This window comes from Ambystoma mexicanum, chromosome 1q (assembly GCF_040938575.1).
Source record: "Ambystoma mexicanum isolate Mex_15411 chromosome 1q, UKY_AmexF1_1, whole genome shotgun sequence".
Lineage (NCBI taxonomy): Eukaryota > Metazoa > Chordata > Amphibia > Caudata > Ambystomatidae > Ambystoma > Ambystoma mexicanum.
This window is the reverse complement of record NC_090922.1, coordinates 262,591,168-262,663,256: the sequence shown is the minus strand read 5'-3', so window position 1 is coordinate 262,663,256 and position 72,089 is coordinate 262,591,168. Positions and strand designations below refer to the sequence as shown.

Sequence of the window (72,089 nt, the reverse complement as noted above, 5' to 3'; positions counted from 1 at the left end):
TAAAGCTTCAACATAGGTGAATTTTGATAGGACTTCGATGACGGTTTGGATGTAGGAGCATAAGATCTGCCTGCCATTGTTGATCCATATCAGATACAACTGGCATTCTTAATTCAAAATATTTTTGGACCGGCTTGAATAGCGCCTAAGACTCCTGATTCGAAAACCACGTCTTAACAGAGCTCCATGACACATTCTCACCATCAGTTCGGAGTTAAAGATACAAGCCTTCGACACCTCCATAACTACCAACACCCCTTCATCTTAATATGTTTTGGACAGCTTTATGTGGCACATGTTCACCCCATAACAGTTGTACATAAAGACACAACATTTTATAAACAACAGATTGTCATGAACATTTACACCATCAGATTTGTATTCAAATTCAATAGCAGGGGGCTATCAGCTGTTTCACAGTTACCAAATCGGCTACAAGTTCTGCAGTATGTGCAATTACTTAACACACAAACTTCCTTTCACTGCATTGATAAGCAAACATGCACAACATAGTGATGACTGATAGAAATTCATATAGCTCCCTATCAAACAGCCGGTATCCTTTAGCGCCTAGGAAGTGATGTTGCATGTCATACACCTTCAGTCTCAATGTAAGTCCCACAGGGGGCCATAAATTGTCAACCCCCCCTTTTTAGTAATTTAACCCACTAGGGTTCCATAGCAAGGTGGCATCTGGTGGAACATATGTTTGCGATACCTTTAACATTGTTAGATTCATGTCTATATACCTGCAGTGGTGTTTCCAAATAACACAACATCCTTGTGGATATATTGCCTAGATGCTCTTTAAAGGCATGATCCGGTAAAAAATGTTATTGTCCCTACAGGTCGGCCATGTTTTTTTAAGCCTAAGTGGCTCGATTTTAGAAAAATTTCCTATGGACCTTACCCGAGTTTTCATCCATTAAACGCATGTGAAAACAGGCACCTGGGTGCTGCCATTTTGTGATAATCCTATCATTTCCCCCATCGCCCTGGCTGACCTGCTTTTGCGGCACTAAATCAAATCCCCCGCCCCTGAGCCTGACATTATCAAAACATTCATATTCCCCGCCTCTCTCCGTGACGTTACTGTGCTGCGTAGGCAAACGCGCCCGGTTGTCTTCTGCGCGACTCCACACAGAACCCGGAAACCAACACAGATCAACTCACAACACAGCGCGTCACAATCCGGAATATGAAACTGTACTTTAAAATGAAACAGCAACACGGTACATTTGGTAAAGTACATTTATTTGACATTAAATGTTTAGAGAATATTCAGCAATTGCCATATGAACTCCGAAAGCCATTTATTGTCTTTTATCTGTATCTGCAATAACTGTTCAGTTTCATCTTGAGTCACGCGCTGTTCCTTTATGGTACACAGGCTGTTAATTTTCATAAAAAGAATCACTTTGGAAGCACGGTTAACCGCAAGGCTGTTGCATCAACTAGGCACTAGTCCAGCGTAAAGGTTGATATGTTGCTTTTAGCCACTAGTACACCGTAAGGGCATGTGGACCCTTGGCGATCGTCCCATAATATGGTGATCGTGCTCCAGTTGTTGACACAAAGCTGCAGGTGTCTGCTGAAGAATCCATCCGCCGGTGTCTCAAACAGATGGCAGTGGTAGAATGGGATCAAATACCTGTTATTAAAACAAAAACATTATAATTAGTCTCGCTAGCCGAACTTCATTAATATTACTCATTTTATTTATTACGGCCGATCAGAAACTATTTGCTTGCAAGGATAGTTCAATGGAGTATGTTCGTCTCTAAAATCAAAGCGAAAAGTAACGAGATAAATCGAGGCCAACACACAATGAGAAACGACTGTTTGTCTACATGCCTGTGTAATGATATGATATATGATATGGCATGTGTAACGCGCATATACACAAGTGTTTCAAGGCGCGACGAGGCAGGGGCGTACAAGGGGAGACATACAACTACTAGGCCAGGTGTCATTCAGATCGCGCAATGGGAAGGGGAGAAGGGGGAAAAAGTGCTGTACATGGTTAGTAGAATACAAGATAAATAATAGGGCCAGCTGGTGGCAAGTGCAAGGTAAGTGCCGGGAGAAGGGGCTGAAGGATACAGAGACAGTCCCGTAGTGCAGGTAGGCAGTGCAGGGAAGAGTGGCTGGGCCAAGGAACGAGATAGTTGAGACCTGTGGACCTGCATGCCCATGTGCCCACTACGAACACGTTTCCCTTTCTTTCCTAGCTCTTCATTCATTCATTTATTCATGCATCCATTAATTAATTCTTCATTCCTTTATAAAAGCGTCTAAAGATTTACTCACATTATATTTGAAATTTCCATTGTGTCTCTGCGTAATGCAGTCTGTAAATTCGACTGTGCTCTTGACAACGATTTTTCGTATACTGAACTGACATGAAACTCGGTCTAGTTTCAGAATTTTGTGCCTTATCGTCTCTTACGTTATTGCACACCCCCTTCAAATGAAGTTCTTTCGGCATGGTCCCTGTCTCAAGGTCAAAAAACAATACAACCTTATACTTCCAGTGCGACTTGTGGGCCTCTTCTGGCCGCGAGCTGAAAATCAAAGCCGCTGTCCTTCGCATTCTTTATTTGCAACATCCCGTAGTAAAGGCATCTGTGAGAACTTGAAGTTTCGAATCCATCTATGTAGTGCGCCTCAATGTGAAAATGCGAACTGGCTTCTCTCCCAAATGCCACGGCCCGCTTGGCGCGTTCTAAGGCCCCCAATTATGTCCCCGTTGTCTGCGAGCTTTGCAGCCCCAAAGAATCATTACTATGGAGACATTTAATTTTTGGATGAAGGTCAGGGAAAGTATGAAGTACCAGAGGAGTTCAGTTAAAAAGTGAGATTTATTGTTTGTTTGTTTTATTGTTTGCAATACGCAAGCCTCCCCTCCAATAACAGTGCGCAACAGTGCGCAGCATTTACAATTACATGAGATGAGACATGAGAAAAATATATACATACACATATATGAGTTGAATAGAGAGAGAATTCAAAGATGACACCCAGCAATTTCGCCACCCATGATGGTGAAGGTAGGGGTTAGGGTTCCAGTTACACTGTACAATAACATTTATTTACAAAAAGACAATCGTACTGCAATTATAGACATATAGACATGGTCAGCAATATTCAGACAATAGTCAGCTTGTTCGCCACCCATGATGGTGAAGGTAGGGGTTAGGGTTCCAGGTACACTGTACAATAACATTTATTTACAAAAAGACAATCGTATTGCAATTATAGACATATAGTCATGGGCCCTCATTACAACTCAGGCGTTAAGGGTTTAACGGCGCTGTCGGCGCCGTTAACCCTTAACGCCTGATTACAAGTGTCCCTTTGCGGTTTGGTGTTTAACGCCTGCTTTTAGCAGGCGTTAAAAATCCAAACCGCAAAGGGACTTTGGAGCTAATTACGGCACCGTAATTTACGGTGCCCTAATTAGCGCCTTCCCCATTCCCATTATGCCCTATGGGGGAAAAAATGGGAATGGGGAAGGGCAAATGGTGAATGGGGAATTACCGCCCCACTCACCTTAGAATGGGGCGGTAATTCCGCCATCCACCATGGCGGAATCGTAACCTTAGCGGCATGGACCATGGTGCTAATAGCACCATGGTCCTCCGCCAAGGTTGTAATGAGGGCCATGGTCAGCAATATTCAGACAATGGTCAGCTTGTTCGCCACCCATGATGGTGAAGGTAGGGGTTAGGGTTCCAGGTACACTGTACAGTAACATTTATTTACAAAAAGACAATCGTGTTGCAATTATTTAAACCGGGATTTGTACCTCACAACCAGCTCCCCTTTGGGTGGACATGGTACAGTTGCAATGTTCGGTGGCAACGCATCACTGCTCTGCACAGAAACGTCCAAAATTCCATATCTGTGCTTCTCTAACACAGCAACAATAAGGCCTTTCACAAAGTCGAACTGCATTTCATCATAGACTGGTTGGATCACCCATTGCTTCGTTCGTTTTGAAAAGCGCTTATTGTAGCGAGGCATCCTTACTTTACCCCTAGTCCTAGATTGTTCACGTCTGACATTGCTGTTATGGGCCAAGACCGCTAGTAGAGTGCGATGTTTCATGCCCCGATAGCTAAAATGCAAGCGCTTTGGTCTGTACTTGAGGCACATATTGTGGAACACCTCCAAATCTCCTGTGTGACAGAATTCTGTCAGTCCTCTCAAATCTTTTGATAGAGTTTTGTCGAAAACAATCTTCTCAATGGCTTTGTTTGTCGGTGAAGATGGCATCAACCACTTCTTCTTCCTTGCCTCCTCTGGGGACAATGGCCCATGTTCACATTGGTTGAAATGTTGGTTTTCTGACCACCGGTGAACGTTGGTACAGTGGTGCATCAGTGACCGCCATTTTTCAAGTAGTATTTCCACTGACCCTTCACAAGTTTTTGAGCTCCACCAAAGATGGTTTGTGATAGACTGGGACCACTGCAAAATACTTTTAAAACCTTTCTTTTTTCCTGCAGACGAGATTTTCTTACTGATTGATTTAGCAAGATGCCATACGTCAAATTGATGATTAATATTTGGGAACTGCTCTCTCATTGTCTTGGCAATTGAAACGTGTCTGTCCGTGGCTATGAGTTCGATGTCCATTCCCCTTGATTATAGATCTTGCACTGTTTTTATAAATCCTAGTTTCTCCATGGCCACTGAGGATGTACATTGTGACACCTGCACGACCAACGAACTCACAATTTTCTTACTATCCATGTCCTGAAAGTGGTAGGTGCAGTACTTGGCAGAAAATCCAGGGCTGTCGCACTGTCCATCACCGGCTAGCCTGAATCATTTCCCTTCGAATGTACTTGCTAGAGACAATTGTTCAATTTTCCAAGCATCACTAATGGCCGGAAACAGATAATCATGTTGGTATTTGTAGTACTGCGTTTTAGAAATGAAATGGAGTCCCACAAACTGAAAGAAAGCCTCTAACTTTCTAAAACTGGAGCCACTAAAAAGTGATGCAGCTGCACGCAGTAGATTGCCTGCTGGCATTTTCCCCAGCATCGGTTGTGCAGACCATGAGAACATATGATTTAATCTACAGGTGGCCTTTATTTTGACGTTACTGCCTTTTATTTGACGAGTCACATTATTCAATGGCTTCCCACATACTTTCCCTCTAACGGAATGCCCACATTTCAGCATACTTATAATATCCATCAAACAACTGTCGAATACAATGTATTTGCTCTCTTTCATTAGATTGTCATCCGGCGTCAACGTTGTTTCGGCCTGTGACGTTGTGAAGATTTCAACACATTGGAAAGTAATATCGCTGATATCAAGTTCTGATGTGTCGATGGATGCTGCTGGTTCATTCTCAGTCATTTCAACATCTGTTACTTCAGCATTAATGGGAGAACACAACAATGTCGACAGGTTTTTGGGTGGCAATTTTTTGGTGGGTGTAGATTGTGTGAATTGATCTTCAATATGCAGTGGTGCGGTCTCACTGTAGCAATGGTCCAATGCAACTTTGCTGTATTCTCCAAACTCAGCAAATTCAGTTTCTGGCCATTGGACAGGAGCATCTCGAGCCTGAACACGCTGCGCCTCAATGAATAGTTCCTCCATAGTGTACATGGTCTGGCAAGCAACATCTCTCATTCGCTTCACTGTCTGTGTATGTATAGTTCTGACACCCACGGGTAACTAGAGGAGAGATTGGAAAAGGGATGTTCAGTTTAAACACAAGACAATGTGTAGTCCAATTGACTGGAAAAAAACATATAATAGTCCCCAGCACAAACATTTTTGAAAAGTTATGAACTGTTTGTGACTAACCTTTTTTTGTTTTCTTTTCTTTGCAACTTTTTTGACTCGATCTTCAACACCTGCACGCTGTAGCTCCGATTCGTTTCCGCATGTCCTCCCTTCCTCTTGCGCTGCAACGACTACATTTTCTGTATCCGCATAGACAGCACGGAATGAGGCTCCATCGACTCCCTGAAACATAGTACTTTCATTGAGGACGAACACACAGGTACATCTCAATAGCCAAACACGATTTAAACATTGTTTGGAACAATCAAACGACAAGTATTCGACCAGTGATGATGTAGTTTGATGGAACTGTCAGTATCCATACCTCTGGCTCCGCATGGACTGCCATGAATGGTTGTATTGGAGCGGAGGCATCAGCATCTCCCTCAAACACAGTACTTGCATTAGTATGGTTTTCAATATTTGCAACATAACACACACTTGGCGTCGACGGCACAGGTACATATAAAGAGATAACCACAAATGATGCATTGTCTAAAACAATAAAGGAAACTAAAAAAAAACAGATTTCAACGACTGATTTCCCCGATACCTTTACATCTACATCTAAATGGGATGTTGTGATTGTAGTGGAAGCTCTGTCGTCTCCCTGAAACACAGCACTTGCGTTAATAGGGAAGAAAGTCTAGCAAATGTATTCACGTTATATGATCACGCATGATGGAGCTGTCAGTATCCATACCTCGTGCTGCTGAAGAATATCTATGGATGTTGCAAATGTAGTGCACACTTCCGAAAGCTGTTGCGCCGATTCGTATAAGCAAGGTCCCGCTTCCACTTCCCCTGGAATCACTTGAATGTCAGGCTCTGCATCAAGTGCAGGGGTTGACGCTCCATCAACTGCCTGAAACATAGTACTCGCATTAGTAAGGATTACAATATTGAAAACATAACACACACTTGGGGTCGACAGCACTGGTACATATCAATGGCTAACCACGAATTAAACATTGAGTAGAACAATCAAACAACAAGTATTACAGCTCTGATGATGACGCTCGATGGAGCTGTCAGTATCCATACCTCCTGCTGGTGAGGAATATCTAGAAATGCTGTAGATGTGGCGGACGCTTCAGCATCTCCCTGAAAGACAGTACTTGCATTAGCATGGATAACACTAATTATAACTGAAAACAAACACCAGTGGACGGTAACTAAGGTGTATATCAATTGGAAAGCACTAACCAAACATTCGAAAAAATAGTTACACGATAGAATAAAACTATTACTTGACACGCATAAAACAAGTCTGTAGCGGAGTAGCGTAGCAAGATTACCTGATACGCGCTAGAAGTGGTTGATAACTGCGAGCACGTCAAGGATGTAGAATGTTCTTGCTTCAGATTGAAGGGAGAGTCAAGAAGTTGTAAAGGTAAATTATTGATTGATAATGAAATGGCAATATTAAAAATAGCCATGTAAGGCGACAGAATACTTGAAAAATGCGCAATATAGCGCAGTTCCCTGTTCCCATATATATACATTTCGTTTGTGGGTTATGAAATCGAAAAAGAATTTATTGAAAAATGTCATTATTCAAAAAGCTATACACTCATATCAATATCGAAAGTAATACAAGGGATACAACACCTAAAATATCAATTAATCCATTAGGCGACCTACACACTGCCGCAAGGCCTAAAGCTAAATCCAAACAATTGACTCACCAGAGGCGGAATGTGGACGAATAGAGTGGGAATAGCGTTTTCGATCAATTTCCGTGTCGTTCGCCGTTTATTCTTCTTTGTTACCCAAGATGTTGTGTACATGTCCAAGGCAAAGTGCCGGCTGCAGATGCGGTATCGATCACCCCTATTGTCCTGTAAAACTTGTTGGACTCTACTTTCCAGCTCATCCAGTGGATATCCGCAATGTCTGACCCATTCTCTTATTCGATCAACAGTTTTTGGGAATACATGCATTGTAATGCCTTCAGATTTCGCATGGGTCTTCGAAGGGCAACCGCTAATCGAACAGACAGGCATTGTTGATAAATCTGAAAAGTAAATATCGACATTTTTATACAATCTTCAAGAATAAAGATTTGATACAAAAGTAAATGAATCATACAATGATCAATGCAAGGTTTGTTTTGGTCGCAGGAACTATACCAGTTCATTATGTGCGGCTTAGTATTTGCATAAGTTGCAGAAATGTATAAATGATGTGACTAAAATCTGAACATGTGGCTCGTCCCTTGGATGTTCTGTATTGCACGAGAAGGAAACATGCTTACATTATAGACTGGACCCCCGAAGGATGCAATTCGGTGACAATAGACAAAGATGAAAATAAATAGATCTATTGATAGCATAGCAATGGAAACTCAAGTCAATAGCAATGAGACCAATGAACATAGCACTATTGTGTACTCTACTCGCAAATAGATAGAAATTTAAAAATCTGCGAAATATGACTAGGATACATGGCCTTACCTTGACCAACAAACAGTTGGATTCAGCAAGCAGAGCAGTATGTTGCAGGAGAATAGGTGGGTGGTCACAGGTAGCACACTGATGGGTTTGCTCTAAGCGGTCACAGAAGTTCACGGCTAGCACGACGACGAACAGATCAGTGTAGATCTCAGTGGTTGCCAGGTAGCACGTTCAGGAGTTGACTAGCAAAGCACAAAGATGTTCTCATGAGACATATCGAGTGGTTTATAAAGTATTAGAAACGGGGGTGTGTTTGTGAATGAATGACGTATGTATCTCGTGGTATTAGGGGGGGCGGCCTGCTTGAAGGGGAGGCCTGCATAGAGACACGGTGTCTGAGGAGGCCATGTGACCGATGGCCCCTTGGCGTGGGATACCTTTTCAAGACTACATGTAGTTTAGCACCTTTGCCTTTCGCGCCCCTGGCAGCGTGCATCCACTGGCGTGCACCTCCTTTGATAGAGGGTGGGTGGGATGGAGGGGCCTGGGGCGTGAAGATAAGGCACAAGAAGACTGCCGAATGGTGACACACTTATGTGGATTGCAGGGGGGCGGCCTGCATCAAGGGGAGGCCTGCATGGAGACACGGTGTCTGAGGAGGCCATGTGACCGATGGCCCCTTGGCGTGGGATACCTTTTCAAGTGTACATGTAGTTTAGCACCTTTGCCTTTCACGCCCCTGACAGCGCGCACCTCCTTTGATAGAGGGTGGGTGGGATCGAGGGGCCTAAGGCGTGTAGATAAGGCACAGGAAGACTGCCGAATGGTGACACACTTATGTGGATTGCAGGGGGGCGGCCTGCATCAAGGGGAGGCCTGCATGGAGACACAGTGTCTGAGGAGGCCATGTGACCGATGGCCCCTTGGCGTGGGATACCTTTTCAAGTGTACATGTAGTTTAGCACCTTTGCCTTTCGCGCCCCTGACAGCGCGCATCCACTGGCGCGCACCTCCTTTGATAGAGGGTGGGTGGGATCGAGGGGCCTGGGGCGTGCAGATAAGGCACAGGAAGACTGCCGAATGGTGACACACTTATGTGGATTGCAGGGGGCGGCCTGCATCAAGGGGAGGCCTGCATGGAGACACGGTGTCTGAGGAGGCCATATGACCGATGGCTCCTTGGCTTGGGATACCTTTTCAAGTGTACATGTAGTTTAGCACCTTTGCCTTTTGCGCCCCTGACAGCGCGCATCCACTGGCGCGCACCTCCTTTGATAGAGGGTGGGTGAGATGGAGGGGCCTGGGGCGTGTAGATAAGGCACAGGAAGACTGGTGAATGGAGACCCTTTGCCCTCTACTGCAGTATATCGTTGCCTATCAATAACAAATGCCACATACCGGAGATTCTTGTGAGCACAGACCCACACTTCAACCTGTGTATTATAGTGGTCAAGACCCTTGACCTAAGGCCTGTATAATCCAATGTTAATTGATATTATAGATATATGTGTGGCTTTTATAGAGACATAACCTACTGACAGACTTTGAAGAAGTGTTATTTAGTGCATGTATTATCGAGAATATTTTATTTTAGCTTAGATAGATAGTGACCACCATGCTTCACAGCGACCATAACCTTCACCAATTCGGCGCACAGATGTCTGACGTCCATCCTTGAATGGAGACACACGTGATTCATTTAAAAAATCGAAACAACCATTGTTAAAATATATGTGGTGTTTTATTTTGTAACTTATTTTCATGACACAAAAATACAAGACTTTAAAGATTATACAGGTCAGGTTGCAGCACAGCGAGAGAAAATCCCCTGTACTGACCGCTGTCACTCGGGAACGTTTCTCTTATGGCACGAACGGCACAGGCAGGTATCACTCTTCGAACGCGGTGTCCAAGCCTCCCGTGGAGCCACCATGTAAAGGAACGATAGGCCACCAGCCTGTACCACCTGTGAAAAGGAATGAAACAAACTGTTTTTAAATGACCAAGATAAGTTCCCCCCCCAGTGCCAAGCCCTTTTTGGTGATTTCGGTATTGCAACACTCAATACTTTCTACAAGCGGCGAAGGTAGCTGACCAAAGCAAAGAAACAGGTCGCAGAATACTCAAAGTAACACAGAGAGAGGAATGGAATCGAAAATCTGCTGCTGTGTGTTGTGAAATGGTCTGTTTATACTTATTGAGGAAAGAGGCGTCCTGCCATTTCCATGGCGACACGTCATTAGCTGAGGCGCAGCGATTGTTGACACAAGACGTGCTTTGGCATTGGGAAATGGGCGGTACGCGTCTGCTGATGACAGGCTCAGGGGCGGGGGATTTGATGTAGTGCCGCAAAAGTAGGTCAGCCAGGGCGATGGGGGAAATGATAGGATTATCACAAAATGGCAGCGCCCAGGTGCCTGTTTTCGCGTGCGTTTAATGGACGAAAACTCGGGTAAGGTCCATAGGAAATTCTTCTAAAATCGAGCCACTTAGGCTTAAAAAAACATGGCCGACCCGTAGGGACAATACATTTTTTTACCGGATCATGCCTTTAAGTAAAGCCAACAGTAATTGCTGTGAAGCATCCAGTGGTGGGTTTCACATTAAATTGACAGTTTTCCAACAGGTGTTCATATTTTATTTCCTGCAAATAAGCACAAATAAATGTTGATTATTTAAATTCTCAATCTTCATAGGCCAGTTGAAGGGGAAGCATGCACATTGCTCTACTGTACTGGTTTAGATATTCTTTATCCCCCCATTTGCGAACCATTTTATAAATTATATGTCTAACGCACATCGGACACCCCCGTCTAAATTGCTTCATTTTCAAGAAGGGCTTAGCCGCCACATGTATATCCCACAACGTTTTAGACACAAATTGTTCTGCCCCTTTCCCAATCCTTAGCTATGTTAACGGCTGTATTAGATGCATCATTTTTACTAGACGTTTAGGGCTCGACATGTAACATATTTTACGTAATGATTTATCTGTACAGGATATTTCCAAGCATTCATGAGCCTCCTGCTGCATATCATCAATTTTATGCCTGGCTGTGAAGCCCTGAATGGCAAGGATATCAACCCAGGTCCCAACTGCTGTGTCCGCATTGTCTTTAACATTATTGGTGTTCATTAGCGAAATACATTCCTAATGCAGGCTATTATCGCAACTCCCTGGGTTTTCAATTTGATTTGAAGAGCAAACACAATAAATATAGACAGTCTCTTCTACAGCCTGACTCTCCTCATTGCCGTCTTTTTTTAACATTTAGAGGGTGTAGAGAAAAACAGAAATGCATGGTTTTAACTCCAGCTATTTCCCACATCCTTACAAAATACAAACGTTCACTTGAAAAATATACCCACAAGTTGACACACCATCCGATATTCAGGCACAATGACCGCTCATTTTTCCCAAAGGACCAGGGGGCATGGGGCACTCTTCGTCACCATAACTGCATCATTCTGCATGACCATGGATTTGTATGCATTGTCTTCAGGTTCCATTTTGCATGAACATGATCACATGGTCGGTACCCCCTTGGGCTTCTCAAGAACCACGTTGTCACCCCAGGTAGCCATTTCCAAATTAGCCTTGGCTATGGGTGTTTCCAATGTCGTTTTTTGAATAAAATCTCAAACAGACTGACCCAAAGTGTAGCCATGTTCTAACTGAGCTCCCCAGCTTCACTGTCCACTATAACATCCTGAGAGTGCTTGATAGCATCAAGACTGTTGCATCCATATAACTATCATTGGAATCCCTGGTGCTGCCGGGGGCTATTTTCCCCACGTCATAACTGTAGCTGTTCATAATGGCAGTTTCCTTGACACCACTCCCAATTGGCCCGATAAGTCTGAAGAGCGCATGTGTTTTCAAGGCCTATATATCCATGTTGCAGCACCCTCCGCTAAAAGCATCATAGCGTTAGAACTGCCCATAGACCTATACCGATGTATATCCATTCTATTAAAGTTCTTATCAAATTTATATAAAATTAAAATAACATTGAAATAAAATTGATCTAAAATGTATATACATTATTTTGGTGTGTAATCGCATTCATAGGGCTTCAATGCATCATCTATTTATACGCCATTTCTGGGTTCACATTAATTTTAAATAAAATGTACATAAAACATTTTGGAGGTCAATTACATTTTTGGGATGCAATCAAATTTATAGAGGTTGAGGGGTGTGGAAAGGGCCGGGCCCACCTGTCAACTGAAACACTTGATGAAAGGTATCCCACCTTACTAATCAGTTCCAACTATTTAACCTCCTAGCACCATATTCGGTGGCAGCCGTTGAATTTTACAGCACCTTCTGTGAAAAAGTGGCCACAAATCCACACAGTTTGTAACTGATTTTGTATGGTAGCAAATTAAAAAAACAATTTTCCAATGCATTTTCATTATTTGCCTACAACATATACTAGTATATAAAATATTTTCATGCTCGCTGTGCCCATACATGTCCAAGCATGCTGAACCAATATATGCTAGTATTACCATATAAGGACTGCCAGCCAGTAAAAAAATGTCATGCCACGGAAAGAAATTATATTCATATGGCTAGACTGGCCTACATCAGGCCTGCATTTTCACTTTAATAGGGTGCCACTGCCATGCCAGCTCGGCTCAGGCTTTCAAAGGCTGCCCAATGCTGGTGTGGCAGTGAACCCCTATTAAAATGAAAAGCTTCCCTCTACAGCACTGGAACAGGAGCTTTTCACTTTAATGAGGCGCTGCCGTCAAGTCCGCTCGGGCAAGCCTTTCAAAGACTGCCCCATTCTGGCGTGGCAGCGGCACCCTATGAATAACTTCCCGCTCCTGTGCTGGAGCGCCTGGTGCCAGCACAAGAGCCAGAAGCTTCTCACTTAAATAGGGCGCCTCCACCACGCCAGCTCGGTGGAGGCCTTGAAAGGCTCCCTCGAGCTGTTGTGGCAGTGGCATCCTTTGTAACAGAAAACCTGCACCCAAATTAAGTGAAAAACCCCTCCCACATGGGGTTTGGGGAGCTTTTCACCTATGTAGGGTGCAACTGTAGCACCAGCATGGCAGATCCTTTTATTTTTATATTACATAGGGTGCCATGTCCTCTGTTGCGCCAGCAAAAGGAGCTTTCTAAAGGCGCCCCCAATTCTGGTGTTGAGAGCACAGTTATTTCATTACAGCAACTGTGAGACACTGAGACTTTCCTGTGGGGGGGGGGGGGTTTCTTTGTGCAACTGTGTGTTGTGCAAAATGAATATTGAATGGGTTCCGGAGGGTTAGAGGTAACCTTTTCCTTCGATACCCAATGTTCCTCAATCACCCGGGGGTGGGGAGGCTCAGTTGCTATACTGAAATACAGACATGTTTTCATTTATTTACACATCACTAATAATACAAACAAGCTAGACAGATATATATTATTCTGTATATCAACCCTCTCTAACCCACCACACAACCAACGCTCAAAGCATAAAACCACAATCTAACCACACCGCACCAAACACTCTATCCGCATACATATAAAAATAGAGTACTTGCAGACTATAAGAAAATAGAGGAGTGATACAGCTAACTGGTTATCACTTGGCACTGACATACCTAATGTCAAGTACAACTACTCTATACTTCCTACACTTATACATCAGTCAGAGGGATGGCATTTTGTGCACCAATTTATTCTACAAACTAACGGGCCGCAACACGCTCCTCACATACGACAGTCAACACCCTAGGGCTCTTAGGGACAATTTGCCTTATAGCCAGTTCCTAAGGGTCCGCAGGAACTGCACCTTTCTACAGGACTTCAAATTGAAAGCACAGGAATTGACAGAGACACACAAACAACGGGGAAATCCACGGAAAGTCATTAAACATGCAGCCAACAGGGCTCGCTACACACAAAGAGAATTTTTGTTGACACCCAAAGACCAGCTGGATACTAAGGCCCGAGTGTTATGTATGACAACATTTTAACCCATGACTAATGCTATACATAGGATTATCAAAAAGCACTGGCAGATTATCTTACAGGGTGATACAGGGTGCACTACAAAAATGCCTCTGTTTGCCTTGAAAACAGGTTATAATATCCCAGACAAGCTGATCCATTCCATTTTAATGCCCAGACCAACTGGATGGCAATACACTATTAACATGGCAATACAAACAGTACCGGTTCCCGTTACGGGACACCATCACTGTGGCAAATGTGAAGTATGTAAGTTCACCACAAAAACATCGTTGTTCACACACAGACATTTCTCGTGGGAATTGAGGAGCTTTACCACTTGTAACTCAATGAATGGAGTCGACATTATAACATGTCCCGGTGACCTGATGTATGTTGCGTTGACAACCTGGAAGATCTCGACAAGAATCGGGGAACATCAGAGTCGGATATGAACTAATATCATCTCAGGACCAATAGTACAACACTTTGGAGAATTCAACCATAGACCAGATAACATTAAGTGGGTAGTGGTGGACATCGTAAAAAGTGACCAATTTGGGGTCCTGACAGGCAGTAAGCTATATTTCCTGGAACAAATCTGGATCCAGAGACTGGGAACCCACCGGGTTGGACTAAAGGAAGAACTACATTTGGCATGCCCGATAGACTAGACTATGCCCCTTTGATCTGCCTGTCTGATGGGTATTTTATTGGAATACAAACCCTCCCCTGAGATGGGGGATGATGTATTTGGACAGGTAGGTGACCCACAACGGGACACTATATTGGGTGCACCTGCTTTAGTGTTGTATTTTGGCAGTGTAGATATAGGGAGGTTCACCTTTGTTGTCCCGCCCCGATACTGCCAGGTCACCCAAGGTTGTGCTGACAGATGTCCCTTTCCTGAATTACTGGAACATACACGCGGATATCTTGATTAAAGACCTTCAGGGCTCGATGGGCTTTCCATGGTAGTGTGGCACCATGTGTCTGGTCATTTACTGTAACAAGTGAAACTGTCGCCGATAATGGAACTATGATCCATGTGCATATGACTTTGATTCCCTGTGAAGGCTGATTCAATACACTAGGTTAAGATAGCCGCCCTGGGCTAGATGAGTGTTTGGGTAGGATGTCCTACCTCTATCTCTGGGAATTGGCTCACTCCTTTACAGACATGCTAGATATACCGCAGTGCCTGTAAGCAGGAAATTCAACTCTGTGCTTGCAATTTTCAGTTTTGGGAAGACGGGTTGGTCACTCCACACGGTAAGAGTCTCCGATTTAGGCAACACACTGGGTATGCCCTCATGGATGTGCGGCTCTGGCATGAATGTTTGGTATATTGTATTGGGACTAACAGGAGTCTCCATTTTGGCACAGGTTGCCTTGGAAGACTATGGAGTATCTGATGAACTGTAAGGGCCTCCAGCGGTAGGCCGATCGAATGAGTAATTGAAAAGACAAATGTACATCACAGCGGTGATCACAGCTCCAGTGACTGGGCGATTCAATTGCTGTTGCTCTCTGTGCCCCAGGCCTGGCCACCGGTGTCCTTGGTCTGGTCACAGGTGCTTTATAAAGAGTAAGCGAGGTTCTAGGATGGCTCTTCCTGTTGCAATAATGCAGCTACCCTTCACAGTCTTTTACAGAGATCGATAGTTTGAGATTCACGTGGTCCAAGAGTTGGCAAGCTTCCTATGTGATTGAGTGATTTGGGCAGACAGGTAAGAATAGCCTTCAAATTGTTCTGTCAGGATCTATGTTGGTACAACCTCTTCTGTGGCGACCTAGGTTTAATTGTTTTAGGCTTTTCAGCCGTGTCGCATCTTGTGTGGCACTTGTTGGAGGAACCAATCCCCTACCTCCTTGGTTAGACACAAAAAAGAGATGGTCTGCCACTCAAAAATTGCACCACACTTAAGTTGTTTCAAAAACACAGTAAAGCCCTTTATTCCTTGTTTGCACGTGTTTCGGCTACTAAAAAGCCTTTTTCAAAACAAAAGGGCATTAACAAAATACCAATCATATTCTGTCTTTTTTCCATAAGTCCCGGGTAAATCCCTCGAGCTTGTTTCAATCCAGTCTCCTCGCGTCGGCCTCGCGCAGTAGCTAGAAGTGTACCGAAAAAAGTAGTGGACCGGTGGTCTCAGTAAGGGAGAGGGTAGACAGAACCATAGTGCAACATGTGACAAGGAGTTGCGGCCGCAGCATTGCAATAGTCTAAGTGACGAGTAACTAAGGCTTCCATTACAACTTTACACTTGTACAGGGATATGAATGGACAAATCCTCTATATAGAATGGTGAATATGGTTGTGAAAAGTAGAGGAATGGTAAACAGAAAAAAATAAAAGTAGTGGAACACTGCTCCCGACCGTTCTCGCTCACTTCGATCACTGAGCTTGGCCCACCCATAGCTGCTAGTTTTCAAAATCTTTCTGTTTGAACTAGTTGTACCCACCATAGCATAAACTGATGTAACTCTCTCTGTCTCTCCTGCTTTCTCTCTCCCCGTACTTTCATTCTCTCTCTCTGACCCACTCTGTCATTGCCTCTGTCTCTCTCTATCACTCTGTCGCTCTCTCTTTCGCTGTGGGCAGGAGTCATGTTGTCAGGGAAGCTTCTGCTAGAGCCCCCTCTTACATTTCGGGCACCAGCGTGAATAAAGAAAAAACACAGATATGTTGAAAATAGAAGCTATTTAAAAAAAATACATGATTTAATGGTACTTTCTACTAACATTTTAAAGGGGCTCTTCACTTCACCTCAGGTATATATTTTAGTCATAATAAGGAGGTTATATGCATCTTATTGAGATAAGCAAATTATGACAAGCTAGCATAACCATATAAATTCTTTTCCGATAGAAGGTTATCATTCTAAAATGGACAGTCTGGCACACTCTTGTTGCCCTCTTTCAAAATACCCCTATTAGAAATGAGAATGGTAACAAATAGCCCCATGGAGAGGTCCTGAATGCTTTGCATCTAACCAAAGTGTATTTTGGGAACATGACAAATACCACATGTCTTTATATTTGGCAAACGTGTCTTTGATAAAAGGGTTATATGTGTGTATCACTAAGTGTACAATTAACACTGGGCTTGGTGCTCATTTTATTCTTCACAACACTCACACTAAGATTACAATGTTTCTAACCATTAAACATATATATTCATTTGGAAAGCTTACAGGTGAGAATAACATAATTATGGTCTTTGTCCCTATATTGAGGTCCTAGGTCTTTCTTGCTATTTGTTTCAGTAGCATTTTAGAAGTGGAGGGACATGGCAAAATATGAACATTCCCAGTTCCCAATGCACAGATATCGAATTATATGTATAGGGAGTACATGCGGAGTAACATTCTTCACATAGTCTGCACTCATCTTCAAATATTTTTGGGAACGCACAATTCAAAAGTTACCGTAGTTTGTACTGCTGGAACTGCAGCAACATTATCAAAAGTGAACATATATACCATGATTATACAGGTGGATCAATGCAGTGGCAGTCTTACTCTATTTGGCATTCCTCAAATATAAGTGTACTTCATTGGTTGCCATTGCAGACTCTAACCTGTAGGACATACATCCCGAAAGGTGGAAATTAGATGCACTTACCATCAGTCTAATGTATGCTCAAAAATCTAAGTTTATCTCTATGTTTTTTGGAAAAAGGACTGTTTCTCAACTGGAATTTCAGATTCTAGATATTGAAATTCTGTATCCTAAAGGTTGTAACAATAAATAAATGCTTCTTCGAAAGCAGACATTTTGGATTGAACACCTACAGACCCTTGGGCTTCATGATTTTAACAATGAACTCAATATACTATTCTTTGATACATTTTTGTTTCCTTACATTGTAGCCGGTCAGATAGCACAGCGAGTAGAGCGCTCGCTTTGACTTCTGTGCAAAGCCTCTATTCCTTACACGTTTCGTTTCATTTATTCTAATCATTCCTTTATTCCTTGACTTTTATTCGTTTTTTCCCTTTCTCCTTTTTTAGTCTTTTTACTATTTTATTACTATCCCACAATACTATCCCACAATATTTCCCCTGTTTTTATTATCAAGGTTTCATGTGCTATTTATTGTTCCTTGTGGTCCCCTTTTCTTTTATCTTTTGCATGAAACTGCTAGTTTTCTTCATTGTAGTTGCAACTGAGTGAGACACAACACATGTTTAGTCTTTTGATTCCTTATATGGTCCTGCCTCATGTTATGTTCCTAGTGGTCCTAAAAGAGTATCATTCTTGTGCATAGCATCTTCCTTACCTGTTATTGTGGGGGGCATGCTGGGGGTGATGGTTCCTTCTTGCTCCTATGTATTGGTTGACATGTGACTATACCATTATTATATTATGAATATGTAGACTTTCAATTCTTCAATTCTTCTTCTTGGCTAGTTGATATTTACACTAATACCATTTATTTCTCTTTGTACATTAATTTGCTCTTGTTGATGGTCTATGATCTGCATGCGTTGAGCGTTATTGACCAACACTAGCTGTACTCGTTCTTAAATGTTATGAATTAAGATCTACAACTTGTTTAATTTGGACCTTGAAAGGTCCTTTTGATATGGTGAATGCTTGTATTATTTTTCCAACCATTACATCTGTTTTTTCTTTGAACATTACATCATGGAAAATTGACATCTTGATTCAGTGAATTTCTGGATACAATCCTCTTTGAGGTCTTGTATTTTGTGCTTATGTAAAAAACCTTTTTTTGATGCTGCTTTGAGGATTATTTTGTTTTGGCTCTAGAATTTGATAATACTTTGTAGAGCAGCTTTTAAGCGTGTTTAGGAGTGCTCCTCCCATTGGTATCAAGTCATACTGCCTGATTATACCTATCCTTCCACAAATAACATTCCTTTAACTTTGTTTCTGATAGTTGAGCCATAACCACTCCCATTCACCAAGTTTGGAATGGCTTTCAGATCATTGGATGTTACTATGTATCACCACCATCTGGTCATGCAGGACATTACACCACATTTGAGTTAATTGTTTTTAATGGGGGTGGGGGGGTTCTCTACCACCCAAACCTACCAAAGTAAAATTAATTGAAGTGTCCCAAACCAAAATGAGGAGAGGTGGCTACAGCCAGATTGGGGGATACTGTTAAGGCGGTGTTCTTTCTGACTTCCTGAACAATTTACAGTGTTATTCTTGGAGAAACCTTAGTTTCGTGCGGGTCCTGATCAGAGTGCTGGTGGTGCGGAACGTTCCCTATTTTTTGCTATTTGCCTGACAAAGGATAAGTCCAGCCCTAACTCACTAGCGATGAATATGTTGCCCTTTCTAGGCAGATAAGCCTCACAATCTGCTTTTCTGAGGTCCTCAGCAATTTCTTTTGATTGTTGCATGTTGTTCTTCAACACACTGCAAAGTCTAAACAAAGATTCTGATATTTATATAGGGTGCAGATTCACAACCATTCCTCTCTGAAGATCTGTACTGCACTGTACTGAGGATTATGTTTAGGTGTGATTTAGGTGTGGTGGTACAATTGTATCTTACATCTAGCACCACACTGAAGTCTCAAGCAATAATAACCATAGGTGTCAGACAGCTTGTCAATTGGTGCATTGGGTAACTTCACAAGTATATATCATCTGTATTTACTCCGTAAACTGGTACTATACTGAGAGCCTATAATCTGGCCCCTAAGGTTGCTGTTGCTGCTGCCGACTGCACCTGCTTATCTATAGATTGTTTTTGGACTGCATATTTTGAGTTTAGAATTAAAATTAGCCTTTTTATCTACCAGACTTTTTTGAGCAAGGGCAGCTTGAATGATTAATCCATAGATTGATACATTGCAGGTTGTCTATTGATAAATGGAAGAAATACAACCATACTGCCAGAGAGGCCACAGTCAACTGAAAAACCTCTGCAGGCTCAACTATCAATCCTTGTCCACAACTTCTGACTGAATCTGTCTATACAAGTCCACCTTGTTAACACAAGAATGCTTTTTGCATTTAACTTTACAACCACACTGTTTTCTCCAAAAGTATTGGGTTGCAGATTTCTGAGAGGTATGATTTGGTCATGTATGACATCATCAATTCCTTCACTGCTAAATCCATCCTCACCCCTCAAAAGGTTCTGCCTGGTCCGAGAAGCACAACAGTTAGGACCACTCATAACATGCAGTGCTGCCCTTCAAATCAGTGTCCACGTTACTTGCTTAACACAAGAGGTGAGGCAGATGGCACAGACACAGTCTAGGCAACCAAGAAAGCTAGAGAAAGCAAGTGAGAGAGAGACAGAGAGAAAGAGAAAGAGAGGGAGAGAAATCATTACAATATTGAATGGGGTTACTTTGATTGAGTCTGTTTGTTGCATTTTTTACTGTTTTTTGTTACGGGGCCTCCTCTGCCATATCCCCCCCCTTTCCTTCTATATATTATCTCAACAATCAAATATACCCAACCAAACGTACTGCTTTTAATAGTATAACGGTAAAACCATTGCTGACCTTGAAAAAGGTACTGCTTGTTTCTCAGAAACTGCTTCCTTTTGAGAGTTTGAGGCCCTGTGCTCTATTGTCTAAAGTAGGGGTCTCTAAAGTCTGATCCTTGCTAACACCGGCCGAATCAGGTGTTCATGATAACCATTGATTTTGTAAAAATCTGCCACCCATTTAGATTTATTATATTCAATTTTATTCTGTGTGCATATCATGGAGTGGTATTGGACCAGACTCGCATAAAAGGGAGCACTGGTACTCAAGAGTTTGATATTGACTATCCATGCAAGATGGATATGCATGATAACTGACAGACATAATGAGAAATTGATTGAAATAATTAAGAAAAGTTAAATTACCTTACAACAAACTAATGAATCACATTCCACATGCTTGGAGTTACCCTGCACTAACACATTTTATTTTACCAATTTCTTTTTTCTTCTGAGGAAAGAGGTGCCCGCCTTGTGCATCACAACACAGGGTTTTACACTTGTACACTGTTTTCTTCAGGCTGTCCCTAACTTCCTTGTTTCTCAGGCTGTAAATCATTGGATTGAGCACTGGGGTCACCACGCAGTAGAATATTGATACCACCTTATCCAAAGGGAACCTTATGCTGGAATTTGGTCTTATGTACATGTAGATAACGGTACCATAAAAAATGCTAACAACTGTGAGGTGGGAAGCACAGGTGTTGAATGCCTTCACCTGCCCTTCGGTGGAAGGGATGCGTAATATAGCATTAATGATAAAAGCGTAGGATACCATAGTCAGCAGGCAGCAGCCCAATATCACACTCCATGCCATGACCAGAAATGTAAATTCACCCACCGATGTGTCTTTGCAAGAGAGCTTCAACAGAGGTGCGTAGTCACAAAAGAAATGGTTTATTTCATTGGGAGTACAAAAGGTCAAAGTTGAAATCCATAGGGCGGGGGGAAAGGCTGCAAACATTCCACTCAACCAGGCTCCGATGGCCAACTGGGTGCTGGACTCATGCGTAATAATGGTGGCATAACGCAATGGGTTACAGATTGCAACATACCTATCGTACGCCATCACAGCAAGGAGGCAGTTCTCCGATGCCCCAAAACCAAAGAGGAAATAAAATTGGGCAATACAGTCCGGGACAGAAATCCCCTTTTTTTCAGTCAGCAACGCCACCAGCATTTTTGGGACTGTGACAGTGGTATAAAGTACCTCCAAGAAGGAGAAGTTGGCCAAGAAGTAATACATTGGCTTGTGAAGAGTCCTGTCCAACTTCACTACAGTGATAATCAGCATGTTGGTTCCAATGGTCAAGATGTACAAGGCCATAAATAAAGTGAAGAGGAAGAGCTGAAGCTCCCGGACAACTTCAAATCCAAGAATGATGAATTCACTGGTGATGGTTCGGTTTCCATTTTCAGTATTGTTCATGATCCTAGAATCGGAAGCAAGAGTCAATTAAGACTTGAAAGAACATGTTCTCAAAATTGTACTCCAGATACAGTCTGACCATGTGTTGGACATCATGCTTAATATTTATTATTATTTAAACTTTCTTTGAAGGCACTCCCTCGCCCATAGGCATCAGTGTGCTGCACAAAATAATAAAATACATATTTATTCAAAAAGGTCAGTATGTTTGAAAAGCGCTAACAATATAATTGAAAAGCAAGTTTAAATAAATATGTCATCAACTTTTTTCGGAACTCTGTCAGGGATGAGCAAAAAAAATATGACAACAAGAAAAGAGGATCACAACCTAGGTATTGCAGCAGAAAATGTTTGTACAAAAAGCATTAAATGGTTACATTTTCTATGATCCAATCTTGTTATCACCTTACTATATGTGGCTCTACAGACGATGGCTGTGGTCAATTTATCTACCAGGTAGTACCAGCGTATTGCGAAAAAGTGACTTGAAAGACTAACAGCTGAACTTAAATGTAATGCTAAATCCAAAGGAAGCCACTGCAGGAGAAACAGAATAGGAGTTACATGCTGAAATTAATGTGTTTATTTTAATTTTATTTTATTGTTCATTTCTAATGCGCTTAATACTAGCGAGTGGTTTCTAAGCGCGGGATCAGGATTCAAACCTGTGTTGATCTGTGTTTCTTGCTTCCAAGACAAACACGTTGACCCTGAGGTATCCTTCCTCCCCAAGCATGACTGCTCACCACCAAACATGGCGACATATGTAAATCTGATCTGTGTGGACCCAAAGAGGAGGCATGGAGACCACAGAGAAGAGCACTGCCACCATCCTTTCTCACAATAACCAGTGCTTGAACTACTGTATGGCTTTCAGGCGCTGGTATATATTATTTTAACTGTATGCATGACAATAGGGTCACCATGGCCATATTCAGGAAATACAGGGACAAATTCAAGGATACTGGGTTGGTAGACGTGAGAGACAGTAGTTCAAGAGGAGTTACCTTCATTGTAAGGCAGAGAAGACCTAGCATGTGGCCATCTGGTTTTTAAATATTATTTATGAACCACAAATCTAACTAGAAAACAGCAGAGCACCATGAATAAAGGATGCACCCAGCAGGCTGCAGATCTTGTGCAGACGTAGCAGAGCTTGGTTGAGTCGGGAGGGTGATTAGGGAATGGAGAACAGCTCTAAAAATGGGTAGAAGTGGGGTTTTGTGGAGTAATACTCAATTGGTGAGATGTTCTTTGAAGAACATTAGGTCCTTCCTGATGTGTTGGATGAAGGTGCACAGGTGTATGTGCATTGGTACTTTGTTTCAGAGAAGGGCGTGTAGCAGGAAAAGGTGTGCTTCTCTTCTTCTCCTCTTGCTTTCATTAGTTTAAACTATGGTACGGTTGTGGATTCTGGTGGTGTGTTTGCCTTCAGAGATGGTGAGCTTCTCAGCCAAGTACAGGGGAGTTTGGTTGTGACTGCTATTTAGGTGAAGGGCTAGACTTGAGGATGGGGGTGATGTGTTTGAATTTGCTTATTCCTATGATACTTCAGCCTTCTGGATGGCTTTCCGTGGGGTACATGGGGCATCTGTTCTCCTATAAGTAGGCATTGCAACCTTCCAGGTGGAAGATGAACTGGGCTTTGACAGATGTTCTGGAACTTGGGGAGGGGATGAAAGGGTTGACTTTGTGGAGGAACGTAAAATGGTGGCAGGCTGTTTGGGTCTTCTTGGCATTGTGTGTTTTGAATGAGTCACAGCCGATGGTAAAGGAGAGAGATTTTGCAAGGGTAAGAGTTGAGGCATGAGTCCAACTTGCTTCATATCAGTCAGTAAATTCTTTACTTGGGCAAGCATGGTGGGGTTTCTTTGGAGAAAACATGTAATCATTGTCGGTTTGAGCTTCAGGCAGGCAACTGACAGCCAGGCTTGCATGAGAGACATACAGTGCTTGAGTCTATGGATGTTTCTAATGCAAATGATCTTCACGTAAAGCTTCATGTCATCTGTGTATTGATGTCAGTGTTGATGAGCCGGATAGCCAAACACGAAAACACGTTGTACCCTTTGCGAATCACCCTTCAAATCAAGGGCATGCTCGTACAGTGAAAGTCACAGGAGGGAGGGCTGATGATGTTATCTGCCTCAGATGAGTCAGAGCCACTCTTTGGGGATTATGGTTGAGGTGGTCCATGGGTTTCCAGGGGATTTGGAACTAGTGCAAGCCAAAGGAATTAGCAAGTGGGTGCTGTGAGGGGTCACAAATGTAAGACAGACACAAAGTTATAGTTTTCTCAATGTTTGCCATTTTTATTAAAATAAAGAGAGGATTAGATAAATGCCTATCTGTGCCTATCTTAACAGGAAGGTTCCTACCTAGCAAAGTAAAACTAAAGAAATATGGCCTAATGTCCCATATATATCTGGCCATCACACTAATACATATAACCAAAATGTACAAGCTAAATAGATTTGATTTCAGTTCAACAAAACAGTGCAAACGTTCACACTTATGATTTCCCCAAAAGTACTCCTTGTGACAAGGGTTTGGTTCCTTCCCCTGGATCAATTCAGGAAGTCCTTTGCAAAGAGTCTGATTCAATAAAGTTCTATTTAGTCCAACACATTTTTTTTTCTATTCAATATGTTCTTCCACTTGACAAAGTAAATGTCTCTCTCACAAAACACTTGTTCCAAAATCAAAGTCCAAAATCCAAGCAACTGTTTCTTCCACAAAGTGCTCTTCCTAGGATCTAAAGCAGATATGAGGATACCACAATATTATTTGAATGGAATACCTTTGTCAGGACAGCATAGTAAATGTCTTTTGTTATGCAACAATTTGTCAGGATGATAAAGTTAACAGTTTCTTTCCACAAGACCTATCTGCCACAACCACACTTCTTCAAAACAATTAGTTCTTTCCTGGTATACTCGCCTGGCAGGAAGAAAAACTCTGACAACTACAGTTGGTCTTTTCTATTAGTGGCAACGCTTGTTCCAGGATTTTCCACACCAGTGTCCCTTGCGAGGAGATTTGCACAATGGCTGCCTTTCTTAAAAGTCTCTTGACTGTCGGCAATGAGGGTTACAGTTTTCCTCAAGTAATATCTCAGAAAAGTAGAATTGTGTCCTTGTTGCCTCTTTACTGCTTCTGAACAGCCTCTTGGCTGTTGGCAATGGTGGGTTACAGGTTTCCCCAAGTTGATATCTCAGAATAGGAGACTTGCACCTTTGTTGCCTCTTTACTGCTTTTGAATAGCCTCTTGGCTGTAGGCAATGTGCGTTACAGGCTTCCTCAAGTTGATATCTCAGAAAAGGAGGATTGCGCTGAAGTTGCCTCTTTATTATACTGGTTTGGTGTTCCAAGTTATCAGCTACTTCAAAAAGTTCTCGGAGTGCCCTGGGATTACCTTTTACTTCAGGTCAACTCAGCAGTCTCCTTCTGCGTCTCCGCTTTGTTTCAGGCTGCTGTGGCGGGCCTCCCGCGGACTGTCTATATGATTGACAGCTCCCACCTAGGCTTTTGCTGGCATTCTTCCTTCGGTTCGGCGGCCTCTCTCCTGACAGATCCTGCCTCTGCTATTCCTTCTGCTTGTCCAAGCTGGAGCTCATTTTTAAGTTTAACTATCCTGCTCAGATGCCTTGCTTTACAACAACTAGAATGTACATTGGTTTCAATAGCACTTCTGATCTTTACTAACTCTTGGCTCCTCTTCCTTGTCCCAGTACCAAAAGAATTATGGATCCTGAAGTCTATAATGGCTTTGGGTCTTTTACATTTATTTAGTGGCTCTCCTTTACAATTAAGGCTTCCGGTTGTATGGTATTTATTTTTCTGCCATTTCCGTCTGTATTTATCCATATTTATTATTTGGGCCTTTTTTCTGTATTTATCCACATTTATTTTTTGTTATATGAAAAGACAATTCGCAACCAATATTTTTCTGCATTTATTCTAATAGAAAATGCATTTATTAAAGCACTCATGCAGCCATATAAGAAAGAAATGCTAGCTCCATATTTTCAATAGCATCAAACGGTTGCTCCTGTTACAACTTTTACTCTCTTCATGCTGCCAATCTGCAATGCGATTGGCCTGCAATGTATGAGTGACATCATAGAGAACCAGACAGAAAGACCTGTTTTCCGTTTTTCCCATTTTTATAAATAAATACAGACAGAAAGCAGATTTATTTCCATCTGTATTTAAGTGTAAAACAGTAAACTGGAAACCTTATTTACAATATTTCATCAATGCTCGAGTAAGAATAGAGGAATCATGAGTTAAAGGGGCAGAATGCCATTTTTAAAATTGTTTTACTGAAAAACTAAAAATATTTTTGTTTCTGAAATAACAGTGTTTAAATGTCTGCGGACATATTTGGACATATCAATTGAATTAAGGATTTTCTAAATGAGTGCCAACGTTTCCATGTTCTCTGGTTTGTACAAAACGTTTGAACAGCAATAATAAAAATATTAAAAAAGCCAGGATACCGGCAACTGCGTAATGAGGCCCAGTCTTTCCCCTTTGCACAAAAGATATTGTTTGAATGCTGCATATTTAAAATATTTCCCAAAATTACATGTTGCATTACATTGTTCACACCTCATGGTTCATGAATTTGGAGGTGTATTCTGGAATATCATTCATATATAAAGGTCTTAAAGAAGTCTGTGTAAGTGCTGCCACATATGCACAGCGTGGCTCCATTGCCACCTTGCGCACAACAATCCTCCCTCACATTTCAGGTGCACACATATCGCATCCACCTTGTGCCGTAAGTACAGCAGAAGCCCAAGCCCAGCCCCATCAGGGCCGGCCCTAGGATTTGTGGGGCCAAGTGCGGCAAATTAAGTGCAGGGCCCTTAATTTGCATTTGATGACATCACAGGAAGTGACATCAAAAGATGATCACAACGTATATAGGTAGGAGTGAAAACATGGTAAAAAAAAAACAAATGTATATATAAAAATCATCCATGTGGAAAATTTCCAATAACTACACTAGCAAAGTATAAAAGGTGCCCACATTTTAAGCTCAACAATTTATAATGAAATATTCCAAAGAAAACAAAAAGTATGAGACGTGCGCTTATATGGTACTTTTATGTGTTCTTGTGTGTAAGCGTCTACATTGGAAACATGACCACCTGGTGTGAAATTCTAGTAGCTAAACACTTGAGCATGCAAACTTTTTTTTTTAATGCTGGCCTCAAAAACACTGAACCAGGGTTGCATCCACGCATTGAAAAAAGTGTGCGAATGCACCGCACGTATCGACTTGTGCTCTGAAAATCAGTACAGGGCCAGAACCAGAGAAAATATTCCCTCCAGTCTACAGGATGACAACCTATCTTGCCACTTCCTTGGCTTACTTGCAGGCTTCATATACAATGTAATGAAAACGTTACATTCTACTTAAACGCTTTTTGGCATGGTAAATATAAACATGTGGAAATAAGACAAATAGCTAAAGCGGTTTTGTGCGATATGTTTAATTTTGCTGGAGGAAGGCACAGATTTTAGGCAGCTAACTGCTGCTTTGCGTGTGCTTTCAAAATAAAAATCCCCCTTTGCAGTTCTTAACACGATAAGAACGCCTTGTCCACAACAATGGTCTCTTAAATAGGCCATCACTTGTAAATCGCACCCACTTTTTAAAGTGATCAGCATTGCTTACGAGGGCCTCTGCACCTATTGGGCCGCTGGGAGGGGGTATTTGTACCGCTCGCGTTGCAGCAGGAGGTTAACCCGCAACAAAAGATACGCTTCCCCTTTATCATGCAGGCTGCAGCCTGTGCTGCCCGTGCCCTAAGAGTGGACTGCAGCAAGCATAGGGACCCTAAGCACACGGCCCAAGCTGCGGCCTGCAAGAAGTGGGAGTCAACAGCACTCTCAGCGCGGGGCCCCATCAAGCTTGGGGCCAAGTGCAGCTGCACATGCTGCACGAGCCTAGCGCCGGCCCTGGGCCTTGTATGTACTGTTCCACACCCACCGTGGAGACCATTTCCTCAGGATAACCAACATAACCCTCACTACTTCAGGATATCCGGTGCAGGCCCTGCATGAACAGGACAATGGGAACTTCCCAGCATCCCACAGGGACATTAACATCTGGCCCCGCTTACCCCAGGACATCCGATTTTACAGATTTGATTATACTGCCCTTACACCTATCTCAATGTTCTCAACTTTCCTTCTAAGAAGGTTTATTTCACCTGTTGATAACTATTCCAGACGTTTCTCTCTCGGGCCCTCTGCTTGAACATTTTACACCTAATGCCTATCCTTCTCATGTTAGTCAGGTTCAGAGTATTAGAATCTCACCCAAAATGGCTGAATTTGATGTTAATTCAAGCTAATATATAGGAAATAAAGAACATTAATAAAAAACACTGGCTCTGGTAATGAACACATGATCTAAACTCCTAAAAAGAGGATCTTACACCCTTTCAAAATGAACATCTCTTACATACTTAGAATACTTTTCTAACCACCAGTATCTACGACTAATACATCCGGCTCTATTTCCCAGATCTACCCAAGCCAGTCACCTTTTTAATACACAAAACAAATCATAGACGATGTTGGGAAAGGCTGCCCTTCTTGTTGTGCACCCATCAAACTTGCAGTGGTAACATAATCATGATAACTGAAGCAGTAGACACATTGCTCATCATCTGCCTCACCAGGACCATTCCCCTCTTCACCGACTACTTTGTTTAAGTGGTTAGTAGTGATATTTTTTATGGAACCGTTAGAATTAAGTATTTTAACTGCCATGCTTTAACTGCTTCCTCTATTGCCTCAAGCTAAACATGGCTATTTCTATATTGTTTTCCTCCCAACGCTTCCTAAAATGGACACAGTTCCTATGTTGCTCTACATGCAACTCGCCAATCTTGAGTACATTCCTTGAATTAATTAAAATTGAGAATCTGATTTTAAAGATTGCCTAGAAAATAATTCAGCTCATGCCCATTACAATTAAATAAGCCTACACATCAGACGTTGTATCATTTGTCATCGATAGAGGGGGTAGGTATTACCAATGCATGACAGGGTAGAGGGCTAGTTATTGTGAACAAGGACACGTACCAGTACAATGCATTATTCCACCATCAGGATAGCAACTTCATTGAAAACTTAATTACATCTTTTTCTAGACAGACAGGAATTGCTTGCACCACACCTTATGTAGGGTAGTAGATAGAGTAAAGCGGTCTTCCTCGAAAGATAAGCTCTGTTTCACAGTTAGACTAATCCACATGTTCTACATTTTATATTTCTCCCAACACCTAGTCAGGGATCTACAATCATTGGCTCTTCAGATGTTTTAGACAACAACTCCCATCAGGCCCAGTCAGCATGGTCAATGGTGGGGGATCACGGGAGGTTGTAGTTCATGACATCAGGAGAGCTGCAAGTTGCAGATCACCCAGTCTCATGTAAATAGTTTGATAGTACATGTTACTCCTAATTTTATCCAGAATGTTGTCTATCTTGGGACACTTCTATAATATGTAGACTTTCTCCTAAAGGAATCAGTCACATGAAGCAGCAAGGATTAAGTCAATGCTACAGCTTAATTTACAATTCAAAGAATTGCTGCCGCTTTACAGAAATGCATTTCCCTTTTAACATACACTTTCATTGGCAGCCACGGAGCCCAGTTTTTGTGGCCATTTCTGCCTGGAGTATCATCACTGTATCGCTTTGACTCTTTGCAAGTACCTTTTCCTTGGATGCATTCACCTCATCACATTTATACCCTCGTTGCAGTAATTTCGGGCTCTTCAATTCTAGTTGTTGTCTACAATCATCATCATCATCATTTATTATTCTCCTCACCCTCAATAGTTGACCATATTAAAAAGCAAGCTGAAATGTATTTGGTGATCAGCCCATCTTAACGATCGCTGAGGTTAACCTTCCAGTGAGTGGGATTTTCTAATGCCAATCATTGGACATGGTGTTGCTGGAGTATTGTTTCTCTTTGGGGAAGAGTGTGGGTTTAGCATGCTCCTGGCTAATTGTGCCAATGTCCTGCTCTGCTCTCTAGTTGCTGGCACCTTGTGAATACCAATATTGGTCCCGGTGTGAAGCGTTAAATTAGATAAAGATACATGCTTTTAAAGCATAATAATCTTGGGTGAATGCGGATTTCCCTATTTGGTCTTGTGTTGTCCAATGCACTGCTTTACTTTTATTAGCTTGTTTGTCAATTTGGAGACTAAGCGTTTCTGGATCCGAGTAACAAAAATCGCACCATTGAAGGCAATTTGCTCTGACAGTGGGAGATTTGCACTGCTCCCTGTCAATTTGTAGGAATGTTTGCACATGCAGACCAGTGCAAAAAGGAATTATTTATTTGCTATTTAGTGCAAATGTTCCTTTTTGCAATGGTCATTGCAAAATTGCCTGGCGCAAATTCTTTACCACCAAGAAAATGCTTACCATTTGATCACTAGCCCAGTATTAAGTCTTGGTCAGTGTTCTTTTAATGCAAGGGAGTAGCTGAAGAGAAAAGAAAGTTCAGAGGAAAGTGCAAAAAGTACAATAATTGGTTGCAAATTGTACAAAGTGACACTGATTTTCTTTCAAACAGCTTCATGATGTGTCAATTTCTGAGCAAGAAGGGCTTAGAAGAATACTGTGTGATGATCTGCTCAGATCACGAGTAAACACATCGAAGACTGAGGCCCTTGTTGACTTTTGGAAGTGAACATCTTGGCCTTGCTGAGTGTGACAGCATCATCCAATTATATACCAATTTATGCGTCCAGATATTCCCAAACAAAGTTGAAAATCACTATATCCAAATTCAAAGAACATTCGAGATGGAAAAGATACAAAGCAGTAATTCATAGCTCTCCACTCACACGCTTTTGGCGGGTGTCAGCCGCCTTGTAAAGGGCTGACTCACCCGCCAAACCTCCTGCACGCCCATTCATTCCAATGGGCGTCTCACCCGCCAAAAATAAAATCGGGTGATTTCACCCGCCTTTGCAACACAAACGGTTGAGAGCTATGAGTAATTTTAATCTCTAAAATGTCCCTACCCCTAATCTCTAATCCCTAATTCCCTACCCCAATCTCTAAAATGCACCCTACCCCGTTCAAAAATTAATCACAACAATCAATGGTTGGGTATAGTCGTTTGCAGAATAGATGCTCAGGTTACCATGTTTAACAAAAACAGCCCTCAAGCACTTAATTTGCAGCAAATGATAAATGGGTTGGAACAAACAAAATGCATCATCAACACGTTTGGAGCATGCCCATGGCGCAGTCTTACATGTCTCTTTACAAGTGAGTTGGTGATGCTCTCTTCTACTCTTTTCCTCCGTCTACTTTGTGGCAACTAGGTATGGTTGTGATGTCACTAAATGTCCCACAATGGAATGCTAACTTTTACACAATGCTGTGATGGGCTGTTTTCTGTTTGATCTGAAATAAATCAATTCAAGGTATGACCTTGTAGGGGCACATTTTACATCCCAATGCATTGTTCACTTGATGACCTTTTGAATAAACTAATGGCTATGTGTTCAAGCCTGCAAAACTTTCAAGACAATGTGCATCGCCTAAAACAAGGTAGTGACAACCAAAGAACCTGCCAACCTGGCTGATGAACTATCACTGGAGGCCATTAAACCACAAGAAGCCAAGACATTGCTAGGCTTGAAAAGAAGAAATGCGAAAGGGAGAAAACCATAAAAAATCCTTTTCATGCTACCCACTTGTACTCTAGGACAACATACCACAAATTAGGATGGCTCCCTAACCTATGCTCGTTAAGAAGGAATTGAAGACTCTACTCTTTAAAGAACACCTTATCAGGTGTGGATCATAGGGTCCACTTCACACTAAACCCCCCACCAGCCCTTCCCTGTTCCATTTTTGTATCCACCCACCCTCTGTGGTACAGCATTCTGTTGCTTCCTGGCTAGGCTTGTGCTATTGAAACCATTCAAATACATATTGTTAAGATAGATTTCTAAACTCTGACCTGGTGGGCAGAAGTTTATGAGGCCACCCTTGGTTTAGTGAAACTGGGGCACCTTCTGGACAAGCCAGACCAATCTATGTAGCTTGGCAGGCGGTCAAGACTAAGGGCCTGATCACGACTTCGGCAGTAACCCTTAAATCCGGCGGTAGCGCTAATACCGCCGGATTTAAGGGTCTGCCGAATCAGGGCTTCGGCAGATTTCACCCCAGCTCTGAGCTGGGGGGAAATCCGCTGAAAATTTGCATTATTACCGCCGGCGGGAAATCTGCCGGCGGTAAGAGTGCAAAAATTCCCCATTGAGCCCAATGGGGAATGGGGCATTCCCGAATGGGCTCAATGAATGGGGAATTACTTTACCACCGAACTCGTGATCTGGTGCTATTAGCACCGGGGAGTTCTGCGGTAGGGTTATTACCGCCGGCGGTAACGGCTAAGTCGTGATCAGGCCCTAAGTCTCAGGAGGGGTGAGAGTGATCGGAAGCCCGCAAAGAGCACACACAGCAACGAACCACAGATGACTCTTAGATAAGTGTATATGAAAAATATCTATACATTTATTGTTGGCCGGACCAAATAGACATAAGTAACTTTGGCAATGAGAAAAACAGTTATCACACAAATCCTTAAACTATACAATATATATAGACCACATTTCCTAATGCAATTCAAGTAAAGGATAGAACCACAACCTAGGAAGAGAGGGTTAAGTTAGTACACAAATGACATTAGGTAATTCTTGAGAGTTTGTTCCCTTACTTTCGAGTTAATCCCTAAGAAGTGGGGAGCCTTGTGCTCAAAAGTACAGTTGGGTGTAAAAGCACATGATCGTGCAGATGAACAAAAAGTGGGTCTACTTGTAGGGGCTGTAGCAAGTCAGGAAGGAGCTTGAGGCGATGAAGAATTGGTTCCCACTATTTGAGTAGGCACTGCCCATGGCGGCAAAGCAGTGTTCAAAAGGGCAGAATAGCTGGGGAGCGCAGGCTAACCCAGCCAAGTTTGAGTACCTTTAAGGGATACTTGTGCGTAAAAACAATTGGCTGTGCCAGGGGGCCATCAGTAAGTTATGCAAGTACTCACGAACTCTCGGCACAGTCCATACCAAATTGCCAGTTTAGTCAAGGTCGCTAGTAGGTTCGAGTCCTGCAGTTACGCAGTGCTGCGGCACTCAGCGGCTGCGCTGGAGAGCTGTAGAAAGGCAGTTATTGACTAGAGAGCATGTTCAAGCTCTGTCCCCCTGCTTTCCTCAGAAGAAACGAAGTTACAAGGTAAGAAAGGACACATTTGAAACTGCACTTTGAACTCTCCTGGAAATGCAGCTGTCATAAAGAGTAGTTATTTTGCGCTACACAAGTAGAGATCAAATAAGGCATTAGTTTGTACAATTAGTCTATTTTAAAATAGAATAGATTAGGTAACAGGAATTTGTATACACAAGATAGGGACTCACTACACAAGTTGGGCAGAAAATTGTAGGTAGATAAGGTTGCTGCGTACACATAGGGAGGGAAATAATGTGACAGGCATGCATGTGGAATTGGTAGATAGTAAAGCAAATGTGTCCTGCAGAGGATACAACGTGACAGCACTTGCCATTTTAAAACTGCACAAGCACAGCAGAGAATAAAGTTATGTAGCTGTAAGAGGGCCTCAAAGAAATGCACGCTATTGAAACAAATGCAGTTAATTCAGAAACATCTGCAGTGGCTGGACATACCTGCCTCAAAGGAATGTCCAAAGCCGAGGACACCAGAGCTAAAGTTTACATAACGGAACAAGATATCAATGTCTAGGCGGTGAGCATTAAACCATTAAGGTAAATCAGTTATGACAACACAGTGGACTATTTGAACTCCATGGGACACGCGGAGCATCTCAGGAAATCTCCTAGTAGCTGACAGATTAATGTGATCGCAATCGGCTAGGCATGACAGAAAAGTGCAAATGTGGCTAAACACACATAATTGCAGTGACGGAAATGTTAAACACGGTCAAGGTGAAATTACTCATTACAGTTACTTATAATGTGTCAAGAAAAGGATGGCGCATTTACTGTTGCAAGACTCGGAGGGCCAGAAACTGGCGTTTCAGCAAGGACAAAACTTTTAGAAACTCTGAGATGACATGGCTGGGATAACATGGGCTCTTTTAGTTAATTACGAATAAAAAGCCATACGTTTTATCCTCTTCTCCCATCAACATACATATCTCATCACATTCGCCAGTTCACAGAGAATGTGACCACATGTTAACCGATAAAAAAAGATGTACCTTTTCACTGCAAAAGTAATTTAGAGTTTACCAATAATTTTCAAGCATGATGAGGTCATACAATGTAAGGGAGGTTTTATGGGTGGGAGCTTAGATAAAGAGTTACCCAATCAGTAGGGTGGGACATATAGATACTATATGTAGATTAGCAATTAGGACCAATGAGCAGTAGACATAGGTTTTCATAACTCGGTTATCATGCTGACAGCAGAATGACTCATTTGTATTATATAAACTGCTGTTGTCTGATCAAACTTTGGAGAATTTGAGAGAGGGAGCCTGGCTGTTAATTTTGTCTCCCCCCCAGCTTTGCATATTTGCAATAAAGATGGGTTACCTTGCATTTGCATACTACACCCCCTCTGTGTTGTCTCTTTATTGGCAAATACCATGTAGAGGGCTGTGCTGTTTTCAGGGCCCTGTTTCATTTGGTAGCAGAGGACGGTTACTTTTTAGGATTTTTGTAGACTTTGAGTGGCCCCATCTGCCCCTACTTCTGGACAGCAGATCTGTCAGGAGAGCAGTATTTTTGTGCATAACCGGAGGTCAGCAGGAGCCGGCTTTGAGTGAATTTATGCTCGATCTTCCTTCGCCCTCTGGAAGCAGAGGAGGAGCTGGCAGAATGAGGGAACCCCAAATGCCATGATCATTGAGGATTCAGGGATTTGAGTATGCTATATGCGAGGTAACATTGGGGGTTGGGAAATATATGTATGGTATTTATGAAACAGAGAAGTTGAGAAAGGATATCTCTTGACAAGGTCTTGGAAGGCTGCCCAGTAGGGCCCTGTGGGCACAACCTTCTTTTGAGGATAGAGTAAAAGAGAGAGAAGGATACCCCAGCAAAAACTGGAAGACAGCTATATTTTATTGCATTGCATTGTGTTTACATTGTTTAACCTTGTGTGTTGTGAGTGTAGCAGATAGTATTGTTTGATAGTGGTTGATGGGGTAAGTATGAACATTTAGATTGTGAGCAGATTTTGTTGTTGTGACCCAGAGGTAGGATTTGGATAATGGGGCATGGCCGCAGATAATGACAATTGCTTTAATGGTGGTGTGTATTTAAATTGGTGAGCAGGTGTGAGTAAGGGAAAAGTGGGAGAGAATTGTGAAGAATATTTTTGTTCTGATTATTGGTAAGCTCAACAGTATTTGTATTGTTTATTCTGTGTAAGTGCCAAGCTGCACAGTGCTTAAAAGGTGTCATCATGTCAGATACCCCAATAATCAACCTATGCAAAACATTCCCTAGATATAGTACTAAAATCATTGAGCATCATGCTGAGTGGATGAAAGGGACTGCTGGAAAGATGTACACCTCATGGCCGCAAGGAGGCACTCACTCGAAAGATGAATTACAACATATGTACACATACTTACACGTCATACACAATGGCAAGAAGCTTAAGAACAGGCTAGGTATATTAGAGCTCTGGAAGGCCTTTGAGGAAGAGACAGAAGGGCCTAAGAAGGAATGGATGCTTAATGTGTGTGAGGGGGAGCACAAGCAGCCCACAGCGCTGCCGCCTCCTCCCTCTGAGGAGAGCGCTTGCACACAGCCAACAGCCCCGCCATCACCAGCTGAGCCAGGCATCTACTCACAGTCCACAGTACCACCTCTGTATGAGGACAGCTCACCAGCCCTGACCATCTCAGGAATATACCGCTACAAGCTACGGCTGTGGGGTGTAGTAATCCCAGATATTCATCCACTGATGAGGAAAGTGATGATAGTAGGAGGAGGGCAAAATTGGTAAAAGGAAAGGCGCCATCAGTGCCAATGGAGAATGAAGCACATCGCAGCTCAGAGACACAGTTAAGGGATGAGGAAGAGTATAGAGGGCTACAAAGCTTAGACACGCAGCTAAGAGCAGCTAAGGAAGAGTGCCGGAGAGTGAGAGGCATGCAGATAGATGGTCAAAGGGTGAGAAGTGCACCCATAGATAATGGAGATAGTTGAGAGACAATGACAGGACCAGAGAAATGGGTAGGAGGAAAAATATTGTTGAAACTCAATAGGAAAGGCACAGAAAATAATTATGTGAAGGTAGTGGAGTGTGAAGAAATGAAGGAAGCAGCCAAGGTGGAATTCAGGAGGGAGACACAGGAAGAGTTAGAGCAAAATGCAGCAGAGAAGATGCAGAGATAAGAACAGGAAAGGCAAATAAGGAAGGGGAGGCAGGAGAAAGGGATGAGTATATAAAGAGGCTACATGAGAAGAACAGGAGAATGGCAAGAGAAAAGGAAGAGATTGAAAAAATGAGAAAGGAGATGAGCCAAAAGGTGAGCCAAAATATCATACCAGAGATGTGGGGAGAAGGGAGTTGAGCAATAAACCCAGAGGCAAAGGGCAGAGATGTGTTGCCAGAGATAATGAGTGGAACATATGTAAGGGAGCCTGTTAACAGAGTGAGTTTTAATCTCATACTTGAGGATGACGAGAGTGGAGAAAGTGACAGAGAGACAGCTTAGGTAGACATTGATGATGAAGAGGGGGGAGCGGAGGTGGCACAAACCCCACAAATGGATACCATAGGACCAGCCATAGGAGAGATAGCAGATTTGCTGGGGCCAAAAATTAAGCCTATATCCACCTTCATATCAGTACTCCCCATAAATGAAAAACATAGATCACCATATTTCTTAAGAAACTTGCCAGAATGCCAGCGACACTGTCTAGCTGAGACGTGAAAAGCAAAGATTGCTCTGCGTCACCTTCATGCAAGAAAGGAATAACACAATTCCCACTGCTCCCCAAGGGATTAGGGTAACCCCACTATACTCCATGGAATCAGACAGACAAAAATAATTTAATGGATAAGCTGCCATCACTAATAGTTGGGACGGGCAGGTGGATGTACAAGTGAGAGTGAGAGGCTGCTGGGATAGCATTAGCTATGGGTGACATGAAAAGCTTATTTGCGTCCATATTGGGTGACCAGGCAGAGGACATGTGGAAGTGAGCGGCTATTTTGTAGTGACAGAACATAACACCCGTAAATATGATGGGTCACCATTTAATAATTGTAGAGCTAATATATGGAACACACTGTGGGTGCTATTTCCAGACCAATCTGACATGAGTGCAATAATGATTAGAAAGACGGGCCTACTGAGGACCTTGCTGCCTATATTCAAGACATTAAAGAACTTCGGTGTTTGGAAACTAAAGACCATTGGCATAAAAATATACTAGTGTTTTATCATATTTGTTTTGTTAGGGCCTACCTGAAGAAGTACAGAGACACTTAAAATAGATTGTGGGGATTGAAAGGAAACCATGGCCAGAGATACAATTGACTATTGTCCATCACTGTAGGTTAAATCCGGAGAAGGATCAAAAGAAAATAGAGGAAAGGCAAAAGGAAGAGGCAAAATTGCTAAAGAAGAAATTATCCAACATGGCGGTAGAAGGAGCGGTATTGACAAATACAGGAGATGAGAATAATGGACAGAGAGCTGTTATGCCACAGCAGGGCATGAGTGGCTATTTTGCAGGAAGAGGGGAAAGTAGTTTTTACCCCAGAGGAGGAAGAGGATTTGTTCACAGTGGGAGAGGATTTGGGTTTGGACTGTCACACGGAGGGCACCTTGGCAGTATATTGGACATGTGGGAATGTAGGACACATTTGACAAGTGTGTAGAAGTAGAGGAGCAATGCCGTAAGGTGCAATGCAGTATGGGCCAAGAGGGGGGATGGCATATCCAGCACCATATGGTGCACCACAGCACGACTATGGTTATTATGACTACACCCAATATTCACCACATCAGACATAAGCACAGCAGGTGCAGCAAACACAAGGGTTACAGATACAGTCACAGATATCACCACAACAACAACAGCAGACTTTGACACAACAACCACAGAATGCAACGCAATCACAACAATCAGCGACACATTGGGATACATTGTGCCACAGACACCCCAGATAGGAGGAGTGACAGCAGTTGGGGGAACCATTTTACAGGGACAGAACTGAACATGTATCCCCAATAGGACAGCCCACAGAAAAGCTTGATGTGCCCTATACTATCAGTAACCATAGACCCTGAGCAGGAACCAAGGGATTGAGGTATCTATAGATGACTGGACTCTTTCCTTCTTAGTTGACACTGGGGCAACACATTCCTGTGTCAGTGAGGGCAGATTTCCGATGTCAGGAATATTCATGGACCCTCAAGGGTACCCGGCACACTATGGACACTCAAGGCTTTTCTGGGGCTACAAATACGATTCCTTTCACTGACAGCTTGTCTGTGACAGTAGAAGAGCAGACAGTAGCTATCCCATTCCTGTATTCCAGGAAGACACCTGTTAAAATATTGGATAGAGATCTTATGGCCAAACTCAATATGTCAATATCATTCACAGAGGATGGCATAATATACTCTACACCAGGCATACATTTCCAGACAGCAAAGGAATACATGCAAGCCTTTCATGGGCAGAAAGTAGAGGGGCGTACCAGTAGACCTAAACTATTTTTCTATGGAGTACAAGTGATGTTAGCATGGCTTCCCCACATTATGGTACAGCTATTGAGACTACCCACAGACGTTTAATTCAGAACATAGATACCTATAGATGTAACTGGAGGGGAACTGGTTACAAATGAGCCAGAGATGGCTGTAGTGAGGGAGGATAGAGTGATTTTACACAGCACTGATGAGGAAGGGTTGAGTTGGCGCACAGTAATGGCACTTGACGCATCACACAAACTGACCCAGCTGACAGGTGATGAGTTGTTTGACTACAGTGACTCTGATAATGCGGTATTGTTTGAGATAAGTATGCCATGTCAACTGAGAATAGAGTATTCAGAGGTGCCCCAACAAATAATGCTAGCTAAAAAAGTACAATCATTTAAGGAAGAAGATTTGGCAAGGGTACCCGGCACACTATGGACCACCAGTCCATGTGATGTGGGCTTGTTAGAAGGGATTGGAGCAGTAAAAATAAAATTAAAGAAACTGGCAATTTTACCTCGAGTGAAACACTATTGAATGTCCAAAGGAGTAGATGAGGGTATTTATGAAACAATAAATGCGCTCATGAAGCAGGAAGTCATAGTGCCATCTGTATAGCCAGTGAAAAAATCTCAGGGGGGTGTCCTGGAGACTCATTCAAGATTTAAGCCCCTTGAATAACCTTGTTGAGCTTGAATTTCCAGTGGTACCTAATCCCGCCATGGTATTGTGTTATATACCTCGCATGGCCACACGTTTCACAATGATTGATCTGAAAAATGCATTTTTCAGTATACCCCTTCATGAGCATTTGCGGAATTTAACTGCATTCACTTATAGAGGAGTAAGACTGGAACATTGTCATCTCCCACAGGGGTACTGTGAATCCCCCAGTGTGTTTAACAGGGTGCTGCAGATGGATTTGGGAAACAAACAAACTCCCAGTGCCATCATACAATATGTAGATGACTTGCTTGTATGCAGTGATTCTTGCACAGTGCAGAAATGTTTCAGTGCAGCTACTGACATTGCTAGCTGAGATAGGATACAAAGTTGATAAACAGCAAATCCAATATTTCAGGAAGAAGTGCTTTATCTGGGCCAAATAATCTCCAAAGAAGAGAGGAGAGTGACACCTGAAAGAGCCGACACACTCAGTTACACACCTTGTCCAAACACAGTGAACGAGTTGCAACAGTTCTTGGGATTATGCGATTATTGCAGAGTAAGGGTATTGACTACAGCTCATATATCTTACCACAGTTAGAAGGGCTAGAGCAATCACAGAAAAACAAAGATACCATACAATGGAAAAGAGAAATGAGCAGCGCATTTGATGAACTAAAAAAGGCAATAAGTACAGCACCTGTGTTACGAATCCCAGATCAAAAAGCAGAATTCTTTATTTTCTCCCATTGCAATGGAGTAGTCATGACGGCTGTCCTCACACAAAAGACTTCAATGTGACATAAATCTTTGGCATATTACAGCAAGTTGTTAGATCTAGTAATGAAAGGGCATTACTCATTTGAACAAGCTTTGGCTGCAGCAGCATTCGCAGTTGAGAAATCGTTCATGGTGATGATGGACTTCTCAGTGACATTATACATGGAACATGAACTTTTTGCAAATTTTGAATAGCCTAAACACAAATTGACAGCACAGAGGGCTACAGGGTATGAAGCCATTGCAACAAATCTATCTATTAAGATTGTTAGATGCCATGTGGTAAATCCAGAAAAATACATAGCAGATACAGGGCAGGTAGATGATTTTGTCCATGGCTGCACAACATAGACAGATTATTATGATGAGATGCCTCGCATCAAGCAGGGGTCCTCAGAAACAGGAAAAAAAATATTTGTTGATGGCAGTTCAACAATAGAAACAAATTCAGGAAGAAGAAATATATGAGCTGCAATAGTAAGAGCAAAAGAAAATGGAGAGTGTTTAAAGCATAAGACTACCTGCACATTTTTCAACAGAAGCAGCAGAATTAGTGGCAATGATTATGGCACTAGAGAGACATGAAGATGAGGAAGTTACGGTGTACTCTGATTCTGCATATCTGACGTCCACAGTGCAAAGTTACAGTGCACTCTGATTCTGCCTATCTGACATCCAGAGTGCATTCTGGACTGTCACAGTGGACAAGGAGGGGCTTCCTGCATGCTGACGGTACATCCATGAAGCATACTACACTGTTAGAAAAATGGATATTGCCATTATCGCAGTGGTAAAAGGCTTAGCACATACCAGAGGATCAGAATTAATTTTCCGCAGAAATGCAGCGGCAGATACCAAGGCCAAAGTAGCGGCACACTTGCCAGACATAATGGAGGTTCAAAAGTCCATGCAATCACATGCAAAAATGATGGCAGTGACTGAAAGTTACAATGTACTGCCAATAGTACAGTTAATAGAGATACAAGGGTGAGCATTACCAGAAGAGCAGAAATTGTGGGAAAAAAGAGGGTGTTCATTGTGCCCCATGGATCTTCTGTGGTGACAGGGAATCACAGGAAAACCTGTAATGCCACTAGAGTTACTGACAGTAGCATTGGAACAGTTACACCACCCAGCACATATTTTCAAGGAGTGCATTGCAGTGCAGATTTCCATTGAGTGGTTCATGCCCAACCCGCACAAACATGTGACAAACTTCATCATCAATTGTGCAACTTGTCAGAAATATACAACAGGCCATACACTTAGGAACCTAAGAGGAACAACACCCCACCCAACTTGCCCATTCAGACACCTACATGTGGATAACATTGATATGGCCCAAATGTGCAGGGGATACAAATATGTAATTGTGGTGGTGTGTCACTTCTCCAGATGGATAGAAGCAGGACCATGCACCCACCCAGATGCCATGTCAGCAGCGAAATTCCTTCCGTGCTTCCCCGATGGGGAGTGTTTGAGGTGCTGAGATCTGATAAAGACCTCATTTCACAAATGAGCTCTTTGCAAAAATAACATCCCTATTAGGCATCAGGCATAAACTCTGTTCAGCCTACCAGCCACAAGCGAATGGTGTTGTGTAGCACCTCAATGGCCTCCTGAAAGACTGCATAGCAATATTGTGTGACACACTGCATAAGGACTGGATGTATTGCCTTCCGCTGGCTCTTTTTACCCTGCACAATCAGCCAGGCTCAGACCATGACCTGACTCCTCATGAGTTGGTGACAGGTTACAGGATGCATGTGCCCATTATCCTGCCCACAAGTGCGTAAACAATCTTCCAAAGCACTGCAACTGTGTTAGGGAATGAATTACATGACTGCTTGATGTCCATAACTAAATCTCTCTCTTTCATTTCTCAACCGGGAAAGGCAAAGGCAGGGAGGTATCGCTAAACGCACAGAAAAGGATGAAATCGAATTGAATACTCCTGCAGTTGTCAACTTTTTACTGTGGTTCAACATAGCCAACATAAGATGATACAACAGTGCCGCCTCCCTGCCCAACTACCAGGATCCTGAGGGACGAGAGAACGAAAAAAGATCCAGCACAAGAGCACAAGTGCGTGCTGAGAAAGAAAATAAAAAGAACAAGGACAGACATTATGCTTTAGAAATAATGGTTCAGTAAAGCTTGGTAACAATGAAGGATGCAAACGCATTATGGATTTACCAGGTATTACATTTGGTAACGCTGTACTCATGGACCATTACTGGGCCTGCGATATAAGAGCTTATATGCAGCTTCCACCCAACTGGGGTGGCATATGTACGATAGTACTACTGAATGCACCAGCATTCGTAATACCAAAAAGTGAAGATGTCATTGGGACTTTTCCTTTAATGACACACAACAGGAAGAAAAGATCCCTAGGCCTAAAACGCACAAAAAGATTTAACTATTTTTCCAAGGAGGCCAATGCTGCATTTGATGAAATACCAGAGAAGCATACAATATTTGGTAAAACAACAATGTTCTTTAAATCCTTTTTAATGCCTGGCCTGCAAGTAGCAGCAAACGCACACTGGATACAGATAACTAGGTGGGAACTGTTACAAACTATTAATGTCACAGAAAAAGGCTTCAATGCCATTAAGGAGGAGTTAAGATTTGTCAGATTGATGACCCTACAGAACAGAAATGTTCTGGACCTCCTCACAGCCATAGAGGTAGGAGTGTGAGCAGAGATAGGGCTAAGTTGCTGTACATATTCACTCGCACATGATGAGTAGAATGGGACCTTGACAGAGGCCATATACTCCTTGAAAGAGCTGCACGATAAAATGGAGTAGGAAGTGGATGGCATTGAGGACAATAGATGGTTCAGTTATCTATTCTCCTGGATGCCTAACATGATCAATAAACAACTGATCAAGTACAAAAGGTAGTAGGCCTTTTTTCTATATGACACGACATTACTAAACAGCTGTCAGAAACTTATATATGGCTCAATAATTAGAACAATCATTCCATGTGAATTGAATCAACAGGAAGTGATTCCATTCCAAATAAGTGGTGCTACTAACAAAAATCTATCCCTGTTCCATCTACTGAACAAGGTCAGTGTTCTAAACCTACCAGCATCTAAAGGCTCTATAAAATAAGATGAGCATGACCAACCAAAAACATTTCTGTGTTTTTTAATTTTATAAATTGTCAAAACAGTGATGGGTTAGTAGATTAAAGATCACTGTCAGAATCATCTGTCGGGGGTAAATTCTCCCAGGGCCGGCTGGGCCGTCCACGGACCTCTGGGCAGGGAGGCCCCAACTCCTCCCGTATATCCCAAAGAGATAGAGTATGAGACACACGCAAGAAGCAAGGTGATTCTGCTGTTTATTAAACAAAACGGCAGGGATGGCCAAGGATCGTACGCGTCCGTCCTGACACTCTCTCAGCAGCGTGGGGCTCGCAGGCCCTTTTTACCTTAGCATGACGCGCTACTTGCGTCACCTTAGCAAAATTAGCAAAAAACCTATCGCCACTCTGGATTGGTTCCCCGAGTGGTAGGGTTAGTATAGCATACATATTGAGGACTTGGTTATTGGTTAAGGGTCAGTCAGGTGGTATACTTGGGTTGTCCCCTCATTTTGATACATAAAAATTGTTACATGAAGACCCCTGAGAATTGGTCAATGTTAATGGCGTCAGTGATAAAGGTCCCATGTTCTGATTGGTTCACCGGCGAGCCCCCCAGTCTGGGACCATCGCTGTTCCCAGCTCGCGGTGCACCTGTCATTTGCAACAATGTTTTACTATGGGTGTGTGCAGACAATGTGAGGACTTATTCATAAGCAGGAAGGCCGACTACTCCCACCGTCGCAGATGTCTGTTGAGTCGCTTAATTGTATCTGCCTGTGTCTTGAGACGGGGGGATCCAGACGCCTTCTTCCTCCTGGGCTTGGCACCCTATCAAGTTCGGCTTGGTCACGTGAGGTGGGGACCGTGGTTGAGGCAGAATTCTGCACAATTAATATTACATTTCTCACTGTGTGCCTGGCTTATCTTGCAGGTGCGACCTTGGCGTCGGCTTGCGGAATGAGGGTTTGCAACTTTGTGCCCTTGACTGTCTGCTTTCACTGGGCTCATTCTGCAGGGTCAGCAACCGAATCCTTGCTCATTTAATGTACATGGAAGCTTCTGCTTGCGGCCTACTTGGGCCTGGTGCATATGTGGAACCATTTGATGCAGAGCGCTTTAGGTTATGGTATCATATTGTTCTATCCCCAGTATCGTGTCTTCGTTATATTTCTCATTATGGTACATGGTTTTAGAAGAAGCGTGAGCAAGCCATTTTAGATAAGTTCATTATGCGTCTTGTGTTTCTGCATTTGAAAAGCCTATGTTGAAAATAATAAAGAGGCACGGCCGTGGGTGGTTCCGTTGCCTACGTCATAGCACTGAGTATGTTCTTCGTGTGGATTGGTGTGGGAGTGTCCGGTGTGTATGTTGAACGAGTGTGCTGACCGTTAGCTAGGTTGTCATGGCATCTCTAACGATGTGTTCATTTGGTGCTGGATGGTTTAGTCGAGCTCATCCATCCCGAAGGTGTCGGCATGTGCAGGGCAGGCTGGTGGGCATGCAAGTGGGCACATCCGTATGTTCTTGTACCAGGGTATTTGGTCGTCTGGGAGATGGGCAAACTCCTCTCGTGGCGGGTGTCTGGGCCGTGATCCTCTAGGCCAGGGTTGAGAGGGGATTGGTGGGAGCCTTTTGTTCGCTTTTCCCACTTCAGTCCCCCCTCTGGTCGACTTGTCGACCACAAACATATCCTTTTCCTTGTCTCCTCTCACTCTCCATATTTTAGTTACTCCTCCCAAATGTCCATAGTGGTTGACATGGTCTTCAAATGACCAGTACATATATACTCAGGTTCCTCCAGGTGTGCAGTATACCCATTTCCCTATGTAGCTCCTTGGGTTTCTTGGGTTTTCGAGCTTCACAGATGGTGGGTCCAGGTGGTTAGTGATGATCTGGTTGCGCAACCTCTCTCTCTCTTTTATTATGGTGCCTGCGTGTTGGCCGTCATCTGCTGGCATCAAGGGGTGCATACCGACCATTTCGATCATCTCATCTGTTGTGCGTGCCTTCCGGGCCTTCCAAAATCTTATTATGATAAGTGCAGCTCCAGCCAAAATAATGCATCCAACTATGATCTTCAGTCCATCTGACAGCCAAGATGGCATCCATGACCATAGCGTCGAAAACCAACTCTCATCCTTTTTTACACCTTTACTTTCATCCATCATTTTGGAGTGCATCTGGGCCAATTGTGATACTGCTTCTGCCAGTGTACCGTTGTCAGCATCGTTAGCAGGAATGAATGTGCAGCATGATTGGCCTATCTTTGCGCAAATTCCTCCTTCCATTGCTGTGAGGAGGTCCAGTACATATCTGTTCTGTAGTGCTACCATCCTCACTGCTCGTAATTCCTCTTTTATTGCATTGAATCCATTTACTGTAGAGTTAATTGTCATCATTAGTTCCCACCTAGTTATCTGGAGCCATTTTGCGTTTGCATAGGCCTGTAGTCCAGGATGTATTATTGAGGAGAAGAACATTGCTGCTCTGCTGAATAGTCTGTGTTCTGGCGGGATTGAAGTGAGTACTGTTTCCGACCTTCCCCACAGGTAATTTCCTGTCAGAGGTTCTCCTTGTCTTTTCCTTCTGTTCAGGACGGTGTTGTTGCCGTTGTGTCTGTTCTCTGGCCCTTTCCGAAGCTGTGCAGATCTCTTCTTCCTTTTGTTTCCTTCATCCATTTTGGGGAAGTTCGCCACATTCACATGTTTCTGGGGCACCACTAGTGATGGTACATTAACGTGTACTATTGTGCATACACCATTCCACAGAGGGGGCAGTGTGTGGTATGCCTTGTCTCCACAGGCCCAGTAATGGTCCATCACTACTGCTGTTCCTGCTCCCCCCTCAGGTAGCTCTGTCACGCTTGCACAGTTGGTGTTGTATCCTACGTCCACTTCTCCTTTGTGTTGGTAGCATATCTTAGGTGCAGTCATCGGCAGTATTGTTATTGGGTCCTCATCCTTCTCTATCCATGTTAGCATGGGTACGTACTTGACCCAAGTCATCCAACATCTGTTGTTGTGCTCTGCAATAGTTGTAGTATCTTCTCTCGTTATCATGTTGCTGCCAACCACTCCTATGCCCCATTTGTCACCCAAGTACACCTTTCCTGTTATTATTATCAGTAGTCTTTCCCAACATCCTTGTTTACCAGCAGCTTCAGTGGCGTACCAATCACATGGTAGGTACTGTAGTGTAACTTTCTTCGTTTCTCCTTTTTCAGGGCCGCTTGTTATGTAGCTGAATGCTTTGGCATGTAAACCAGCCTTGTGGTAGCTCAAATAACTCTTAAGGAAGTTATTTTCGTACGGGTATGAGTCTCGTGATTTCCATACCAGGTGCATCGTTTTCCCTTGAAATCTCCCTTTTGTTTGGAACAGTGGCAGGTATATTATACATTGTGCTGTTTTTTCATCTATTTCCGTGGCAACGAAAGTGCAGGAAGCACTCATGGCGTATGGGATCAATGAGCAGACGTAGCAGCCATCTTCTGTTGTTTGTTTATCTATTTTGGTCATGTGTTGGTACCACATGTTGTTAGAGACGTGTGCTGAATTTTGTATGTAGTTGTCAATATCTTTATTCTCTGAGTATGTGCTGCGTTTAACTCTATTACCCTTGTGTGGAATTTCACTAGTACCACCTGACGTAACACCTGTTGCAGCTGGGGGTGGGGGTATATTAGGTTTGGGAACAGCAAAAATATTGATAGCATAGTTGTACCACCATACAGAGGCAGCCACAAACCCGGTGATTATCAAAATCCCTATCATCTTTATTACAGAGTCTAGTTTCACCGGCATTTTGCTCTTACCTTGCTGCAGTCCGGCAGCTAATTCTTGCGACGTTAAAGTTCGCCGGCTGAAAATTCTCAATATGCTTGTTATTAGTGTTAGTTGTTGTTTTCAAGCTCTCCCTATCAAGTAGTCGTTCAGTGCCCAGGCGAAGAGCTGTTCCCACGCCAATCTAAGCGATCTATCTCTTAGGACAGGCAAGTATGGCTGGATGTGGGGCATTGATTGCTCTATGGCCAAGAGGAGAGCTGTGTAGTAGACACGTACCCTCCTTCTTTTCAGGTGCTTTGGCCTTTTTATGTAATAGACAAATTGGTGCGATAATTCTTCAGGGTAGTTATTGTCCGAGGGTATCATCTACTCCTTCTGGGCAGTGAACTTTGTTAGTTATCTGCTTTCTTAACAGTACAATAATACGCCGTACCTGCAGGTGCGAGAGAAAAAAAAGAGAACATTCACGTGTTTACATGTGTATGTGCAAAACAATGTCCTTCAGTTGGGTTATTATTGCAGTGGGTAGGGGGTCAATGGGCAGAGGGTTTGGGGTTCAACTGGTAGAGGTTTCTTTACTCTTTGAACGTGTGACCATGGGGTGGGCGGCATGGTAGTTACCCCTCTTTATTTCGGTAGTTGTCTCTGGGAATCAGGGGGGTGGCAGGGAATGGGGACACTTTGGCCGTTAGTTGCGGTAGAAGTCCCTTCCCAAGTTGGCGACGCTGTTGCTGCTCTTCCAATGGCCCTGTCGGTGACGGCAGGGCGGGTCTGGAGTTTGCAGATCTTTACGTCGTGTAGGTGATTCCAAGCACGTTTGTCCTGTAGCTTTACTGCTCTCGTTGATACCTCCTCTACCAGGTGGGCCCAGTGAAGCGTGGGCTGTTCCACTTTCTGTTGAAATTGCGGAGTAGTACGTGGTCACCTTTGGCAATTTTACACAGTTTTCCCTTTTCCAATTCTTCATCCGCGTCTTCTTGTTGATCACTCTTAGACCTGCCCCGCGTGCGCTCGAGCTGTTGAGAAACAAACACCACACTAGTAATCAAAGAAGACACATATTGGTACATTTCATCACCAAGGACATTTGCAGTACTCTCATGGTCGGTGAATGCTCTTGATGTTGGCGTTAGAGGAAGGCGCATTTGGCGTCCGGTCACCACCTCGTGAGGGGTGAGGTGGTGGTCGGAGCCTGGTCTATTCCTTAACTCAAATAGGGCTAGCGGAAGGCAATACAGCCAACTCTTCTTTGTTGTTTGCTGTATTTTTGCAATTGCCTCTTTTAATAGGCCATTCAGGCGTTCGCATATACCGTTGGCCTGCGGGTGATATGCACATACAAATTTATGCTTGATGTTCAGTAAGGACGTGATATGCTGGAACATTTCATTGGCGAAATGCGGCCCATTATCTGACCGCAGTATTTCGCACACTCCCCACCTGGGAAAGACCTCCCTCACTAGGAATTTAGCTGCTCGGAATGCATCTGGGTGTGAGCAGGGCCCTGCCTCGATCCACCTCGAGAATGGGCACACAACTACAATCATCTACCTATTTCCTTGACATACGTTGATCATATCAACATAGTCAATATGGATGTGTCGGAAGGGTCCCTCTGGCCGGGGTATAGTACCTTTTATCACCTTCAGCGTGTGACCGGCCGTGAACTGCTGACATGTGAGACAATTGCTGACAAAATTTGACACATGGGAATTTAACTCGGGGCAGAACCAATATTCCCTAATTCATGCTGCAATGACTTCCTTGCCTGTGTGGGCTGGGTGGTGTAGTTGGCTCATGGCGATGTTCAATAGTGCCAGTGGCATTACCATCTTTCCAGTGCTACCCTGGCGCCATAGTGCGTCAGTTGGCGACATTGTACATCCTCTTTTTACCCATATTTCTTTTTCTGCCATTGGTGCAGCCGCTTGTAGCTCCATTATCTGTGTGGCTGGGAGATGGGTGTACCCTTCTCTTATTAACAGCTCCTTAGCTATTCCCCTCCCTCTCCCTCTCTCTGACTCTGGGGGGTTCCATAGCTCGCCAAAATATGCAGCATACTTCACGTGTGCGTCTGCTGCTGCATTCCCTTTTGAAATATGATCTTCTCCATTAGTGTGTGCGGTGCATTTTACCAAGGCTAATTCTTGGGGGTCATTTATTACTTCAATTAGTTCAGCTAATAAGAGGGCATGTTGCACTGGGGTGCCGTCAGCTCTCCTAAACCCTCTTCTCCTCCACTTGGACAACCCGGAATGGACAGTAGATGTGACATATGCACTGTCGGAATATATGGTCACTCGCTTGTCAAAACTTTCCTTCAACGCCAAGATCAGTGCGACCAATTCCGCTGCTTGGGCAGAGTAATGCTGTGGGAATTGTACGCACTTCATCGCCACACACACCGGCACCTCTGTCATTTTCACCACTGCTGCCCCAGTTCTCCTAATACCGTCACTTTGGTCACTTGTTGATGACCCATCAATGAACAAGAGATCACCTCCCTCTAGTGCATTCTCTTCAACCCTTCTAGTGCATGAATACATTTCAGTAATCTTTGTACAATCGTGTGCATAATCTCCTTCCTCAATTGCTTCTGCTATAAACCTTGCAGGGTTGACTGTGCTGCATCTAACAATTGATAATTCAGCTCTAGATAATATAATCTCATAACCTGACGCCCTTCGCGTTGTTAGTGTGGACTTAGGCTTGTTCAATATTGCAAATAGTGCATGTTCCACAAATAGTGTGGTTGGGCACCCCATGGTGATTGCTGATGCTTTCTCTACCACAAAGGCAGCTGCGGCGAGACCTTGTTCGCAAGGGAAATGACCTAGCATCACAGGATCTAAGTGACCGCTGTAAAACGCTACTGGTTTGTAGCCCATGCTTGTTTTTTGAGCCAACACTGCTTTCATCACTGTTGAGTCGCAATGTGAAAATATGAAAAATTGTCGTTCATAATCTGGGGTGGCCAGTACTGGAGCGGTTCATATTGCATCTTTCAGTTCATCAAAAGCCTCTTTCATTTCCATTGTCCACCCCAACTTTTTCTCCCCTTTGTTAGCTTCTTTTAACCCCTCAAGTAGGGGTCCTATGTATGAGCTGTAATCAAACACCCATGCTCTGCAGTAGTTGCACAGGCCAAGGAACTGCTGTAGTTCTCTCACTGTTTGTGGCAATGGTGTTTTTAAAATTGCCTGTGCTCTTTGTGGTGCAATCTGTCTTCCATATTGGGATATAAGCTGTCCAATGTAAAGTACTTGTTCCTGACAGTATTGTAGCTTTTCCTTGTCTACCTTGTAACCTTTTTCAGCCAATGATGTCAGCATCTTTAATGAGTCCTCTCTGCATTTTTTTTCGCTTGTGCTGCAAATGATTATGTCGTCAACATACTGTAACACTGTGCTTTCTACCTCAATGTTACCCAAATCCATCTGTATTACTCTGTTGAATATTGAGGGTGACTCGCAGTACCCTTGTGGCAATCTGGTGTGTTTCCACTTTGTGTTTCTGTAAGTGAAGCTTGTCAGATCTTGTGAGTCTGGGTGCAGTGGTATTGAGAAAAAGGCATTTTTAAGGTCGATCACTGTAAACCGTGATGCCTCTACTGGAATGCCGCACAATATTGTGGCCGGGTTTGCTGCTATGGGGTATTCTGCTTCCACTATGTTGTTCAAAGGCCTGAGGTCCTGTATGAAGCGCCAAGATCCACCTTTAGCCTTGCACACTGGGTATACAGCTGTGTTGCATGGAGATTCTGATGGGACCAATATGCCATTATTTATAAGGGCCGTTATTGTTTCACATATGCCCTCATCTGCCTCTTTTGATAGTGGGTACTGTTTTACTCTGGGGAGTATTGCACCCTTTTTCAATTTTATTCTTATCCCCCCTATGCTTTTTATGCACCCCACGTCATAGGGGCTAGTAGTCCATAATGATGTTGGTACTTTTGCCATGTCTTCCTCAAAAAAGGGAACTGGGGTGGACGTGGGTGCCTCAAGTGCCATTGCAATTTTCTGTGCCACTTGTTTGTATGTCACCCTTAGCCATATTTCCACACTCATCATAAATACCATTTCACCTTCTTCCTTTTCTCCTGAGAAGAGCTCCTCATCTGACACCTGGGTAAGTTTACATCCCTCTGCTAGTGCTATCACTGCCCTCCACGCTCTTCCTTCTCTGTCTTGGGCATGCACTGCAATGTAATCAGCGGTTGCTATGATGCTCTCTATGTCCACCGAAATCACCTTTCCTTCTGGTTCGTTAGCTGGCGTTTCTGGTCTAAACAAGTAGGCTGCTGGCCTCCTCCAGATCTTTCCCTCTATCCCTGGCATCCATGCAAATGCCATGTCTGTCCCGTACTGGAACAGTTCACCATCTACTGGCTCAGCCCTAATCACTGTCTGTCCACAGTATGCCTGCATGATCTGTCGCGCCGTGAGCATGTTAATTCCTGGAGTGGAGCAAATTATGCCGTCCTCCGTAAAGGAGATCGTCATATTCAACCTGCTCATTATGTCCCTCCCCATTATATTTACTGGTGAGGCTCTGGAATATAAAAGTGGGACTGACATGTCATAATCCCCTATAGATAAGGGAATGTTATTAGTAAAGAGAACCAACCCTCTAGCCCCAGAGAATCCTTGGGTGTTCATGGCTTCACCTGACATCTTAAATTTACCTTCCCTTATGCAAGACCGGGTCGCCCCGGTGTCGACAAGGAATGATAATTTTTTGTCACCTATCGTTACCTCTATGCGTGGTTCCTCCGCACTATTAGGTGTTACCGACAGGATGGGACACACCAAGGTCGTCTGTGGGCTGTCCTATTGGGGGTATAATGATTGACCACTTCCCGTGTAAGGGTTGTGTCCCAGCACTGTCACCCTACCCAGTTGTGTTTGCTGTAGTTGGGTATTGGTCGAGGTTATGTTATGGTCTTGAACTTGTGTAGGTGGCTGTACTTTCTGTGCTAGGGGTTGTTGTGTAATCGCTACCTGTTGTTGAGGCGGTGGGTATGTCCGTGGCTGTTGTTGTGTTACTAGTTGTTGCTGTCCATTTCCCTGTTGCAATGTCTGCTGTTGCTGGATGCCCTGCTGTTCCTGTGGGAGCTCTTGTTGTCCCTGTTCATTCCACAACGGTGTGCCTGGTCTCACTCTACACGTACGTGACATGTGGCCCACCAATCCACAAATCCAACACACCGGTGGTTCCCTGTTCTGCCATGGGAAGCTTCCTGTGTTGTCCTGGTATACTGGGTACCCGGTGGGGTAGGAATTTCTAAGGCCCCCCACCTGTTGTTGTGTGTTAAATCCGTATCCTCTCCCTCTCATTACTCCCCCCCTTCCCCGGTTGTAATTATAATACCCAACTCCTGGCGTTGAGTATCCTCCTCCCATGTTAGTCGTGTATGGTTGGGGTGGCAGCATCTGTTGTGTTGCAGTCTGCGATGATTGTATTTGGGTGGGGTCTTGTGCAGACACTACTTGTGTGGGGCTTTAAGTTATTGTGGCAGGCGTAGTTATTAGTGCGCCTTCCATCGTGTATTTAGTGAGTTTTTTCTGTACTAGTTTGGCCTCTTCCGTTTTCCTATCCTCTTCCTTTTTTTTCATTTTTTCTTGCCATGTCCTGCAATGATGCACTATAGTCAGTTGTATTTCTGGCCATGCTTTTGCTTCCATCCCCACTATTTTCCTCAGCTGTTTCTGGACTGCTTCTGGGAGCCCCTGCACTAGTATATGGTAGAATATTGCTGGTGTTTTGTCCCATTGTTCTCTAGTTTCCATACGCCATTTCTCTTGAATTTCCTGGATATAATCAACAGGATCTTCGTTCTCATGCATCTTGCGCGAGGTAATAGCTCCTATGTCTGATTTGTCCGGATACTGTACCCTCAGTGCCTGCCATAATGCATGTCTGCAGTTTGCGAATGGTGCCCCATCGTGAGATGTGTTTGTTATTGTTACCCCGGGGAAGCCTGCTCTCTTCCAGATGTCATCTGCAGCATCACCTAATATTGATATGAGAAGGCCCTTTACATCCCCCACTGCCAACTTCTGTCCTGCGGTGTGTTTTTCCATTTCATATATCCATTTACCTGCACCTCCACTTAATGATGGGAGTCTGCATTTTATATTTTCCTTATCTGCATGCTTCCAAGGGACGTATTGTGGTCTAACCCCTCCCCTCTCTAGAAGAGGCATTAAGTTGTGTCCCGTTTTACCCCCTGGGTTCCACAAAATCGAGTCCTCACACCCCTCCTCTTCTTCCGTCTCTTCTACATCGTCAGCTTCGTCCATATTTCTCCTGGTCTTCACTCTTTCCCCTCCACCACTTCCCCTTCTTTCATCATTTCCTTTACTTATTTTGGGCGTGTGTATTCGTTCTCCCTGTCTACGTCCAGGGAGGTCTCTAAGCCGTCCTGCATAGGGTGTCAGTTCTCTTGTGAAGGGCGCTAGTTTAGACGGGCATGTTGCACGTAATGAGCGTGGGGTGGTGGAGCATGCATCACGGGACGGTGACGGCGTGGCTTCACGTGTCTGCCCCTCCGCTATTCCATGCTCCTCCCCCTCACTTCTCTGCAGATCTTCCTTTCTCCTGCAGATCCATGGTGAGACTTTATTTGTCCGGGTGGTGTATAGTTTATCTAGGCTTTCCCTTTCACTGTTTCTTCCTTCCTTCTCCATTCCTTCCTCTTCCTCACTACAAAAGTCATTCATAAATGGCAACCCCCAAACTGTCTTTTTCCCCCCAATCGTTACTGTTCTTAAGTCTATTAGGTCCGTTCCTCCCTTTTCTTCTTTACTACTCGCTCCCCTTTGTGCCGATGTTGTTGCTACTTCTGTGCCTCTATATACATGCCTCCTTACTTCACTCTCCCCCCTCCTATCTTCTCTTTCCCCTTCGTTTCTCTCCGCTATTCCTCTACCAATTTCCTCTCTTTTCTTTTTTAATTCTTCCATTACTTCACAACTCATTTTTTCCAATATCTTTTCATCTTCTTTCTTCCTTTCCCATCTCTCCCTCTCCCTTTCTATTATACTCTCTATCATCCTCCCTTCTTCGTATTTCCTTGTCGTTTCTGACAGTAATCTCTTCTTCCATATTGCCATTTCTTTTTCTTTCTCCTCTTCCTCTTTTTTCCTGTCACGCAGTACTGCTCTTGATACCCTTTCTGCCGCTGCCTTTAGCCTTTCGGCTTTTCTCCTTTGCTCCTCAGTTCGTTCTCTCATTTTGCCCAACTCATTCTTACCTTCTTTCCTTTCCCGTGTTCTCTCTCTTTCCCCCCTCTCGAGCTGCTTGATCAGTGCGTTCTGTTTATCCCTTAATTCTGCTAATCGTTCCTCCAAGGTCTCTTCCTTTTGTCTTAACGGCTCTTCCCCCTTCCCTTTCCCCTCTTCCCCTTCCATTTCACTCTCCCTGTTATTATCCTCGTCCATTTTCCTCACCACCTCCTTCTCTTCTCCTGTTAATGAACCGCGTAATTTTAATAGTATCTGTGCAGCTACACACTCGTCATTTCCTATGTCCGTAGTCTGCTCTTCTTCGGTCCTCCCCTCCCCTGCTATCATCTTCCCATGAGCTGATCCCGTTGTACTAGTCCGCTCCCCTCCCGTGTGGCCACCTGTAGCTGTATATGGAGGCGGGCTGTATGCCGGGTTCGAGTACCCCTCAGCCGCCCTTAATGGTTCTCTTGCTATTTCTCCTAGTTCTCTTAAAGGGTACAACCCCCCTCCCTCTGTTTTCACTACCTTCGCTAGAGGTATATCGTCGCTCTGTTCCTTTTTTATTTCATTTTCGGTTGAGTCGTCACTCTTTTCTCCTCCCTCTTGTCCTCTCCCCGTGTTCTGTTTTCCTTCACTTCCCTTTTCCCCACTCTCTCTCTCCTCCTTAATCTCCTTATCTCCCGTTGTTTCCCCTACAATGAACATTCCGTTTGGTCCTGGTCGGGACCCCTGGAACATTCTCCACAAGTTGAACACCTCCACGTGGTGCGTTAACTTCTTCCCCTTGTATGTATTGTGAAGATATTTTAATAGTGAGTGTTGGGTATATGGATCGAAGCTACCATTAGGCGACCATGGTGTCGTCATTTTGTTGTCCGTCCCCTGTGTCCATTCTATGCTGTACTTGATCAATTTCTCTCTATGGGGTGATAGTGTTTTACATATGTGTTGCAGCGGGGTTGTGAGGGTGTTCCCCCACCCCCGATCCTGTCCCGTATGACATAGTAGCGCTCCACTTGTTACCCTTCCCCTATTTGGTAGCAGCTATCTCACTAGCAGTTTACAATATACAACCTTTTATCTTTACCTGGCCCCGTAAGTTTGGGGACTTTCGATAGTCCGCTAAGGAAAAATTAGTAAAATATAGTATTTACATTTGTATATTCTTTTCTTTCGTTTCTTCCTTTATACAACACCCTTACGGCCCCCTGCGGCCGGAGCGCACGCAGCCCCCTGCGGCTGCGTGCCCCTTGTGACGTTCTTATACCGCCGTCCTATTTTCACTTGCTCCTCCTCCCTCCTCTGCACTTGCCGTGGCCGGCGTTCTCCGTGCGCAGCCACGTACCTCCTTTCGCCTTCCCCCGATCAACTCATTACCGTATACCTCCGTTTCCACGCCCTTGACACAGCTCTCCTCCCCGCCACTCAAAAATAAAAGATGCCTGGTTCTCGAGATGTCCTATGTAAGCCCTGCTGGTGACGTCACCGATCTCTTCAGACTACTGGTAAGTTCTTCATATATTCTTTAATTCTAAAATACACTTGCAATCTACCACCGTTACCCCACAGCTGTCTTCCTGTCACTCCTGGAACAAGGTAATCAATAATATAATCGGACTGCGCACACTGCGTCGCCTCGCGTGTGATACGCCCCTCGACAGGAGGGCTTAACCAGCCAATTATCTTCCGTATTGGGCAACTAGCTAGCTACCGCCTACAGGGAAACGTCATCTATCTATCGAGTTTCCTGCTCGAACAATAGGGATCCTCATCTACTCATTGATCAATAATTGCCAAATCGTAGGAAACCACACACACACACCCTTACACATGGTCGCGACCTAGGCCAATCAGTGTCTACGAGCGGCCGCACGTGATGTTTTCGTGCTCCGCCCCCTTCTCTCCCGTAACGTAGCGGACTGCTCTCGCACTCGTCCGGCTACCATTCATTTCATTGCCAACACTAAATTATCAACCCTTCGCCGCGCACCTGTGCAACACCTCCCACCTCCCGTATTCAATTCCTCCCCCCTCCCTCACAATTTCACATTGCTTGTTGGGCGTGGCATACTCACCAAGTTCTCTTGATGCGGGGCTGCTCGACTGCGTGCACCCCTCCAAGCGGCTTGCCACCTCCCCTCGTCTGGACTACATCTGGACACTCGCCAACCGCGGGCGGGATACTTCTCAACCGGCTCCCGAGGGCCAATATCCGGATTGCGCTGTCCGGTCTTCTCGCAGTTCCGCGATGGTCCTGTAGTCCTCAAAAGGGGGCAGGGGCAGAGGGGGCCGCGCCGCCGGGCCTCCTCGCAACGGGAGTACTTGGAAAAATAAAATAAAAGCGGACCTTAAACAGATCTCAGCAGTGCCTCCAACTTGTCGGGGGTAAATTCTCCCGGGGCCGGCTGGGCCGTCCGCGGACCTCCGGGCAGGGAGGCCCCAACTCCTCCCGTTTATCCCAAAGAGATAGAGTATGAGACACACGCAAGAAGCAAGGTGATTCTGCCGTTTATTAAACAAAACGGCAGGGATGGCCAAGGATGGTACACGTCCGTCCTGACACTCTCTCAGCAGCGTGGGGCTCGCAGGCCCTTTTTACCTTAGCATGACGCGCTACTTGCGTCACCTTAGCAAAATTAGCAAAAAACCTATCGCCACTCTGGATTGGTTCCCCGAGTGGTAGGGTTAGTATAGCATACATATAGAGGACTTGGTTATTGGTTAAGGGTCAGTCAGGTGGTATACTTGGGTTGTCCCCTCAGTTTGATACATAAAAATTGTTACATGAAGACCCCTGAGGATTGGTCAATGTTAATGGCGTCAGTGATAAGGGTCCCATGTTCTGATTGGTTCACCGGCGAGCCCCCCAGTCTGGGACCATCGCTGTTCCCAGCTCGCGGTGCACCTGTCATTTGCAACAATGTTTTACTATGGGTGTGTGCAGACAATGTGAGGACTTATTCATAAGCAGGAAGGCCGACTACTCCCACCGTCGCAGATGTCTGTTGAGTCGCTTAATTGTATCTGCCTGTGTCCTGAGACGGGGGGATCCAGACGCCTTCTTCCTCCTGGGCTTGGCACCCTATCAAGTTCGGCTTGGTCACGTGAGGTGGGGAGCGTGGTTGAGGCAGAATTCTGCCAATTACTATTACATTTCTCACTGTGTGCCTGGCTTATCTTGCAGGTGCGACCTTGGCGTCGGCTTGCGGAATGAGGGTTTGCAACTTTGTGCCCTTGACTGTCTGCTTTCACTGGGCTCATTCTGCAGGGTCAGCAACCGAATCCTTGCTCATTTAATGTTCATGGAAGCTTCTGCTTGCGGCCTACTTGGGCCTGGTGCATATGTGGAACCATTTGATGCAGAGCGCTTTAGGTTATGGTATCATATTGTTCTATCCCCAGTATCGTGTCTTCGTTATATTTCTCATTATGGTACATGGTTTTAGAAGAAGCGTGAGCAAGCCTTTTTAGATAAGTTCATTATGCGTCTTGCGTTTCTGCATTTGAAAAGCCTATGTTGAAAATAATAAAGATGCACGTCCGTGGGTGTGTCCGTCGCCTACGTCATAGCACTGAGTATGTTCTTCGTGTGGATTGGTGTGGGAGTGTCCGGTGTGTATGTTGCACGAGTGTGCTGACCGTTAGCTAGGTCGTCATGGCATCTCTAACGATGTGTTGATTTGGTGCTGGATGGTTTAGTCGAGCTCATCCATGCCGCAGGTGTCGGCATGTGCAGGGCAGGCTGGTGGGCATGCGAGTGGGCACATCCGTATGTTCTTGTACCAGGGTATTTGGTCGTCTGGGAGATGGGCAAACTCCTCTCGTGGTGGGTGTCTGGGCCGTGATCCTCTAGGCCAGGGTTGAGAGGGGATTGGTGGGAGCCTTTTGTTCGCTTTTCCCACTTCACATCTATTCTCTGTCCTGACGAAGGCCTGGAGGAACCAATGAGGAGACCAGTTTGGGATGTGGTCTACTGCAAATAAATAGGCCAAAATGCAGTACATCGATACAACATCTGTATAAACATCCATCAAAAAATCAAAATCGAAGGGGGTGATGGATAGTCAGTACCTCGCAGAGACAATGAAAGGTTGACAAAAGAAAGTGTTAAAAGACAAAAGAAGGGATAGGCACACTTAGAGAAAATTGTAGGAACAGCAGTGAATGTGCTGTCATCACAATATGCCATTTCTGGTGCCCAACTCAGCAAACAACCGAGTCTGTGATCTTTTGCCTTTCTGTGAACTTTGTGTTTTTTTGCTCTGTGTGAGAAGTCCAAGAATCAAAATGAACTTCTATAATTATGTATGTTAGAGAATCAGGATCCCTATGGCATAACAGAGATGCTTTTTTGTATACTAACCCAGAATGAATGAGAGTAACTGTGAAATGTGATTTTGTCAACCATGATATGTTATATGTTTTTTAAAGGAAAAAAACTCTTTAATAACACAGGAACTTTGATGTGAATATGAATAAAATGTTGGTTTCCTGTTTAAAGACATGACGTTTTGAGTTTGGTCATTAGGAATTAATACTAGCACTAACTCCATGATGCTGGTATATGTTTAACAAAATCTGGTTTTGAAACACAGGAGTAGAAGATAGTCTGTGATTCCTATAGAACATTTTACACTTACCCGTTATATCACAGACCCCTTGAGAACAAAACAATCAATGTATATGACCTGTTGTATATATGCCTAACTGGCTGACAGATGCATTCAAATTTCTGTTGCCAATTTTGGTACTTGTCCTAATTGATTTTTGCATCATGAAAATAGCAATAAGGTAATGCGAAAAGATTAGCAAAAAGGCACTCCAAATGACTGTAATAGTGGGTGACACCGTACAACAGTACACTCAAACTGATGACAAAGTTTACTGTTGCATGTACACATTGGGTCAGCCAGCTAGACAACCTGGTGCATTGTTTACGTACCCAAAAGGTAACCACAACTACAATGAGCACTGTATGAAATGTGATGAGAATGGCGAGTGCTGGTTTATGACATGCAGTCCAGCAGAATATGAGGCACAAGGAGGTAACTTGAGGGGGGTCACTAGCGTGTGGCTGCCCAAGGATGGCTATGATATAATGAGACAAAATAAAGGAATGGTTGATGACTCGACCAGAGGAGGGAATGTAGTGAGGCAGTTATTGACTCGAGAGCATGTTCAAGCTCTGCCCCGCTGCCTTCCTCAGAAGAAACAAAGTTACAAGGTAAGAAAGGACACATTTGAAACTGCACTTTGAACTCTCCTGCAAATGCAGCTGTCATAAAGAGTAGTTAGTTGACGCTTCATAAGTAGAGATCAGATAAGGTATTAGCTTGCACAATTAGTGTGTTTTAAAATAGAATAGATTAGGTGACATGAAGGGCATATACACAAGATGGGATTCACTACACAGGTAGGTGTCATGCATGCTGGACATTTTACCTCTGGATCTGGAACTCCGTCTGTACGCAGAACGGGTTATGCTCATAGAACTGCTAGACCGTTTTATTCGAGATGGAGGTTGTTTGATGTACTACCGGGAAAACGACGTCTGCATTATTCACGTCGCTGAATTCACGTGATTCAGGATAGTCACGTGTGTTACGGCAGAACGTTCATAAGCAGCGTGGATATATGGCTCGCTGCTTCTGATTGAACATTTTGGCGTCTTGGTAGTTGACCTCTTCATCTACGTCTTTGCATCCCATCAGTTGCTTCCTTGGCCTTCAATCGACGTGTTTCCTTCACACGCAATCTCCTGTATCTGCTTTTAGCAGGTTTCGTTAGCGTGTCTTCTCACACACGGGTTCCTGTTCCATTCGCATGCTGTTTTCCTGTCCGCGTGTACGTTTCCACTTTCACTTTCACTGTCACGCGGATGCCGGAACTCTTCAAGCGCGGTGGGCCTGGCTGCATGTACTTAGTTCACGTGTAAAATCCCACGCGGACGCTGGAACTCTTCAAGCGCGGTTGGCCTGGCTGCGTGTACTTGGTTTGCGTGTACAATCCTACACGGATGCTGGAACTCTTCAAGCACGGCTGGCCTGGCTGCGTGTACTTGGTTCGCGTGCAAAATCCCATGCGGACGGTGGAACTCTTCAAGCACAGCTTTCGTGGCGGCATATACTCTTGTCGCGTGTATCCAGCACGCAGTTGTTTTGAACCTGTGAGGAAATAACAGGTGGACTCATTTCAATTTTGTTCTGATCTTTGTGGGAGAGGAAGGTTTATCTACAACTTTTATTTGAAGGTGACCGTGCACAGAACTATGGACGCTATCTGTGGTGCACCAACCCGGTATCTAGCGTGAGCCTCGTGCCGTTCGGGATAAGTCTCCCTTACTAACCTTCGCTCCTTTGTCGTTGGTTCTTTTCCTGGATTTCTTCATAGACTTTGGTGGATACTCCAGTTCTAAGCCTACAGGTTAGTGTTGGAATTAGCGTTATTGCCATTCTATCAGAGAGGTTAGTTGGGATAGTTTATCATGATGCTTTATATTTTCCTTGGCTGCCTTCCTATTACTCTCCCACGCCCTTTCCAGTGATCCTTCTCTCTGCTTGTTTTACCAGTCAGAGAGTTGTATAATTTGGAAGGTCTAAATTGACATCACTACTATCAAATCGTGTGAATTCAAGGATCCGGAAGACCCATATCAATTGTATCCTTTTGGTTTACTATATCCTTTTCATAAGATACTTTGGCGATTTATGACAGTAGGGCAGAACATTGTAGATAGATAAGGTTGCTCGTACACATAGGGAGGGAAATAATGTGACAGGCATGCATATGGAATCGGTAGATAGCAAAGCAAATGTGTCCTGCAGAGGATAAAACGTGACAGCTATTGCCATTTTAAAACTGCACAAGCACAGCAGAGAATAAAGTTCTGTAGCTTTAAGAAGGCCTCACAGCAATGCATGCTATTGAAACAAATACAGTTAATTCAGAAAAATCTGCAGTGGCTGGATATAGCTGCCTAAAAGGAATGTCCAAAGCCGAGGACACCAGAAGGAAGGTTTACATAACAGAACAAGATATCAGTGTCTAGGCGGCGAGTGTTCAACCATTAAGGTAAATCAGTTACAACAACACAGTAGACTATTTGAAGTCCACGGGATGAACAGAGCATCTCAGGACATCTCCTAGTAGCTGACAGATTAATGTCTCAGAAATCGTCTAGGTGTGACAGAAAAGTGCAAATGTGGCCAAAAAGACACCTAATTAAACATGGTCAAGGTGAAATGACTCATAATAGTTACTGATAATGTGTCAAGAACAGGATGGTGCGTTTACTGTTGCAAGACAGGAAGGGCTGTTGGTTCAGCAAGGACAAAACTCTTTGAAACTCAGAGATGACATGGCTGGGATAACATGGGCTGTTTTAGTTAATAAAGAATAAAAAGTGATAAACGTTATCCTCCTCTCCCATCAACATACATATCTCATCACGTTTGCCAGTTCACAGAGAGTGTGACCGCTTGTTATCCAATAAAAGAATATGTACCTTTTCACCGCAGAAGTCATTTAGATTGAGAATTATCCAATCAGTAGGGTGGGACATACAGATACTATATGGAGATTAGCAATTAGGACCATTGAGCAGGAGAGATAGGTTTTCATAAGTCAGGGATCATGATCATATCAGAATGACTCATTTGTGTTATATAAACTGTATTTGTCTTTTCAAACGTTGGAGAATTTGATCGAGAGAGCTTGGCAGTTAATTTCATTTTCCCCCCAGCTTTACATATTTTCAATAATGCTGGGTTACCTTGCATTTGCATACTACACCCCCTCTGTGTTGTCTCTTTATTGGCAAATACCAGGTGGAGGGTTCTGGTGTTTCGGGCACTGTTTCATAACGATCATCCGTGTGGGGACAGTTGCCTTTTCTCAGCTTCCAAAGGAAGTTTGAAGAAAATTCCGGTGCAGCTGGCTTCAGGGCACAGGAGAGAAGAACAGCAGGGGAACCGTAGTAACCGTCAGCACCAGGTAGTGACACTAGAATTGTGGATGCTGCAGCGTTACACACTCTCCGTATTCGAGACACAGAGGAGAAGGTCTGTGAAATTTAGTGGTAGAATGCACAGGTCCACAAGCAAGTGATGTTTCAAGTCCCAGGTCTGCACTCGAGATGGTGGCGGTGCTGTGGATTACCCTGTGGTAGACTTGGACAGTTCACTGGATGGGTCAAGAACACTTCTGAAGGGACTCGTTTGGTGGGTAAGCAGGGGCGCCGAGACTAGTTGTTCCCACTACTCAAAAGGGGCAAAGCACCTTGGAATGCCTTAATGATCGAAGAAGAAAGCTGGGGTCAGAAGGGACAGCAGAGAGCAAAAGGGTGCGAAACCCTTCCAAAGCGTCTCAGGTGGTTTCACCAGTCTGTTTCTTCATGTAGGGGACTTGGCACCTTCTGTAGTTCGGTGGGAATAGAGATGATTCACCTGAAATGGCTGCAGAGCCCCTTCTCTTATCCAAGATTAGCTTTGTGCTCAAATCGAGGATTTCCAATAGAATATCTGCTCTCTTGCAAGCATCCCAGATGTGGACCAATCATGGCCCACGGTGGTCTCAGTCATTCAGGCACTCCAGACATCCTGGAACCAGTAGTGTGGATTGGGACTAGACAGTCATAGCCCTCTTCATGGGCACACACATGTGACAGGCAGAGGCATGTTAAAGAGATTTGTTTTTGCGCGAGGCTGCATGCCCAAATAAGGAAAACTACAGTTACTTGACCTGGTTGTAGGCAAGGGACAAAATAGCCATGGCACAGAACAAAAGACTTTGTGGCTCAGCCATTTTCGGACCTGGCCACAGTCTTGAGTCAAACACAGTAAATGTGGTTTAACACAGTAAAAAAAACATTATGAAAAGTAACGGATGCCACCAGTTCGTCCAAGGCACACTCATAAAATCACCAAAAAATCCTTTGAGATTGTCTAGGGCCATAAAACCAAAATGGACCCAAGCACACGGTACTGGAAGGTACATTGCGTGCTGTTACAAAGTTAACATAGTTTCCCAGTGCTGACAGTCTGAAGGACGTGTCAGTTTCCCCATAACAAGTGAGCAAAAGCACAGGGGAGTTCAGCCGAAGGCTGTGCTCCACTGGAAAAGGTCAGGTTAGGATAGCCACAAAAAAGCAAAAGGTTTGGGGAGGTCTATAAATGGAGGGGAAATTGCACATAAATGAAATCTTTCCTAGCACATATGCTTGCAGAATTCATGGCAAACTCAATAAGCAGTCATACATATGTTTTCTTCATGTAATTACTAATGTAAAGCTACAAACACCCCGTGTCTTCTGACTGATTCCATTACCGACAATTTCTTTGTGACCAGGCCTTAACAGCTCCAGGGAATCCCAAGGCCCCTAGAACAACATATCGTCAGCAGGGACATCTTTATGGGCGGGCAAAAGGAGCACATGCCCCGGTGGACGGGGCTTGCACATAGCTGCCTGATCCAAAGACGTCAGTGCCCATTGTTCATAAAACATAAATAATACACATCAATATATTTTGTGGTGCATTCCTGAGGTTAGAAACCAACTGATGGACTGTTGTTGTCAAGTAAATGTCTTTCTCTCTGTATTCATTCTGGTATACATCGTTTATGCATTCACTTTGTCACAACTCCTGTGGTGTTTTCACTTTTCTGTGGGGAATATATTAATCAAGTGCCATAACCAAAGCTGAAATAATAAACCTGAGTGCTGTAACAGTTCAGTAGAAAGCTCAGTATGCAAAGCATTAACTACAGATCTGTGTGTTCATATGCCACATCAAAGCACCAAATAGCAGCAAGACCGACTCAGCCTTTCCTATATCTGAGGTTTATTGTATACTTTGGTAATAGTAACACCTGTTGTGCTACAAAACAACTTTTCTGTACTAGATATCGGTAGCTAAGAAACTAACATAGCCTGAGATGGTGAAGGTCTAGAACTTGATTTCTCCAGTCAGGGGTTGTAAAACCTGGGCAGCCACCCCCAATAATGGGCATGAAGTGTTAATAGAGAGAGGTGATTAGGTAGGCAAATTTAAGACTCTGGAGCCTAAGTGCCCAAGCATTATCCTGGTTTTGCCAGCGTACAATACAGTGATCCTGGACAAATGATCTAATATCATTGTATAGTACTTTACCGTCTTCCATGAAAATGCTTGCCTTCTCACTTGCCGGTCTAATTATTTAACCGATTGGCTGGTCTCTATTTTTATGTAGGTCATGTGAGTAGAAGGGGTCCTAGAGAGAAGTGAGCGGACCAAATGTCACAGGCCTCTGGTGAGAATATTTTCCAGACTGCTTATCGGACACAAAAAACAGTTAGATTTTTTTGTAAAATTTGAAAAGGCTCTTCTCAGCATTATAAATAGAAATCTATTATAGTACGGCTGTCGCTGCTCTATAGTTCAGGTGAGTATCAAGTTCCATACAAAACCCAAAAAATTGAATTGCTAATAACATTTGACTTGCATGATGGATTTGGCAGATAATATGCAAACTAAATTTTTGTCACGGACCGCCCCAGACACATAATTTTGGGAAGGTTTTGTTAGAAAATGTAAAATGTCTTCACAGCGCACAGCAAAAACCACTGCATGAAATTGGACCGGGCATTGGGTTATTTTGTCCAGTAGTTGTCAACATATTTGATGGAGAAGAGGGTGCTCCCTTCTCCCAAAATTATAGTTATATATTCCATGGTGCGTTGCAGCAGAGAGGCTGAGAGGCTTTTCAGAAATGAAATGAAAACTGCCTGTTTTCCCCAAAATTCTATTGCTAATAGCTTTTGACTTGCTGGATAGATTTAGATGAACATTTTCAAAATGAAAAGTTTCTTAAGCCCCCCCCCAAATTGCAAATATTGGGAACAATATGTTATAAATTGAAAAGGGTATTAAGAAAACAAAACACCACAGTTTCACAATCTTCAGCCTATTAATTTTCCCATAGAGAAAAAGTGGAATATTTGAACAGCCATAGCACCAAAACCGCTTGGTGGATTTGGACCAAATATGAAACAACTTGGACACAAAGCATCAAGTTACATTTCCTGAAGGTTTAGAGTAAATCCATCCAGTATTTTGTAAAATATTTGACAGAGAAGGGTGTGCCCCTGCTCCTTAAAACCTTTATATCGGCCATGGTGCTTTTTACTGCCGAGAGGCGCGCCGTCTAATAACTTTTGACTTGCTGTATGGATGTTGATAAAATGTCCAAAGAGTTTGTCAAGAGCTCCACTAAACTGGAAATTGTGGGAAAAATGTATTCAAAAATGAAAAAGCTATTAAGAAAACATAAACACGCTGTTTTCAGCCTATCACATTCATTTACCCACAGAGAAAAAGTGCAGTTTAACAGTAGTAGAGTGAAAACCACCTGGCATGTTTGGACCAAATAAGAAAAAATTTGGGCACAAAGAATTGACTTAATTTCCTTACTGGTTTGGGATAAATCCATGCAGTAGTTTTTAAAATATTCGTCAGAAACAGGCTGCCCCCTGCGCCTCTAATAATTTTTGATTTTCTAGATGGATTTGAATGACATTCTCTAAACCAAGGGTTTGTCAAGGGCCCCTCTAAATTGGAGATTTTGGGACCAATTTGTCAACAATGAAAAAGTTATTGAGAAAACATAAAAACACAGTTTTAAGCATACTCCCATTCATTTTCCAATAGAGAAAAAGTGCAGTTTTTGAATAGACGTAGCACGAAAACCGCTGGGGCAGATTTGGACTAAACCTTGGAATGAACTCCTTTGTGACCTTACAGGGTCTAATAACGTTCTCGACATCAGAAAGGGACCCACAACTCTTCAGTTCATGCAGTCACTCCTAGGAAGACACTGATTGTTTTGATCTACAGTGCTTAAATTGCCTGGCCATAGGCGCTATATAAATAGCAATAGCAATCACATCACGCTAGAGGTCGGGAGTGGGAAAGAAGACACTGTGTGAAGTTGGGGATTTGGGGGTGGGTCGGGGAGCCAGTTATGGGTAGAAAATGCTCATTTTATCTGAGGTAGACCATCTGAATCTCATGAGATTACAGTGGCAACGTTGCAAGATATGCTCAGTACAAAATGTGCATCACACAAAGTGATGGGCGATAGAGAGTAATGGGAAAGGGCTAGGGAGAGAAAACGCAATTGAGTGGAGTGAGGGTACCTAGAAAAAAGAAGGGGAATACATGCTGAGTGCCTGTAAAGATGTAGAACACTTTTTAATTCTGGGCAAAATGTTACCGTTTTAGCAGGAATCGCCAAACTGCCACTCTAATGCTGACATTTCTGTTATTGGATATGACTCCTGTGAAATTATCATGGAAATAAGGAGTTAGAAAAAAATGGTTGAACATCTAAAGTGCCTACATCTACTGGGCAGGGGGCAATCCACGTTTGGTAACAAAATAATGGTGTGACACGCCCAGTGACCATGGCTATGAGGCCCAAAAGAAAGCTATTGGTGCATCACGTACAGAGGCCACGGATGAAGGCCATGGTTATTGGGCACAGAGGAAACTAAAGTATAGCAAAACCCTTGAAATTCCGTGAAACATCATTTGCGAAGTTAAGATGATCAGATTTAATGCAACAAAACCCCTGCAATTCAGCACTTGCATTTCAAACAAATCCACCTTGGAAAAGAAAAAGAGTCACTCAAACCAAACAATGAAAGTTGGTAATGCCCAGGAGAGAACCAGGGAAGAAAAAAACAATTAAGGGGAGTAGGGGGACCATGGAAAAAGGAGAGGGGCACTTGATGAGTTCCTGCGAGAACAGAGAAGAGTTTGGGATTTTCGAGCGTTATCAGGGGAATACTGGAGGAATCCCGCAGATGTGGGTAGTTGAATGCCGCTGTATGGTGTAGTTTGTTGCTCTTATCAGGGGAATCAAGTGGAAATGTGGAGAGAGTGAAATAAAAAAAAACATAATTTTCCACCCGTAGTGATCACATCTCCTAGGCAGGGGGCAAGGAGCCTCTGGCCCTCATCATAAGGTTGGCGGAATGGGCTTACCGGCACCAGTAAACCCATTCCACCCTACCACGAGGTCTCCTCGCGGGACCCGCAATGGGCGCCTGGACAAACCAGGTGTCCATACCGGGTCCCGCAAGGACACCAGGGAGCTAACAACGGGCCCGTCATTAACGGGCCCGTTGTTAGCTCTATACCCTTACCCATTGAGCCCTATGGGGGCTCCAATGGGAATGGGGATGGACCGGGTCCGGGTTCCTCGGACGGGGAATTACTGGGTCCGCCAAGGTTGCGATGGCCCGGTAAATCCTCATTCGAGGGACCCAGGCCCGGATTGCGGTAAGGAGGCAACCAGCTGCTAAAACCGGCATGGTTACCTCCAACCTCCTGATGAGGGCCTCTATGTCAAAGGTCCTGGCTACTGGGCTTCAAAGAAACCTATTGGTGCAACATGTACAGAGACCATGGCCAAAGGCCATGGCTACTGGACCCCAAAGTAACCTATCAGTTCAAAATGTACAGTGGCCATGGCTGAAAAATAAGCTTAGTGTGCCCCAAATTAACCTACTGGTGCAACATGTACATTGGCCACGGCTGAAGGACATGGCTAGTGGGCCCCCAAGAAACCCATTGGGGCAACATGTACAGTGGCCATGGCCGAAGGCCATAGCTAGTGGCCCCCGAAGAAACTATACTATAGCAAAACCCTTGAAATGCAGTAAAAAAACTTTAGTTAGGGGAGAAATAATGTGATCAGATGTAATGTAACCAAATAACTGAAATTTAGCAAACGCATTTCGAGCAACTGTTACTCAGCATATGACAATGATGGCATCGCTGGTGCAATCACTAATGACATCATACATGACATCACTGATGGCATCACTAATTACTGAACACACACAAAAGAGGTAACCAACATACAATGACTTAATGTGGAGTCTAAATAAGAACAAAAGAGAGAAAATAGTCCCTGTCTATTTAGAGATGTTACTTCAGGTACATGTAAATGACCATTAATTTTTGAAAAAATATATATGAAGCATTTATTACTCTACAAGGGCATACACAAATAAACACAATGTAGATGTTATTTCCAGGTAATATCAACACTATTCGACACAACAGAAGGCAATTGGAAAACAAACCTAACAGTCTAAATCAATGACACCACTGCGCCCACTTCCAAAGCAACACACCACCGGAAAAATGCTACCAATAGAAAGAGAAATATATAATAAAACATTTTAGACTAACAAACAAGAATATACAAATAAAACCTAGCTATTGAATACACCTAGAGCTGGACATGAATGCCAGCCTGACACCTTGAGTTTTGCATCTGCCATATTTACTCAACTGGTAGATAGAAATGGTATTTAATACCCATCTGTCTCAGCACAAGATGTCTATTGGAAGTAGGCAAATTATTCCAAATTGCTTACTTGAGTTTCGACTGAACATGGCTCATGTGATTGGGAGGCCCAGCCTTCTTCAGGGCATAGCAGGCTTCATAGGAGGTGGCAAGAAATGCAAGCATACCGTAGTGATGTCTGCCAAAGAAACAATCACATAATTACTACAAGCACACAATAAAATAAAATGCAAAAACATGAGACAAAAAACATACGAAGAAATAATTATTTCAAATTTGGAAAACCTGCACAATTATGTGCTGGCACATGCCCAAATTCAGAAAACATCAACCAGTCTTTTTAGTGCAGGTCAGCTTCCCAAAAATTTCATACCCCAACCACTAGTGGAGTCTACAAAAAAGAACCACAATCGGTTCCGTCATTAATTACATCATGCATGACATCACTGATGTCACTGGTTTGATTGATTACACTTTGAATTATGACAACTCTGTTGTTTAACATAACATATGCGTACATATTTCATACTTACACAGTACAATATTTTCTTCCCTTGTTTCTTTAAATGTAATCGCAGTATACAATTATGTAGCATAAGTAACTGATTTATTTTTCATATTAGCCAAACTTCAAACTCTTAGATTATATATTATCACAATGCACACTGGCATGTACTTTCTTGTGTATGCAATTATTTGTTTTATAAAACGTGTCATTTAGAAAAGAATGGGTTCATGTAATGTTATCACAGTGAGGAGAAAGGTACATTTAAATGTGAACATTGATTTTTTTAATAAGACTTACTATTAAACATGTTTCTACTTCTATCTATACTTATTTTTATTTTACTACTACATATACTTATTATACGTTTGAAATACCTGAAATAGATTTTCCAGAATCAGGGACTTTCCCTGCTGATAGGTAGAGGGCTGCCAACCAGGCTGTGGAAAGGTCGAGGGCTAAGAAAAAAACTCCAGCAATGCTACAACACAGGGCCTCAATCGCAGGAACCATGGTGACAAGCAGTGCCATGTTAGCACAGTCTTGTACATGCACACAAATGAGTGCAGCAGATTCTACACTGCCCTTTCTAGGGTTGTGGTAAGTGTAAGCAGCCTCTGTGGGTGGTGTAGATGTGTTGGGTGTGCCAAGGAGGGCGTCAGTAGAGTTGTGCCGCAATACTAGAAGACTACCTGAAGTACAGGGGGATTCTGGGTGCTGAATTCCAGTGACTTCCCGCTTCTTTGGCAGATAGTCATTTGCATCCCGCAGAAGCATGCAAGTACATTTCCATGTAGACCACTCTGTACAGTTTACGGGGCAATCCAAAATAAGCCCCTATGTGAATTTACAATTTCTGATGACATGCAGGTGCAATTTATGAATAGGGAAAATTATCCATGTAAATTGTTACCTCTGCGAATCAGGACTAATAAGTGCGACAGCAACAGCGTTCATGTGCCAGCTTGGCAGGGACCTGGAGAAAAAAAGGGTCACAGAAATCACCAGTCGCAGGCACCATAGCACAAACACCACCCGGTAGATCTTGGACAATTATGCAGTTGAATGTTGGAGATTCTTTTTATTTTTTTCAGGCTTGTTGTGACTTCTAGGTGCCACCAGCTGAGGACGTATACATGCTGTGCGTTTCAACAAATGTGGCTTTACCCTAATGTGGTGGTAACTGTGAGCTAACTAAGGGTCGCGAGACTGGAGGAGCCGCCCTCAGCATTTTTATAACAGGTAGGCAGGTGACTAGAAAAGGGTTCTTTTGTTAAACATAAGGGTTGCTGAGGATGGACAACCCCTATTTCAATCTAAAAATGCTTCCCTGACTGGCTGGGCATCCAACCCCTACATTTCCACTTTTAGACACAATATCATCCAGACAAACTGGGTGTAAGGTTTCAAGTGACTGCAAAAACACATTTTGATAGCACTGTAAATACGATTTCGATATGGGTGTATTTTACTCCCTATTGTTTGAAGTTAGGAGTGAAATGATTTTTTACAGAATAGGAAGTAAATCACACTACGAATGAGGGATTTTTTTGAGGTGAGTTAAAAAATACCTTAACTGTAAAACAGATAGTTTCCATACTCCTTTGCACTAGTAATGAATTAAAATTAAAATCTCCAGTTTCACATTAAATTTCCACTTGAGTTCCGTCATTAATAACAGTAGAGCACTTTCCTGTGGCACTGCTTTGCTGGTAGCACTGATCCAAGCCTATCTGTGGAGCTGTTCTGGAGGGATCAGGAGGCAGAGTGTGTTATGTGTCCATTGCTGTTGGGAGTATTGGGGATGAAACCTGAGTGGTCTGCTGCTTATGTTATCTTACATGTTATCTTACATGTGTTAAGTGCCTCCTGCCACTGGTTATGGCTTCGAAGCACTGTAGGTAGGATGGTCCTTGTGGCGCTGGTCATTTAAGGGCGCGCACACGACGGGTTGACGTTCACTCCGCCGCGTGCCCCGTATAAATAAACAGGGCGTTCCCGGTGGCGTCCGAACCACCGTGGAGCCCACATGAGTATCAGCTCTGTCTCCGTGTCTCTGTGCAACAGGGGTGGGGGGCTCACAGACGGCGGTAGCGGAACACCGCTAACAGTGGCGACGAAGACCGGATCACTCCCTGGGACAGGCGGCGAAGTTCACTCATTGCGCAGATGATCTAATGTGAGCGCATCAGGCGAAATCTGACCGCGGCGAGGGGAGAGACACACGCGGCCGGCGGCCATTTTCTTGAATAGGCCTCGGATGATCATGGCTTCATAACGAAGTACCCGTGAGCCATCCAAGCCCAATTTTTGGACAATCCAGTGGCGGATAGTCACTGGAAGCAGCACGTGTCATTTCAGAATGATTTATTGACAGTTTCACTGTTTTTCACCGAGTCTGCGGGTGAGACTCCCAAGGAGGCCTGCTGGATGCAGATTGGGGGCCTACCCTGCTCAATTTTTGGACTCTCCATTTTTGCCTGTTTGCCTGGCTACATTGGAAGATCACTGCCATCTGTGGGCGGCCTATGGACAGTGTCAAGAGACTATCTACTGAAACAGGTGTTTGGCTGTGTCTGGTGGTGAGTTGCGGCCCCATCACTCGGATATCTTTGGGGTGCCTGTGCGCTTACCATCATGAGGCAAGCTACTGCGGTGGCGGCTGCTGCACAACAACAGGCTGCTCCCGCAAATAGCCTCCGCCCATCCTGCCACCAAGACCTCTGCTCAAGCCACCTAGCTCCCTACAACCAATACCTGAGTTTGATGTCTCAGGCACACCATCAAGTTTGGGACAGAGGTGGAAGATGTGGATGGACAGACTTGA

General features: G+C 43.7%; 1 protein-coding gene across 1 annotated transcript; it reads right to left on the bottom strand.

Annotated features, from left to right (window-relative positions):
• Positions 1 to 21,049: 21,049 nt before the first annotated feature.
• On the bottom strand, positions 21,050 to 71,424 carry LOC138555077 (olfactory receptor 6F1-like). The gene is made up of 4 exons (XM_069642607.1): positions 71,345 to 71,424; positions 70,176 to 70,238; positions 68,828 to 68,935; positions 21,050 to 22,076 (listed from the first exon to the last, which is right to left on the bottom strand). Exons 1-4 carry the CDS (start codon positions 71,422 to 71,424, stop codon positions 21,050 to 21,052), a joined length of 1,278 nt encoding a protein of 425 aa, XP_069498708.1.
• Positions 71,425 to 72,089: the final 665 nt, after the last annotated feature.

Excerpts from the sequence above, each read along its gene's own strand:
- LOC138555077 (XM_069642607.1), bottom strand. The coding sequence starts at position 71,424 with ATGAGTGAACTTCGCCGCCTGTCCCAGGGAGTGATCCGGTCTTCGTCG. Across the intron at positions 70,239-71,344 it reads GTGTTCCGCTACCGCCGTCT|GTCCCTGCCAAGCTGGCACA; the intron begins GTGAGCCCCCCA and ends TTTTTTCTCCAG. Across the intron at positions 68,936-70,175 it reads ATTAGTCCTGATTCGCAGAG|ACATCACTACGGTATGCTTG; the intron begins GTAACAATTTAC and ends TTTCTTTGGCAG.